Source organism: Zea mays, chromosome 9, assembly GCF_902167145.1.
Source record: "Zea mays cultivar B73 chromosome 9, Zm-B73-REFERENCE-NAM-5.0, whole genome shotgun sequence".
NCBI classification, from domain to species: Eukaryota; Viridiplantae; Streptophyta; class Magnoliopsida; order Poales; family Poaceae; genus Zea; species Zea mays.
Window position 1 is genome coordinate 159,178,149 of NC_050104.1, and position 69,584 is coordinate 159,247,732.

Consider the following 69,584-nt stretch of genomic DNA (forward strand, 5'->3'; position numbering starts at 1 on the left):
CTTAGAGAGGATTGGCCGCGCGGGGACGAGGACGAGACAGGCGCTCTCTTGGGGCCGCTCGCTTCCCTCTCCCGCGTGGACGCTTGTAACCCCCTACTGCAAGCGCACCCGACCTGGGCGCGGGACGAACACGAAGGCCGCGGGATTTCCACCTCTCTCACGGCCATCTCCGGCCACCTCACTTCCCCCCTTCGCGCTCGGCCTCGCGTCGACCCATCTGGGCTGGGGCACGCGGCGACATTCACTCGTCGGCTTAGGGACCCCCCGGTCTCGAAACGCCGACAATATGATTCAAACACAAGGGCATATAGAGTCTTTAACAAGTCCACTGGACAAGTTGAAGTTTCTTGTGACGTTGTGTTTGATGAGACTAACGGCTCTCATGTAGAGCAAGTTGATCTTGATGAGATAGGTGATAAAGAGGCTCCATGCATCGCACTACGAAACATGTCCATTGGGGATGTGTGCCCTAAGGAATCTGAAGAGCCTCCAAATGCACAAGATCAACCGTCCTCCTCCACGCAAGCATCTCCACCGACTCAAAATGAGGATGAAGCTCAAGTTGATGAAGTAGAAGATCAAGCAAATGAGCCACCTCAAGATGATGGCAATGATCAAGGGGGAGATGCAAATGAGGAAGACAAAGAGGATGAGGAACAAAGGCCGCCACACCCAAGAGTCCACCAAGCAATCCAACGAGATCACCCCGTCGACACCATCCTCAGCGACATTCATAAGGGGGTAACTACTAGATCTCGTGTTGCACATTTTTGTGAGCATTACTCTTTTGTTTCCTCTATTGAGCCACACAGGGTAGAGGAAGCACTCCAAGATTCGGATTGGGTGGTGGCGATGCAAGAGGAGCTCAACAACTTCACTAGGAATGAGGTATGGCATTTAGTTCCACGTCCTAATCAAAATGTTGTAGGAACCAAATGGGTCTTCCGCAACAAGCAAGATGAGCATGGTGTGGTGACAAGGAACAAAGCTCGACTTGTGGCCAAGGGATACTCCCAAGTCGAAGGTTTGGATTTCGGTGAAACCTATGCACCTGTAGCTAGGCTTGAGTCAATTCGCATATTATTAGCCTATGCTACTTACCATGGCTTTAAGCTTTATCAAATGGGCGTGAAAAGTGCCTTCCTCAATGGACCAATCAAGGAAGAGGTCTATGTTGAGCAACCTCCCAGCTTTGAAGACAGTGAGTATCCTAACCATGTCTATAAGCTCTCTAAGGCGCTCTATGGGCTCAAGCAAGCCCCAAGAGCATGGTATGAATGCCTTAGAGATTTCCTTATTGCTAATGGCTTCAAAGTCGGAAAGGCCGATCCTACGCTCTTTACCAAAACACTTGAGAATGATTTGTTTGTATGCCAAATTTATGTTGATGATATTATATTTGGGTCTACTAACGAATCTACATGTGAAGAGTTTAGTAGGATCATGACACAAAAGTTCGAGATGTCTATGATGGGGGAGTTGAAGTACTTCTTGGGATTTCAAATAAAGCAACTCCAAGAGGGCACCTTCATTAGCCAAACAAAGTATACTCAAGACATTCTAAACAAGTTTGGGATGAAGGATGCTAAGCCCATCAAGACACCCATGGGAACTAATGGACATCTCGACCTCGACACGGGAGGTAAATCCGTGGATCAAAAGGTATACCGGTCGATGATAGGTTCTTTACTCTATTTATGTGCATCTCGACCGGATATTATGCTTTCCGTATGCATGTGTGCAAGATTCCAAGCCGACCCTAAGGAAGCTCACCTTACGGCCGTAAAACGAATCTTGAGATATTTGGCTTACACTCCTAAGTTTGGGCTTTGGTATCCTAGGGGATCCACATTTGATTTGATTGGTTATTCGGATGCCGATTGGGCGGGGTGTAAAATCAATAGGAAGAGCACATCGGGGACTTGCCAGTTCTTGGGAAGATCCTTGGTGTCTTGGGCTTCAAAGAAGCAAAATTCGGTCGCTCTTTCCACCGCCGAAGCCGAGTACATTGTCGCAGGCCATTGTTGCGCGCAATTGCTTTGGATGAGGCAAACCCTGCGGGACTACGGTTACAAATTAACCAAGTCCCTTTGCTATGTGATAATGAGAGTGCAATCAAGATGGCAGATAATCCCGTCGAGCATAGCCGCACTAAACACATAGCCATTCGGTATCATTTTCTTAGGGATCACCAACAAAAGGGAGATATCGAGATTTCTTACATCAACACTAAAAATCAATTAGATGATATCTTTACCAAGCCTCTTGATGAACAAACTTTTAACAAACTTAGGCATGAGCTCAATATTCTTGATTCACGCAATTTCTTTTGCTAACTTGCACACATAGCTCATTTATATACCTTTGATCATGTCTCTTTCATATGCTATGACTAATGAGTTTTCAAGTCTATTTCAAACCAAGTCATAGGTGTATTGAAAGGGAATTGGAGTCTTCGGCGAAGACAAAGGCTTCCACTTCGAAATTCTTCCTTTGCCGTCACTTCAAGCAACTCTCCATTCTTGGGGAGAAAGCATGAGCACCAAGCAAAAGGACTCCATCTTTGGTATATTCTTCACTCATTTATTTTTAACCAAAGAGAGAGAAAGTATTTCAAAGGGCTCTAATGATTCCGTTTTTGGCGATTCATGCCAAAGGGGGAGAAAGTATGAGCCCAAAGCAAAAGGACCGCACCACCACCAATTTCAAACACTTAGTTTTTCAAAGAGTATTTTCAATTGGTATCCGATTATGTTCAAAAGGGGGGAGAAAGTAGTATTTCAAAAATGATACATCAAAACCCTCTTGAACACTAAGAGGAGGATCTCATTTAGGGGGAGTTTTGTTTAGTCAAAGGAAAAGCATTTGAAACAGGGGGAGAAAATTTCAAATCTTAAAAGATGCTTTGCAAAATCATATTCATTTACCTTTGACTATTTGCAAAAAGAACTTTGAAAAGGATTTACAAAAGAATTTGCAAAAACAAAACATGTGGTGCAAGCGTGGTCCAAAATGTTAAAAACAAAGGAACGATCCATGCATATCTTGTAAGTATTTATATTGGCTCAAATCCAAGCAACCTTTGCACTTACATTATGCAAACTAGTTCAATTATGCACTTCTATATTTGCTTTGGTTTGTGTTGGCATCAATCACCAAAAAGGGGGAGATTGAAAGGGAATTAGGCTTACACCTAGTCCCTACTTAATTTTGGTGGTTGAATTGCCCAACACAAATAATCGGACTAACTAGTTTGCCCTAGTGTATAGATTGTACAGGTGTAAAAGGTTCACACTTAGTCAATAAAAATATCAAGTATTGGATTCAACAAAGGAGCAAAGGGACAACCGAAGGCACCTCTGGTCTGGGGCACCGGACTGTCCGGTGCACCACCGGACAATGTCCGGTGCACCAGAGGACTCCAACTCAAACTTGCCACCTTCGGGAATTTCCAGAGGCACTCGCGCTATAATTCACCGGACTGTCCGGTGTACACCGGACAGTGTCCGGTGCTCCAAGGACGAGCGGCCTCAGGAACTCGCCAGCTTCGGGAAACCAGAGCGGCTGCTCCGCTATAATTCACCGGACTGTCCGGTGAACCAGCAGAGCAACGGCTACTTCGCGCCAACGGTAACCTGCAGGCGCATTTAATGCGCGCCAGAAGCGCGCAGAAGGCAGGAACGCCCATACTGGCGCACCGGACATGGAACAGTACATGTCCGGTGTGCACCGGACATCCAGGCGGGCCCAGAAGTCAGAAGCTCCAACGGTCGGAATCCAACGGCATTGGTGACGTGGCTGGCGCACCGGACATGTCCGGTGTGCACCGGACTGTCCGGTGTGCACCGGACTGTCCGGTGCACCATACGACAGACAGCCTCCACCAACGGTCAAGTTTGGTGGTTGGGGCTATAAATACCCCAACCACCCCACCATTCATTGCATCCAAGTTTTCCACTTCTCAACCACTTACAAGAGCTAGGCATTCAATTCTAGACACATACAAAGAGATCAAATCCTCTCCAATTCCACACAAGGCTTTAGTGATTAGCGAGAGAGATTTGCCGTGTTCTTTTGAGCTCTTGCGCTTGGATTGCTTCTTTTCGTTCTCACTTGTTCTTATGATCAAAACTCCATTGTAATCAAGGCAAGAGGCACCAATTGTGTGGTGGCCCTTGCGGGGAAGTTTTGTTCCCAGCTCTGATTTGAGAAGAGAAGCTCACTCGGTCCGAGGGACCGTTTGAGAGAGGGAAAGGGTTGAAAAAGACCCGGCCTTTGTGGCCTCCTCAACGGGGAGTAGGTTTGCGAGAACCGAACCTCGGTAAAACAAATCCGCGTGTCACACTCTTCATTTGCTTGCGATTTGTTTTGCGCCCTCTCTCGCGGACTCAATTATCTTTCTAACGCTAACCCGGCTTGTAGTTGTGTTTATATTTGTAAATTTCAGTTTCGCCCTATTCACCCCCCTCTAGGCGACTATCAAATAGGCAAATATAAAATTTCTCGGCGGAACTTTTCTTACTCTACTCGACGCGTTGTATGAAACAGAATCTAGTCAGGTAGAGCAGACCGCAGCGAAATAGAGTCCTTGTCTCAAAGAGAACATGTACTTCGTAGAAAAACTTATGTCGAAGATGAAATAAAACAAGAGATAAGAGACACATCAATTTTTTCATGGTTCGGTCAAGCCTGAAATGATTGCCTACATCCACGTTGGAGTTAGCCAAACTGGCTTGGAGTCTATTTAAACTCTTTCCTCTGGTTGCTCAAGTTTATCGCTAAGGTGATAAACCGAGTCTTCCACTATATAGAGATGAGGTTACAATACAACCGAGGCTATTTACAACTCTTGATAGCTCTCTGGTAGAGTAACAAAACCAACACTTGCTCAAGATCACGCAAGCTCTTTCTCACAGCAGTACATCAGCACTATGCCTCTCTCTCTCTGGCTTGAATGCACGCTTAACACTGAATCTACAGAGAATCACACTAGAGAGGGATATAAAATTAGTATGCACTTGTGATCCACTTGTTTGCTGCTTTGATGTTCTCCTTAGGGCCGAGGAGGGGCTCTGTTTATAGCCATAAGCCTCTCATAGCCATTGCAAATAAATTTAGAAACTATTTTGTCCACGGGTGCACTGGACCTTCAACTGTATTGTCGTCTAGGGATGGAAAAAAGCTCAAGACTCGTGAGTCGGCTCAAGCTCGAAGTGGCTCATGCGCCTCGAGCGAGCTAAGTCGAACCTATTTTTGAGCTCAATGGAGCAGCGAGCGGGGTCATGAGCTATGGCAAATTAATTAATCTATAAAACAATAATAAATATTGGATAATTCTAAAGATAATAGACTTGTTTCTGAGCTTTTGACGATGAATATATGCAATCCATATTTTACATTACTTATAATAATAGATGATGATTTTATATTCTACAATTATATATTTTATTTTATTTTATAATACAATAATGTCACCATGGTGTGGCTCGCGAGTCCAGCCAAACCAGCTCATGAGCCCACTTCAAGTCGAGCCGAGTCGACCCTCATTCTTGAGCTTGTGCAATGGGCGAGCCAAGCTGAGCCAAACTCGGTGAACCACCGAGCCACACTAAGTCGAGACCTAGTGTCGTCTCTGAGATCCTGACGGGGTCCTTCCTTCTCTGGGTGACACTAGACCGGGTGTCATGTTAGCTAGCCATTGGCCAACGATCGCTTGGTGAGGTAGCCGTTGTACTAGGAGGTCAGGTGCGCCAGACCCTCGAGGTCCGGTGAATTTTAGCCAAAAACTCGAGGTTGGCCTGTTCACTATAGGCAGTCCGGTGCGCACAGGATCGAGTCATGTTGATGGTCTGGTGCGCCTAGATAGCAGATTTTAGGTCCTTTTTCTTTGACCCTTATTCCAATCAAATTGGACGACTTTAAGGACTTATATGTGACTTAGACAGACATAATTAGAGTACAATCCAAATGACTAAACTATGTACACACCTTTTTCTTGTCTTCTTTGCAGTTTTCCTGTTTTAACTCAAATGGGCACAAAAAGTGACACTTTCACAATAACTGAGTTAGAGAGCAAACCAAAGTGTCAAAAACATTATAAAAGGTGTATGCGACATATTTAAATTCTCAAACCTTTCATACTTAACCTTTTTCTATATATTGCCCTTTCGAGCTTCGTTTGAACTTGATGATGGACTCCAAAACTCTAAACATCAAATCTGAGCAAATCTTCACCATCTATGAGATCCAACACCATCCTATAGTCAGTATGAACCTTTCCAAACACAAGAGTGGTCCAAACTCCTAATCAAAGTAAACTTAGCTCTTTTGTCCCTTCCAGGTTCTAACTTTGATACTTCTACACTTCTTGTGATTACGACTCTACTAGAGCTAGGATATTGAGCCTTATGACTTAAACCATAAAACCATATGAGTTACCTTGATGTCTTCAAGTCATGTCCTTATGTTGCGGTCTTCAATGCACTATTTCTTTTCTCGGCTTGATCAACCTTGACCCTTGCAAGAACTTATTCTTCACCTTGGCTTCAGGTACCTCAGTCCTCTTGACCTTCTCCTTTGCTCTAAGTCCCTCGAAGTACTTCATGCCTTTGTCCTTGGCTAAACCAACTTTCTCCAAGTCATGAACATTCAATTCTACTTGGCAATACCTATCCTTCACTTTGGCTTGTGATATCCATTATCCATAGTCAACTCAGCCTATATGGAATATCACACTTGACTCCATGTGTTGAACCTTGTAGTGTTTTCACTAAAAACATGTTTAATATTTAACACCTCAATTAGACCTTTAATTATGTTGTCATCCAAACACCAAAACCCATAAGGGACCTTTCAGTTTTATGCTGAATCCATACTTTATAAACAGACTATCAATGTTAGATTTAAGACATGAAACTGAGATCTCTTTCACATGAACCACACCAACAAGTCCCTCTTTTATTAACCCAAGCTTGCTAGCATATCTCAAAACAACAACCATTTGTTCCTTACTAGAAATACCAGATGACTCGTCTAACAATAAACAAAATACATCACCATCAATTTCTTTAATGATAGATTTCACTATTATATGAAAAAGATATGCAAACCATGTTAACTCATCTGAATATACAATCAATGAAAGATAATGTTATTTGCAAATTAAAAAATAGTACTTTTTCCTACCTCTCCAAAACACTTTGCAATATCCTTTTGGGTGTGTGAGGCCAACATTTGGGCATTCCTCATAAGGGCATTGTTTTGTTTGTCATTTTGCTTTCCCAACAACTTCACCAACTCCTACAAATTCTCTTTATTTTTAGACTTTTAGATGCATCGTGATCACGAAAAGCTAAGCCATGACGCAACAAGTATCTAACAACGTCAATAGAAGTATTTAATCTAATAAAATACCTCTCTTTGGTGACATTTCATTCCCTGAGCATTATCAGTGGACTGATTAGGCTTCATCAAATCGTTGCATCTTTTTATTGTTGTATTTTGAAAAATGTTAGGTCAAGTGCCTACGTGATCTCGGAACCTGTCCAATTTGTTAAAGCCATCCCAACCATATCTTACAAATGCATCATTTCCACCTTGGCTGCCATTGCAATCTCTGAATAAGTAGCAGTACAAGCAAAAACATTTATCCACTTTTATGTTGTACTCTAGCCAATCATATATTGTGGGCCATTTAAGTTAAAACCGACGTGCATGACCTGCTATGATCTAAAAGGACCTCTAATCAAATAGTTTCTTTCTAATTTTATCTCGGAGCTTTTGTCCTCTGTAATTGGATATCCTTCTTCTATCCCCTGGATCATAAGGAAGCTCATCAAAATTTGATGGAATGAACTTATTTCTCGTATTATTACTAATTATTAATCTATAAAGGATTAAATGTTGATGGATCAACTCATTTCATATCACGTAAAAAAGAGTAAGAAGATAATATATTATCGTAGTCCCCAAACCAAACACGTCCTAAGTAAATAGCACACGGGTTGCTGTGGTCATCTTCTTTTTTTACTGAGCTAGGTCAACTATGGTGAAATTACGAGGGGTATAAATAATTTTGTAAAAGTCGTCGGGGGTCAAGAAGCCCTAGCTACAAATCGCCCCTGCTGCGAAGGAGGTACAGCCGGACGATAAAACATGTGACTCTTTGTAGACCAGGTTTGCCATGATTGAGAGAGAGTTGAGCATCTAGGCCTGCTAATGGCAAAAAATCCAATCCACTCCCACCCATACCCAAATCTAATTACTTTGATATCCATCCCACACCCAACCAAAAATACTAGAGGGAAGTTAAACCCAACCCATCCAATAACATTATTGATCCCAAACCAACCCGTAATTGGGTGGAAACCCATGGAAAACCCACGGGTTTTAGCTTATTGTCTCACATCAAGCCAACTGCATACACATTTTAAAAATCACATTTTAAAGCAGTAAATTAATTCAAATGAAAAAGTTTTCAACTACAAATTTGTATAACTCATCATGATGTACATTTTATATTTTGAACATTTCTTCATATGATAAACTAAAAATAAATTTGTTCATAAAACCTATATATCTCTCATAGTTTATGGAACTACGAGAGATATGTATAGAATTTGTGCATATTATTAGAACTATCATGTGAGATGAACAAATGATCAAACAACCAAAATAAACTTTGTAGATCTTGAAAAGTTATAGAAGTTTGTAGTTGACAACTTTTTCATTTGAAGTCATATTGTCAACGAAAACTATGCATGAATTTAAAAAATTTAAAATTTGAATTTTGAAAACAACCTCGAAAGAAAAAACCACCAACATGAAAGTTGTAGGTATTGAAGAGTTATGAAACTTTGTAGTTGACAATGTTTTGGTTTGAAATCATCTTGCCATGCAAAACTATGTTTGAATTTTGAATTTTAAAATTTTCAAACTACCTCGGATGAAAAAACACCAAAATAAAAGTTGTAAGTCTTGAAATGTTATGAAACTTTGTAATTGTCAACTTTTTTATTTAAAATCATCTTATCATTGAAAAATTCGTGTGAAGTTTTCAAATTTAAAATTCAAATTTTGTAAACGGTCTCGGATGTAGAAACTATTAAAATAGAATTTGTAGATATCAAAAAGTTATGCAACTTTATAGTTGGTCACATTTTTAAATAAAATGGTACTGATAAAATGGTATAGTATAGTGTGTTGTGTGTGATTAAAGAAATCAAAGACTTCTCTAAACCTGAAATAAAATGGTACTGATTAAGGTGGTATTCTGATTGGTGAATACCCATGGAAACTCATACCTATACAAATCCATCTATACCCATGGATATCCACCATTTTGACCCGCAATATAAAATAAACCCACCCAACCCAACCCGTTAGTAATTAAAACCCATCACAACCCACCAAAACAAAACCATTTCTTAAACCCACCTAAAATACCCATTTATACCCACCCCATTTGCAGGCCTATGAGCATCTGCGTACGCGGTGACTCTTTGTAGTCCATGTGCTGACACTGCTGGCCCTCATGGCCTCATGTGGGTCACAACTCTCCCAATTAAAGTTTACGTACGAGAGAACAACGGCGGACATGCACATTCCAAATCATAATTTAGTTATGCTAGATGATGGGATCTATCTCATTCAATTCGTTCTAATCTTTAGGTCACCAAGCTAAGACGTACACCAGCTCAGCTCAGCTCCTCAGCCCCGGCAAGTACGGATAACTGAACATGCAGCTGCTGACGAGGTGCACGAGATGCATATGAGATGTCGCATGCCATGCCATGCCATGCCGATGCTTCTTGTCATCAGATCAGGAGAAGAAGAAACCTTAAGCCGGCCGGGGAGAGTCAACTATGACGACGTTCATTTGGTTAGCATGCATTGCACGCATGTGAGCTTAGCTAGCAGGCAATTCCCGTGCCCTGCGCCGCGCATAATTCTCTCATTCCTTGATGATGACCATGCAGCTGATCCTATATATAAGCCACGCCGCGATCGCCGCAAAATCCGTCAGAGCATCACCCTACGACGCGCCCAGCTCCGATCCCCCCTGGCTTGGTTTACTGAAATCAACCAAACGGCTTCCACAAACTCTATCTATATTCACTACTCACGCTACTGAGATTCATAGACAGATAGATAGATGGGCATGGGCAGCAGAGTCTTGGCATTGCTCGCCGTCCTGGCGGCGACAACGACGTCCTTCGCGCCGGCGCAGGGCTGGAACTACGGGACGGCGACGTTCTACGGCGGCCGCGACGGCTCCGGCACGATGGGTAAGCAAAAGCAAGTAGCAACAAACGAACTCATCCAACTGCGCGAGATGCATGCATATACGATGCGCATGTGGTTTGATGTCGTCGTCGTCGTCTCGTGCTCGATGCATGCAGGCGGCGCGTGCGGGTACGGCAACCTGTACCAGGCCGGGTACGGGACGAACACGGCGGCGCTGAGCTCGGTGCTGTTCAACGACGGCGCGGCGTGCGGGCAGTGCTACCTGGTCATGTGCGACGGCAACGCGTCGCCCTCGTGCAGGCCGGGCGCCGCGGTGACCGTGACGGCCACCAACTTCTGCCCGCCCAACTGGGCGCAGCCCAGCAACAGCGGCGGCTGGTGCAACCCGCCGCGGCCGCACTTCGACATGGCGCAGCCCGCGTGGGAGCGCATCGGCGTCTACGGCGCCGGCATCATCCCCGTCCGCTACCAGCAGTAAGTCAAGTGTGCATTATGCATGCAGATATGCAGCTAGCGTACGTTGCGCCTACGAGGAGGAACGACACTTCACTTGAACGACATGCATGGTGCTGCTGCTGCAGGGTGACGTGCTGGCGGCAGGGAGGGATGCGGATCACCATCGGCGGCTCCAGTTTCTTCCAGCTGGTGCAGTTCTCCAACGTGGCCGGCAGCGGCTCCATCCGGTCCGTGTCGGTGAAGGGCGCCAAGACGGGGTGGGTCGCGCTCAACCGCAACTGGGGCGCCAACTGGCAGTGCAACTCGGCGCTCTTCGGCCAGGCGCTCTCCTTCTCCGTCACCTCCACCGGCGGCCAGACCATCTACATGACCGACGTCGTGCCGGCGTGGTGGCAGATCGGCATGGTCTTCACGAGCAACTATAATTTCTACTACTGATCATCTCTACTGCCTAAGCTAGGTCTAGTACCGACGAGCTGGGAAATTTGTTCCTTGGACTACCTTGTACATTAATTTGCTATCATGATTTTTTTTTGAAAATGTATTAACCATCAATTTCGGACTTCATCATCTGAGGCTAGTCAACGGAAAAAGGTTTGACATACGTCCTGTAAAAAAATAGTTAACATGAACTTGAGGATCTGCTGCAGTCCAGGAAAGTTCACTCGGTCTAAATATTGTGGCCGAGTAATAATAATAAAGACAACCAACCATTGTCTATCCAGTTTCATGTTCTTTTTGACTTGACCTATGACAAAGATGTTTCTGTTAACGAAGTTTTCACTTCAAATTTTGAATCCCTTACTTTCAGAAGAAGGATTGTGGGTAATCTGAAGTTGCTTTATGATGAATTGATTAATTATTGTAATCAGGTAAGTCTATCTGATCAAGAAGATAAAATGGTTTGGACCCTGGGGAAAAAAGGCTTCTCAGTTAATTCTTTGTACAGAAAGAAAATGGAAAATCAATCTTTGATTCCATATAAGTTTTTGTGGAAATCTAAATTGCCTCATAAAATCAAGGTTTTCTTCTGGTTAGTGGTAAGAAATAAGATTCTTACTAAGGATAATCTGAGGAAAAGATGCTGGATTGGTTCTTTAAACTGCTGCTTCTGTGGGGTTGATGAATCTATTGATCACCTGTTCTTTAAATGCCCCATTGCTCAATACATGTGGAGAGTTATTCAAGTTGCCTTGAATTTGAGATCAATCCCGAAAAATATCAAAGATTTGTATGACAATTGGTTTGGTAAACCAAAAGACAAGATGGCTCATCTTGTGTTATTTGGTTGTGGTGCTTTATTCTGGGCTATTTGGCGCACTAGAAATGATTGGTGCTTTGGAAATAATCGTTTACTTGACCCATCTAACATCATTTTTCTTTGCTGCTTCTGGTTGGATTCCTGGGCGATTCGTCAGAAAAAGAAGGAGCAAAGAATGGTGGTGCTAGGAAGCAAGTTAATCCGAAAGACGGCAAGTGAAGCTTTCGGGAGGGCTTTGGGGTGGTGCCCTCTTGACAGGTGCATTTCTGGATGACAAGAAGATGGAACTGGGAAGCCGTGTTAGGATAGTTGTCTGTCTTTTGCTGCCCAAACTGTTCAGGTCTTTTGTGGCTTTTGCCTGTCTTGTTGGATGTAAATAAGAAAGTCTTATGTAGTCCTTCGTAGGCCAAAACTTTTCCTATTATCGTAGGCTCTTCACTGATCTAGTGATAGTGGTTAGAGTCTAGATAGCGTTCTGGCCGTGGTTGGTCTTTTGGTGGTTTTACCGAGTGATGGCGGTTGTTACAAACTTACCTATTTCTTAATGAAATAGGGGGCTTCGTCCCTTCGTAAAAAAATAATAATAAAGACAAATTAAGCCCTGGATGGACATGTGCAGCCTACTAATATTGGTGATAAAAAAATAATAAACAATCTACGGCCCAACTCGGTGGATCGGATGTCTAGCGACGATATTAGGCCCGTTAGTCATCAGACATATGGGCTTGGATTGGGCCAGTCGTCCTGGGCGCTATTGGTACCAGGCCATAATCTTCCTCCCTTCTCCGGTTGCCTTGCCTTCTGGTGTAATTTTTTCAGCTTCAACGGTTTTAAAAAATAATTTTAGCCTAAATAAAAACAAAATGACTTATCTAAATGTTTCTTAAAAAAATACAATTTCAGCCTCACGATTTTCTGAATCTTCTATTGATCTGTTCACCAGATTTTATAAAGCCGAAGCAGTCCTAAACAGCCATGTCTCATCATTGTAAGGAACAAGAGCAGCTCACGCGCAGCGACTTATAAAATGCAACACTGACACACTGTCAAAGTAGATGAGCTCATACAGGACAGCCACCAACTTCCAGAAGATCAAAGGCTCATAACACCGGTTGCTATTTGCTAACATATTTTTCATTTCTAGGGCCGGGCGGGGCGACAGTAGCTCCCGCCGCCCGCACTCCGCTCTCCATTGGCACCACCGCACCAGCCTTACCTTGGGGTGCAGTGCAGTGCAGAGCATGGCAGCCAGCGCAGCCAGGCGAGAAGAAGTCGACGACGAGGCCGTCGCCGGCGCTGGTCAATGAATCGGCGAGGTCTTGGGCGGTCTGGATCACCCGCGGTATATCGTCTCTCTAGTGCCGGCGGGTATTTCCAGAATGGATAAACCTGTGAGAGTGGGGGCCTGTCGACAGCGAAGCGACCAAGTGGGTTCACGCCCAAACTCCGAACTCTGGCCTTCCAGAGGTTAACAGCTGGATAAAGTTGATAATTCTGTGGTGATTTTTTCCAGCTCTATTTTCGACCAGCTGGCTTCTGACTTAGGCTGTCTCCAGCAACGTCCCCTAAATTTCGTCCCCTAAAGGAATATTCCCTGTACTTTACAGGACACTCTAAAAGATTATGTCCTCTATATATTCTGTGTCTCCAGCAACGTCCCCTAAATTCGATCCCCTAAAGCTACAGTGATAACAGAATTCCTTTTTCCATTTCTTTTTTTGTTTTCTTTGATTTGTACCCATTTCATCAAATTGTAAGGATGATAAAAATAATGTATTCAATAATTTTACAAATAATAATCTAAAAAATGGTTCTTTCATAATTTTGAATTGTAACAAAAAATAACATTACATTTTAATGATTTCTGTAATTGTTGTTCACACACGTGTCACCGTATTTAAATTGTACGAAAATATGATTAGAAATTGTCATGCTTCCACCGTAAGCCACGACACTTATTCAAGAAGCCATCCACTTGCTTCGGCTGCACGACAAGACTATGGCTTCTCTCCGAAGCGTATCCCTTCTATAAATACTCACTACCTCAAGACTTCACTCACACTTCGCATACACTCCTCCACAACAATGAACCCGTTCGTAGATTCCAATATTTTTGTTCGCATGGCGCAAGACATGGAAGATGAAGACCATGACCTCGAGGTTGCGACGTACCAACATCGTAGGCGTCGTGCACTTAACGAGCGACGGTATGCTGGTTCCATTCCCAGTCGTGTTCGAATCCATCGTGACCATATCAGCGGTGATGCAAGAATCCGAGCCGACTACTTTTGCGCGCAACCGGTGTACACGGATGCACAATTTCGGAGGAGGTATGTTTTTTGTTACGCACATCTATTGACGTCCATAGTACGTACTTCACACTTGTACTGAAATATAGGTTTATCCAATATAGGTTTCGCATGCGTCGCCATGTGTTTGAGCGTCTCGTTCTTGCTGTGCAACAAGTGGATCCGTACTTCGTTCAACGTCCAAACTGTGCCGGTGAGCTAGGCCTATCTGCCCTTCAGAAAGTTGTTCCTGCCGTACGTATCCTTGCATACGGTGTTCCTGCGGATGCCGTTGACGAGTACGTACGAATTGGAGAATCTACAGCACATGAGGCTTTGAAACACTTTTGCACTGCCATACAAACTGCTTTTGGGGGGTACTATCTTAGGAAACCTACTCCTGCTGATATCGCTAGGCTTCTCCATGTTGGAGAATCACGCGGCTTTCCTGGTATGCTTGGTAGTGTCGATTGCATGCATTGGGAGTGGCGTAACTGCCCAACTGCATGGAAGGGGATGTTTACCGGTCGTGGTAAACACCCTACAATGATCCTCGAAGCTGTTGCCTCATATGACTTATGGATTTGGCATGCATACTTCGGCATGCCAGGTAGCTGTAACGACATCAATGTTCTTCAGCGTTCTAACTTGTTCGATTCGCATCTTCATGGTGATAGTCCACCAGTGAGTTTCTCCGTCAATGGACACACCTACAACATGGGATATTACCTAGCAGATGGTATTTATCCGGACTGGCCAGCGTTTGTGAGACAATCCGTCATCCGTATGATGTGAGGACCCAACATTTTGCCACTGTTCAAGAGTCTGCTAGAAAAGACATTGAACGAACATTTGGAGTACTACAGAAGCGATGGGCCATAGTTCGTGGTCCTGCATATGGTTGGTCTCCACAACACATTGGAGATATCATGAAAACATGCATCATATTGCACAACATGATCGTAGAAGATGAAGGACCTTCGTCTATGAACACAAGCTTTGACAACATCGGAGTTCTGGCGGATACTAGTCATGGTTCATTTTCCGAGCGCAATGAGTATATCAACAACAGGTACGACCAACTACATGATGCAGTCAAATATAATCAGTTGCAGGTTGATCTAATCCACCACCACTGGGCGCGGCTTGGATCGGGAGCTGCTTAAGTATGAAGTTTATGTCTCCCATGTGTTAACTATGTTTGTCATTGTCTAGTCTAGTGTGCTATGTCGTGAAGCTATGGTAATCCGAAGGTAGTATGTGTTAAGTAACAAGTTTGTCATGTCGTCTGTTCCGTTATTCCGAAGCTACTATGTGTTAAGTACGATGCAGTTTATGTTTGTACTATGTTTGTAGTAATCCGAAGCTGGCGAATGTGTAATGCTATAATTCAGGAATGATATAAGAAGTCCACTATTATTAAGCAACATGATTCAGTTCTAATATGACAGAACATAAATTGGTCAAGTTCAGAAACATGAAATAGTTCTCGAAAACAAATAAGAGTACTTCCTCAACGAGTTTAATGAACATTCACTTGCTTGACGACGAGCTTCCAGTTACCCTAGCCAGAATCTCCTGTTGTTTTGCCTCGTAGTACTGGCGAAGAAGGGGGTTACATTTTGTCAAATCCATGCTCAATATGAGAACCTCCTGTTCCGTGTCCTCCTTCACCTTTTGTCGTTCCATCTTCATCTTCTCTAAGTTTAGCTTCTTCCTCTCCAATATTAGTTTCTGCCTCTCCTGTTTTTTCATGAACTCCAACTTCTTCTCCTCAGTTGAAGCTACTTATTTGTAGACAGATAACCGTTCCAAAGAGAGCTCACCCATTCGTGTTAGGTACTCCGAATCAGTGGATGATGTGTTTTCTGATCTTTGCTTCTTTGCCTTTTCCTTTGCTGAATCACGACCAAGCGGCCTTTTGGAAGTAAAGCTTGAAGGAGCTGATTCTTCAGCAGCGTCACAGTCAATAGTATTTGATTGCGTAGCAATTGGGTTGGGTGGAGGATTTTGAGTGCTCATGTGCTGGTCCATCCATTTAGGTTGATCCTTCAATATGGACCAGCAATGTAAGAAATGGAAGGGCTTCTTTTCAACAGCAGCAAAACGAGTAGCCGCAAGCGAAGTCTGCAAAACAAAATAAGTTGGTTGTGTCGAAGCTTGTTCTCAACATTTACTTACAAAAGGCTGTTAGCTTCTTGTCAACATTTACGTACCTTATCTGCATCAGTCATGCCACTTGGGTTTTGACGAAGCACAGCCATCATGTATCCAGAAAAAGGTAGAACATTGAGTTTTGATACTGTCCCACCTGCTCATGAGAGATTTCGTAGACCTCTCTGGCATTGATCCTCTACGAGAGTTGTATGCCTCTGTAATCCGATTCCAAAATCCTTGACGCTTCTGACCAGTGTTCACAATCGGATCACAACTGACAGCCAACCAAGCTTGACACACCCTCATATCCTCCTCAGACGTGAAATTGGCTAGCTTTGTGCGTTGAGGAGGCTTCTTGACTGGAGGTGGTGCTGGTGAGGCCTGGGCTGGTATATCAGGCGCAGGAGGAAGTGCAGTGTTGTCAAACTGAGTGCCATCATCCTCGGATAGGAAGCTGCCATATTGTGCCATAACTTGGTTCCAATCCGTACCCATGCTGTACATTCAAGGAAGTCACGTAAGAACCATGTCAAATGAAAGCACAACCATGTCAATGTTAACAGGACAGACACAAGAAATTCAGAAATGTTGCACACTAGATATATTGCAGACTTCATAACAATTTACAGACCACGTTAACATAAACATGTCATGAACATCGCGTCCGGATAGTTTTCGACAACATAAACATGACATCCAGTAAACCACTGACTTGTGACACACATCTGTTGTCTTCACATACAAAAGAGTACTTCGACTCACATAAACCTAACACATACACATATTCCTTAGGTGCATGCTAATCTAGTAGGGATAGGTGTCGTCGGTGGAGTAGTCGCGTCCATCGTCGTAGCCGACGATATCGTCAGGATTCAACTCTGAATCATAATCAAGCAGAAGCTCATCCTCTGTTTCTGATGATGAGGCAATAGGAGAAGGGGCCATGTGCTCCATCTCCCAGTCTTTTTCCAGAGCTAGGTGATCAAGGTCCTTGGCGAGGTCCTCGATCTGAACTAAAGCACGATTCATTTCATTGAGGACTGGTCCGCTAACAGGTTGGAAGGCACCGTGGACGACATCGACGATGTCGGCACAACGCTGCTCCACTACTTTGATTAAATGACCCAGTGCTCTTCGGAGCTTTGCGTTCTCCGAATCCATGGTCTACATAAAACATATGGTTCTGTTAATATATGTGGACCTAGTATCGTGCTTTAGTTGACCTAGTATCGGTAGTAGGCAGTTCAAATGAGCACATGAGTAATGAACATGAATTATGAAGATAAAATCATCATTCAGTGTGTCAAACGAATTGCCCAAGGCATTGTGAATACACCTGGATTCGTAAATGAAACAAAGCTTGTACCAGAAAGATATTTCGTTAATCTGAACATCAATTTTGAAGAGATAGCATAATGCTCATGATTCAGTCTGTCTAAAACAGTCCCCTTGTATTTGTACATACACATCGATCAATACAACAGACAATTGTTGTACCACAATAAAATTTTGTGTAATGGGAACCAAATGTATGAACAGAAAACATAATGGTCAAGGAATCCTACATCCATCGAATGTATAACCCTAAATCCGTAACCCTAGATGTGGACGAGTTCTACCATTTGAAGTACTAGAATCATAGAAACCAAAATCGATCTTCAATGTTTACCTTTTTTTCTTCGGATCTGGACCACCTGACCTAATGGACGACGATGAAGAAGGTGGCGTCGAGATGCGCTTGCGTTTCTCCCCAGCTTCCTTCGTCGGCTCCGTCGATCTTCTCAACTTCTTGGCGATGGCGGTTCGACGGCGACGAACACCCACGGAACCACCCGCTCCTTGGATCTTTGAGTCGTCGGCGCCGACCTCCTTGCCTCCAACCACCGCGAGCGGTCCGCCTCCGGACCCGCTCGAGCACGGCCTCTTCGAGCCCAGCTTGGGCGGCGCCGCCGATGCGCAGCGCCGCGAGCCCCCCTCGCCGACTTCGATGGAAGTCGCCAGCGACGGCACAACAGTGGCTACGGATTTTTCACCACCGCGCGAGCCCGAGCCCGAACACGGATACCGGACGTCTGGATTTCTCCACATCTAGCGTGCGTCCGGCGTCCTCTAAAATTTAGAGTGCGATATAGAGTACGTTGCTGGGCGCGTTGGGGACGTGTCTGAACCCTATATTAAGGGTACCGGACGGTTTACCGTCCCTTGCTGGACACAGTCTTATATTTTGGACATTAGACTTTATAGAGATAGATCAAAATGGCCATTTGAATTAAGTCAAAATACGTACATTAACAAGGTATTAAAAGAGTTTAATATGCAGGATTCCGAGGCAAAATACTGTAGCCATAGTGCAATTTATCGGCGGCAGTGCTGAGGAAAAAAAACCAGCCTTCATTTCTTTCACTTATCTCTCATACTCTCACGAGTCCGACTGTCCGAGACACAAAAGGCTCACCCGCTTCCGCCAAGCTGTTACCTGCAGCATTATTTCAATTAAAATCTAAAATCCGGTGTGACTCTTGATTCGTAAAATAAGAGTAGTGAAACAAACAAACAATGCCTGCTCGTGAAGATTGATGGATTTTCGCATTCAATTTGATTTGTTGCGGGATATCTCTGGAGGCAGAAACACGCTCGCGCGTGTTCCATGTGGCGGTGACAGCTGACGAATGGCCGGACCGTGCGTGCCACGTATCCGTTGCGACGGGAACACGTGTCGCGAACAAAGCTAGCGGCTACGCGAAAGAACACGTAATCGTAGTACGTAGTAGGGGTGGCGAGTGCATGTGCTACGGAACTCATACGAGTAGCTGTAGCTGTAGCTCTGAACTAGAGGTGCCAATAGATAAAAACTCGCTGGGTATTACTTGTCTAAACCCGTATCCGCAAAGAAAAATACGTCCGCTAAAAAATCTATACCCATGACGGGTATAAAATTTTGCCCAAACTCATACCCATACGGGTTTCGGATACCCAACGAGTTTCCCATACCCACTAACATCAACATAAAAAATAATTCATCATGTAGATGTCAATCAATACATTAATAAGTTAGCATAAAAGGAACAAGTGATAACTAATTTTAGCCTAAAATTTGTTAAATGAAGTTTATTTCAATTAGAACATATTCAATTAATAATATTATGAGACATATTTATAAGGAATGTTGATTTTAATGCGGGTCTTAAAAACCCATGTGTTTGCGGGTATGGGTAGGGGAAGAATAAACACATGCTTACGTACCCATTGGGTTTCCATTTGAACCCATTAACAAACCCATGGGTAGAGAAATTGACCCAAACTCATACCCTAATAGAGCAAAAACCCACCGGGTTTCGAGTAGCGGGTACCCATTGTCATCTCTACTCTGAAGGGACGGATTTTTATACGATAGCAACCTGAAAGACAGGAAACCGACCGACCCGCCGCCGGGCTTCCTTTCAGAATGAGACAGCGGCAGCCACCACAAGCCTTGCCCCTCTGATGTTTCGTCCCAGCCAGTCTGCACTCTGCAGCCGCGCAAATTAATTTCGTTTTGGCCGGACGCGGGCCTCCCCTGGCGAGGCAGCCGTCCGCCCCGCATCGGACGGCCCACCGTGCACGCAAGTCAACAACCTCCAACGCCGCGCCGGAAAAAAATTTGGTGCAGCACTGCTGTAAACCAGAGTGGTTTGCAGCCCCTCACAAAAAGGAGTATAGACCCCACCTGCAGGTCCAGCAGATAACGTTTTAGTTATATTATTGTTGCTGCGTGTGGGGTCTATCCTCCATTTTGTGAGGGGCTGCAAACACTCTGATTTGCAGCAGTGCTGCACCAAATTTTTTTCCGCGCCCGAGGGGCCCAGGTGGGTTCCGGCCGCTGATCTATGATCGGGCGGACGGGACCTGCGGGAGCGGCCCACGCTTGGTTGCTGCGGGCTTTTGCCCTTTTGTGGCCCACCACGACAAGAGGCAGGCGAGGGACCCCCAGGCCCCAGCCCGCGTCCATCCACCGCCCGTGGGAAGGCAGAGCAGTGAGCGTCGCAGGCATCGGCTCCAGCTCCGGCTCCGCCCGCCGCCGCACCGGCCCACCCTCCTCCCCCGATCCGATCGCCGATCACCGGCCCTCGCTTAGCCTCGCCACGCCTCGCGACAATATTTGGAACCCCTGTTACCGATCGCCTCATGCCGTACCACTGAACGATCCCACCCCAACACCGTACCCCCGCCGCCTCCTCCGCCGTGCCCACAGTCGCCTCCGCCTTTCGCCTGCTACCCCGTAGAGGCTCTATATCCCGATCGGACTAGGGTGCGGACGATGGCTAGCAACGCCGACCAGCATGCTGCCGTTGTCTCGGCTGCCCCGTCCGATAGCCCGGTTGGGGCGAAGAAGGCTGGGGCGGCGGCCGCCGTCTGGAAACTCCCCGCGGCCGCGGCGGTTCCCGTCGCGGAGGTGGTTGAAAACCCCATCATGGACGCACACTCCTGGCCGGCGCTGCCCGGGCTGTCGTCTCCGCCGCCGCCGCCGCCGCCGCATGCGGGGCCAACAGCCAAAGCGTCACCGAAGGCCGCTTCTCCAGCTCCCACTGTGAGTTGATTCCAGTGTTTGATACAGATGGCCGTTAAACTTTCGTCCCGTTTGATCAGATTGGGTTTTTACTGTCGTTGCAATGGTGTCAGGGGGCGGCGACGTCGCCCGTCTCTTTGGGCAATCCTGGCGCGCCGGATGCTAGCCATGGTAACGATGCTCGGGTGCGCAATCCTGTGGCCCGGCGTGCCCTGGTGATGCCTGCGGCGGATGGGCTGGAGAAGAGTGCCCCTGCACCGGAACCGTCCCCTGTTTATGTGCCTAATGCCCGGAGCAATGGTGCAGATCCTCATCAGAATGGACGTCCTGGCTCGCATCACCATGGCCGAGGTGGTGGCTATGGTGGGGGAAACAGGAGGGGTAATGGTGGAGGTGGGGGGCGTCGCGGGAGTGAGCACCACGGTGGTTTTGATGGGCAACGGCGCGGAGGTGGCCGCAGAGATGGCCATGGACCGGTTCATCAGCTGCGTGGCCATCAGCCAACATACATTAAGGCTCCTGTTGTAGCAGGAGCACCTCCACCGCCTCCACCATTTGTTAGCCCCGCTACTCCTCAGACACCACCTTATGGACCACCTATGGGCTTCCATGGTATGTCCTTGTGCATGTGGTTTATGAGACCATGGCCATGTGCCATTGTTATATTACATTAATTTGCTTGTTGTAAATAGCAGACATGTCAGCGCATGTTTACTATTTCCCGGCACCCACCTCGGAAGGCATTCAAGGCCTGCCTTTTGTGCCTCTTCCAGCAAGCCCCCAAGCTGTTCTAATTGACCCTTCTCGAAAGAACCTTCTGGAGCAGATAGAATACTATTTCAGGTAGTAGTTCATCTACATTTTGGGAACCCTTTTTGTAATAAAAACTTTGAATCTGCTCAGTTTCTTGATCCACATGTGAACTATTGCAGCGATGACAATTTGTGCAAGGACCTTTACTTGCGGCAACACATGGATGGGCAAGGTTGGGTGCCATTATCCCTGATCGCTGGCTTTCGCCAAGTAAGTTTGCAGGCCTCTTGAGTTTATTTCCCATTTAAAATCTACTCTGAATTTTTGTTTTGTTTCTTAGTCAGCTGTCTAGCGAGCTTGTGCGCATGTTCTGTGTCTGTAATTACTTGCACTACTGAATTAGAGGGGCTGCATATAGTGACATGGATTAATTTAAGTATTTAACTGAACAGCAAGACAGCCCTTACACAATAAGGAATTGGATTATATTACTGACGTGGTTGATAACATGGATGGCACAGCTGCACTGAATTGTTGCATTCTAATATCTTAGTAGTATCTGCATTTAAGAAATTAAACTCCACAGTTATGTTTGCAAGTGGTAATGTTAGTGTGGAACATTCACCATATGATTAGGATAGCGATATGTATCGAAAACAGAGGGGGGCACTATTTTTATTTTCTGACACTTTTTGCAGTGGTATTATCATATGACTTAAGCTCAGTTTTAGTGAAACAGCTGTTGACCAGGTTATGTGGTTACATTTACTTGAGTCGTGAGTTACTCAAAACAGGGGTCAGTAGCTTCAAGGCGCATTTTTTTTCAAGGTTCATTGCAAGCTGAGTTCATCCCAACTAACAGCAGTGGTACCTCCATTTTTAGTGTATTCAGCTACACATTTGTACAGGCTGTTTGATGATGCATTTACTACTTATTTCTTATTGCTGGCATAGCTTTGTATGACCCAAGCCACAAACCTTATTTCACTTCCATTTGTTGAGCTGCTACAGATATTTTGTATGGACCAAGTTCTGTGCCCATATGCATGTTCATTCTAGCTTTACTGGATAAGGGTGAACTCTTGAATTGATAAGTACTAATATTCTATTGTTTATGGTCATATGGTGTGATGCATTATTTTCTCTTTCTAAGTTGCATGTAACCTTTAAAAGTTACAATATGTGCTGGGTTAGTTGGGTATGTACACAATTAATTTGCTTTTAGGGTAACCTTGTCCAAGCTTTGCCTGGGCTTTTTGCAACTAATATAATACTTCTGATAGTTATAGAAAACTCACGGAGTAGGCTAGTGCTAAATATTTAATTGGATATAGTTATAGTGGATCTAATTGGTTGCCTGCATTAGCTTGTATGCAGGCTTGCACAGTTCTCAAAGCTGAGCATTGTCCAGTATTCTAGATTTTTCCTGTATTAGACGATGCAGATTTGCATAATCCGATGAGCATACAAAAATAAAATATTTTCTCATTCTCTACCTTTACTAGAGACTTCAGATCTCTAATCACTACTACTTTAAAGCACGACATTCATTGTGTGTCACCCGAGCGCCTCGCGCGCGTGCCCAGCCGCCACACCTTCCGCCTCAGCTTACGCTCGCAGAAATAACAAAAAATGGAGGGTACGACACCAGGAATAGAACCTGGGTCATTGCGACCGCGGCCTCGCGCTTTAACCACCGCGACACACATATGCTTGTGTTATATAAAGAAGCGATATTATAAATATGTATATACTGTTATTTGGAAAATTAAAAATATAATCATGTTTGAATAAAAATCTCATTTAAACAAGATCTACCTATATGATATATAGAAACCATAGCAACGTACGGGCAACTAACTAGTAGAACATATAATGTGACTATATGCAATAATATGTAAACAAACAAACACAATTTTATTAGACGCGGCTTGCATATGCAGAACATCCAAACGCGAAGGTGTTGCATACATCTATGCTGGCTTAGGCAGTGCGGCATAAGGTCTAATGCAAGCTAAGCCTGATACAAGCAACCAATCAGACCTGTTGTAACAAAGTTAGCTGAGGTCACTATAGAAGTTAATGTGGCAAAGTAAGTTCATTTCATACGAAGGATGTCTCCTCACAGAAGTAGTATGGTTTGATTTCACTTTTGTTTTTTAAGGCAATTTTGCTTTTTTCAAGGGACTTTATATCCATCTTTATGAGTAGTATGTGATTTTTTCAGCATGATTTCTTCCATCACAACAACATAGCCTGGCAGGAAACTGGTAAATAAGGGGGTGACTGCTTGCAATTGAGGGTTTGTCTTTAGTGTTTTGATCATATGTTTCTGCGAAAGGGCCTCTAACTGAGTTAGTTACGTGGTCTGAGTAGCATTACTCAGGTCCTGATTTTGACTCCCAACAATTTTAGGCTAGGATTAAAAAAATCCTCTTGTCTGACCCACGCCAAAGCAGAGGTCTAAGACATGGCCCTGGTCGTAGTCATTCTCACATGGGTTACGGTGCCTCTGTGTATGTGTGGAGCAGAGGTTTGGAGATTTTCTTGATCTGCATGAGGTCTTTTTCTTAATATAATGCCTAGGGGTTGTCTTACCCAAGTAGGTCGAGTTTTGTTTATATGTTTCTAGGATAACCATTTCTCTCTTCTAGTCTTCACCATAGAAGTCTCTAGTAGGAAATTGACAGGTATTTCTCTCTTACCCACGTACGACATATTGGGATTTTTTTTTGTTGATTGCTAGGAGGGTTTTGTAACATTTCATTAAGGAATAAAGAAAGAAGAGTGCTTATTCACAACACCTCGACCCCACCATGAAACTTTGTACATTTTGGGATAATGGAGTACATAAGGTTTATGCCTCTGTTTCTGTTTGTCTTTTCTTTTGTGTGTAATGCGCTTAGTCATGATTTACAGCTGGCATACTAATGTATTTGTTAATACAAATGGTTTTGTGACACAGAATCCATTAATATATGGAACTGGATATTGTTAATCCAGTAAGGTGTCTTTGTGGAGTATAACAGTCGAATCAGATAACCTTTTTGAGAATATTCAAATAGATGTTTTGCACTCCCTCTGTTCTAAATTGTAAGTCGTTTAGTTTTTTTCTAGATACATAGTTTTTAAATTGTATCTAGACATAATGTATATCTAGATGCGTATCAAAAGCTATTTTACTGGAAAAGCAAGAATGACTTACAGTTTGGGACGGAGGGAATACTTTTGTTCCTTTATTTATTTAAGAAATGGTATCACTCACCTACTCCTTTTACAGGTCCAGAAAATTACTAATAATATTCAGTTTATCTTGGAAACAGTCATGCTATCTAACATTGTGGAAGTGCAGGTAATGTTTTCTTTGTACAATTATTGTTATATGATTTCTAATATGATTCCGTTTGGCCAAAAAACATATAGGTTATTCACTAACCATATATGTTTCCATTAACATTGCATATTATTTGTAGAAAAATCATGGTTCAGACCATTCTCATTATCATCTGTTAGTGTGAGTTCACCAATTATTTATTATTGATTCAGGTAAGCGTAGTTTGTTAAGCAGATATGCTTACTGGTTAGACAATGGCATAGATATTAGGCGATGTTTGATTCAACAAATGGCAATGACAATGCAAAGGGAATGAATACCAGTGGTAGTGGGAAGGGAAGCTTTGATTGTTTGTTTTGTTTGATTGAGTATCGGATGCCTAAATCATTCCATTGATCTGTTACACCTCAAAATTGAGCGCAACCTGGTTTCTGAAGCATGTGGACACATTGCCCTGGCACCAAGATACGTCGGGCATTAAACAAACACAAGTGGTTGACAGTGGAATCTGATCACGCCAATAAATGGCCGAACCAAACAGCACCTTAGCTTCTTGTTATAGACCTAGAGCTCATTTTTATCTGATATGATACCTATAAACCAACAGAGTCTATATCATTTTATTGCTTGTGAAAACATACTCTTTTCCTAGTATGACCATGGAAAATTTAGTACGAAACTGATTCAACAAGGATCTACTGAGCTTACAGGTTTTTGTTGTTCCTTGAGTGTATATATTCTTTCAGTTTTAGGTAGGCAGCAGGTGTGACCGCCCCACAAAATCATCTTTGTGGCTCATGTGGACTAGCTGCAATATTTTTGCGGGTCCGACCACCAAGCCCAGTGGAGTCCACCTCGGTCCTCCAGATAACTCTATCCATCTGTGCGTGAGCCACAAAGAAATCCGTTTTGCCATCTCCATGACGAACTGCAGGCAGTGGCATGCCGATCCTGATGCCAGGCTTCACATCTGTGGCACCCGCAACTTGTGATCTCCTTTCTCGAAAGTGATACCCCAGATCATGACATTCAGGCAGGCAATCTACTTGATCATGACATTTAGGCAGGCAATCTACTACTACACGGTGTTCTGGAACTTGGAAATACGATCTATTTGTTCTAATCCTCATCTTACCTGTGAAGCAAATGATTCAATTTATAAATTTATTGTTGTGGTCTGCCCTATATTTCTTGTTGGTTTTGATGAATCTGATTTGCCGAAGGGTACAAGTTTGTGCGGACAGCACTCTGTTTCTGCTTGCCATGCTAGTTATAGGTAAATCTTCCAAATGCTTGAAACCAACCTATTTCTCAATCAATATATTAGGCCATTGGACCAGCATCCAACAATCTCAACCCTCTAGTGACTGTGTGTTTATTCAGTCTCCATTACAGCAAGTCTCTTGATTAATTCATGTGGTTGAAAGAGTTTTTGGGTGGAAGTCTTACCAGTAATTACTATTCCCATTAGTTGTTGATTCACCGCAGACCATTTAAAAAAAAAAAAGATGAGTACCAAAATGGGAAAACGGCCCTTGCATTTTTCATGTACAGTTAGCAATCGGAGAACAAAAGCTGAGTCTTATCCTTAATGATCAAAAGCCCCTAGCAGGTGTTAGCATTATTAGGTTACCACATATAAATGTGGCGACTTATCAAACAAGTTAGCTTTAGCAAGTGCAAAATGTTCACCTGATGCTTCGCTTGGTCACACATTTTAGATAATCTATTTTGTTTGCCTCGTAATAATATACTTATGCATAGCCTAAAATGAGGAACTACTGTATGTATTCACTAAGCCCCTTCTCACTTAAAGCACTCTTTCCTTTATGCTTGAATAGGGAGACAAGCTACGGAGGCGTGGAGCATGGGAGAATTGGTTGCTTCCAAAACTGAACTATTCTGCTGGGAGTTCTTCTGGTTCGATGACCCCTGTGACATCTAACATTGATGCTCTTGCATCTCAGTTTCGTTCTGTTGGACTTGAGGGGGCAACGTACCATCCAAGCATGCCTGGGATGTCTGGTGAAGCTCTCCTGACAAGATCAGCAACTTCAGTTAGTCTAGGTTACCATGCATCAACCTTCGGTGGGCTACAGAGCAATGGGAGTGAACCTCTCTTTGGGCCGAAGTCTGCAAGAAATCTACTCAGGAGCGATACCTTTTGAGGCTATATATTCAAGAGAAGTTAAGTACAATGGCAGGCCGAGTTTTCACAGTAACGGCATGCACACCTTATCTCAGGTGAGATGTAAAAACAGCTGTTAAATAAAACCAAAAAAGGCAAAAGCATAATACAAAAAAAAAGCATACACAAAGACAAAAAAATACAAAATGCAAAAACAAAAATAAAAAGAGCATAGGCAGCTTTTGTGCTAGTACTCCTGTCCTTTGTGTTATGTGGTATATTACCTAGTAGGTTTGTTTTCTAATGCTAGGAGTTTGATGGCTCTTCTGTGTGAACCGAGTTATTTAAGTGTTATGGATGGTACCATTGGGAAACTGTTGAGTGGACGACGTTATATAAAAGTACATGAAAACATTGTTAATTATGCTGCTCTCTGCTGATTTGTGCCGCATTTCTTGTTTTGGAAGGTAATATCTTTTATTAAATTAGTAACAGTGGTAAGCAACTTGTCCGTGGGAGTTGTGGTGATGTTTTAGCGGTTCGGTCGTGTGTTTTACGAAACCATCCAGTTGTGTGCAATGAGAGACTAGTTCCAAGCGACAAAACCAAAGCCAAGGTATCATCTCAACATTCCAGAACTTTAGTAGCAATTTGTTACATTTGCACAAAACAACATTCCAGAACTCCACAAAGCACAGCCACAGCGGTGGTGTATCTCTCCTCCATGGAGCTGGCCCTGATTGTTAGTGGTGCCGGCAGCAGAGCAGATGCTACAGAACAGTGGGTGTGAAGTTGCTGCAGTATACATGAAGTCTTACACACAAAAAAGACACATCTATTATTATCAAACTAACTCCCAACAATGTTCTTAGTAGCTAACATCAGTAGAGGTTGAACCCAAAGAACTGCCCAACCAGAAGAGCAAGGCCCATGCCTACATTACAGCTACAAGCGAAGCAGCCCAGGTCAGCTTCTCTGTTACCATAGGAACCTTCTCCTTCAGGGCCTCGCTGCAAGAACCTACAAACGCAGTGTAACTTCCCGTCGAGAACACAGTGCCGACCAGGAACATGCCGAGGAAGGCCGCTAAGCCCGCTATAGGGATACTTATGCGGAATATATATGTATAATTGCTGTTGGGGATATTTATATCCTACATTTCTACTATAGAGGAGCGAGTCAAAGTACGTGTTATAAATTATAGAGTAAAAATACATATACAGATACATAAAATCAATTTCTATCCTCAAACCTATAAATTTGAGTTATGCTTATATTTAAACTTCGAAAAATGAATTCCAAGCCAAATAGCCTACTCTATTATAATTTCTCTAAAATGAACAGATATTTCACCTAATTTACTTTGGAACATCTAGAGTGGTAGAGCACTTTTTTGTTTCACAAGGTATACCATGAGAGAAGCTGTTCTATGTGTGATATATGTTTTTTTTTTATTTTTTGAAGTGAGGTTTCTTTATCTTTAAACTAGATGAACATCCGTACGTTGCTACTAAGTGAATATGTTATGATAAAATATATTGAAATACAAAAAGGTTAATCGGCCGATATTTCTTATTTAAAGCTTGTTCGACATGTATAAAGCTTGATAGCATGGTATGTTTGGTATAGGATGGACGAGACAAGTCTTCAAATGATATACCACCTTGCTTTACTATCTTTATTACAAATTTGGGACATATATGCACTGAGGACGAACTCAAGAAAGTTTTATCCAAGTATGATGTGTGGATTCTTCTAATTTGCTTGTGAAGTAGATCCGTAGTAATGAAATTGCGCATTGTTGTTCTATATTGTCAGGGCACCTAGGTTTCATGTCCTTAAAATGCGTAGGCGTGGTGGAATGCATGTAGTTTTTTCTGATTTTACGTTATACCTACCTATACATTTAGGGTCTATTCGGTTCTTAAGGAATAGTCACCCGTAACCATTCCTAGCCAGACTATTTGTCTAATTTATATATGGTTTGATCAACTGTAACAATTTCAGGGTGAATTCTTGCTCAAACGAACAGGCCGTAATCGATTTAGCTAGAGAGATGCGAGGAAAACTCTTATTAGTATTGTGGTGACGTAGCATAATAGATAAAAATATGAAGGCGCGTTAGAGGTGGCACTGAAGCGATGTTGGCAATGGCGTCACACTTCCTCTCGAGTCTTGATCATAGCTGGCAGCACAGCGTGCGTGTCCTGCGTGACGCCCTCGAGTGCGTGTCCTGCGTGACGCCCTCGACGTTAACCTAGATCAGGCCGTGCATCATCTCCTCGCCCACCTCGTGGATTTAGCATGCGTACGAATAATAAAGCCCGTCGTGGCCTTGGATGGAGTCTTGAGCGCCTCGACGCTGACCATAGCCCCTTGAGATTCTTGCTGGAGGCTCCAGCATTGAGAAGGAGGCGAAGGGAGAAGATGAGGGAGGGGATCAAGGGGGGTTTGTCGCGGCGAGGCAGAGGGTCGGCAAGGCAGGGGCAGCACACGGGGGCAGGCACAGGCGGGGGTCGGAGTGGAGGGAGGCGAGGATGGTGGGCGTTTGGCGTGGGCGCGGAGGAGGCTAGGAGCGCGGGATGTGCGGCGGTGCGTGTAGTGAGATGTGCGGGGCTTGCGGCCGACGATGGCGCAGTGGGGGCGTCGGTATAGTTGTATAGATGTTCAAATAGGTTGTGCCTAGCAGCCTGGCCCGACACTATTAAAATGGGGTCCGTGCCAGCTCGACTCGAGAGGCGTGCCATGCTCGGCCCGTAGTGTTGGTCCAATCTAATATGATTATTTTTTATTATTTTAAAAACACAATCTACATATATTTATAGCAATTATTGACTATTTGACATGAACTTGCTTGTAGAGCACAACTAGTGTTGTTCGCTGTCTCTACCAGGGCGCACGGTACTAGTGTCGATCTCCAACTCACTCAACCCAATCACTCCCACACTCTATAACATACACTAAATCCACGACTCCCCTTCTCCCCTTAAAATAAATGAAAGTCTATTGGACGTTCAGCTATATAAGGATTTCATATGCATTATTATTGAATCTAAATGATAATAAAATACCGTCGAACTCTACTAGGTATACTCGAGCCCAAAAAGCACCACAACTTAAGAAAATAAAATGGGAAAAATACGTTTTAGAGTTGATGGTTTAATTAGCTAATGGGTAAACCACTCCATTTGTCTTAAAAAATACAATACAATTCTTACTTCTTGAAGAAGAGTTAAGTACTTTTAAAATTTTAAAAAAGCATATAAAATATTAATATTTATGATGCCATTGTCATATATATTCTTATAAAATATATTTTTATAATAAATATAATCAGAGATGTAATAGTGATATTTTTCTATAAATTTTAAAATGACTCATTGGAAATATATAATTTGTTTTTTAAGATCGGTGGAAGCAGCAGGAAAATTGATTTTTAGGTTTATTGTTGATGGTCGCCAAAATAGACCAATACTCGTCGTACTCGCTTAAATACCCCGGTATCTGTAGTTGATAAAATATCCTAGTGTGGCTATTCTCATGTTTTTTTGGGTACCCAGTAATTTGAAATATCACTTTTACTCGTTTGCACGTATCTAAACGTACAAATAAAACTAAAATAAAAAGCAAAACTGCTATTTATACTAAACTAGACGGTTGTCTGTGCGTTGCGACGACTTACAATAACTAGGTGAGTGTCCGTGCGTTGCAACGGGAATATATAATATCATGATAATTTATATATAAAAAGTGTCTTATATTGTTATAAGAAAATTTTATAATTCATTTGTGATCCTGGCCATACATAAATTTTGTTATTTTAATTTAGCTGCTTTACTACTACAATGCAACCATCAGTATCATGCGGACTTTGATATATGTCACGATTTGCATGGTCTCATCATTGGAGAGCATGTGCCACACCTGCCGGTAGATGTTCTCTCGTACATCATCAGTCATCAGCCACGCACCACCATACACGCTTGTTTAAACAAAAAGGCAAGTATGTGTTTGCGAAGAGAATTAAAGACAGGCCGGCACAAAAGCTATCCGACAATGGCGAGTGGTCATTTTTGTCGGTCCTCCTCTGCGTCACCTTCGGCGCCGAGATGACGCCACAATTCTTGATATAGTAGTCGTCGAACGCGCGTGACATGGCGAGTACCGATGACTCTTGGCTGGGCTGCCAAACGAAGTGCATCCTGGGCTCATCAGCGAGGTAGTACACCTGGCCGTTGCACCAACGAATATGCTACTTCTCTACATACATCTTGTTCGAGGACACTCACACAACATCAGCAACGACCGTCGTCTCAGCGCACAAGAATTCATGGCCGGTCAGTAGTGACTTACGTGGTAGGTTGGGCTTCAGGTGGATGATGAGTTGAACGGCGTGATGACACCGTCGTCGAATGCGGTGTCCAGAACAACCCGAGAGTCGTCGGCGTTGGCGACGACCATTAGGTCCCCTGTTTGACGATGGACAACGCAGTGCAGCCGCTCTGGACCGCGTCCAAGCGGCGGCTGCGCCGGAGCTTGCCGTACACAGCGACACATGCGACCACGTAGGACTGCTTTCAGAGGTTGAACTGACAGTCACCAAGCTTCTTCTCGTCGTCGATGAGCGACGCCAACGCGAGCGCCTCCTGCTAGTGGTGTTTGTTTGAGATTTTCAAGTAAGAAACATGGATTCATCTTTGGCGTTGGTTTATGAAAATGACTCACAAGTTAGATACATGGAAAAATATTACGGAGAATAAATATCACACATACAAAAAAGAAACATTATTCAAACAAAAGAAATTGCATGCAAGACTCTTCTTTAAATACTACTCCCTCCATCCAAAAATATAATTCAAGAATCTCGGTGATAATTATCTACTACTACACATTGTGCAAGGGTAGCAGGTGAGTTTCGGGAGAAATGTAGATGTTTTTACTGTAATAGGTGTAGACATAAACACACATGTGATGTAGTGGTAACTACGAGCACATTTGCTTGGGTGGTCGTGGGTTCGAATCCCCTTGAGGCCATTTGTGTTTTTTTAATTTAATTTAAGCCAGGTGTGGAATGTATGTGGGAATGAGAATGAGCTTCGCGGGGAGGGGGAATGAGAAAGACAGAACAGGGAATGGTGACAGAACATGAGAATGGACTGTGCGGGGAGGGGGGATAGGAAAGGCACAACAGGGAATGGGAATGGCACGGGGAGGGGGAATGAGAATGGCAGAATAGGGAATGAGAATGGCAGAACACGGAATGACAGTTTACCCCTTACTGTCTTAATAAGTAGTAGAGATACCCACATAAACTATCCACAAAAAATCTCAAAATTTTTTATTGATTGTCTCCGCTCTCTGTATAATATTTTTTGATTTGGCTAACTAAAGTTATTGTTTACTCCATCCAATATGTCTTGGTACAGCACGACCAATGAAGCGAGCGATTAAAAGAGAGTTCACAACGACTGACTGAACGAACAGATATTATAGAATGACATAATTCCATCATACAGAGACCAAATAAGAGAAAGTTTGTGAACTCAAGTTTCTAAAATAAGTCACATGAACTCAAACTTATAAAAAAGATAAATCAAAATACGGAGTGGTTGCTAAAGTCAGACATCAATAAAAAAATGAATGTGCTTTATATAAATTATGTACTTCGTAGCAATTACTAACGTTTAAAACCAACAAATAACCTTTTATTTTACTTTAATGTGACAAATCATTGTGGCTTCATTCAATTCAGGAACCTCAAACACAATGGAGTCCATTGCACCAATGTGGTCTTAGAAACGATCTAATGCTTGCAAGGGCCAAGAATGTCGTGTCGTGCTTGGGCTCTAGCCTCGGCTCGTAGTGCTGCCCGGTCCGACACGATTATATTTTTTTTATTTTACAAAAAAAACGTATATACATATATATACAATTTATATTCAATATTAAAAACATTTAAACATGATATTCTACTGGTTAGATAGCTTCACCCAGTGTCTCCTGACCTTATACCATCAAGGCATGGGTTCGAATCTTACCTCCTGCACTGTTTTTTAATATTTACGCTAATTTAATCAAATAGACCGACGGGCTAATGGGCTGGTCCATCACAAATCAGCAGGCCGGCATGACGTGCTTGAACCAGAGCTGTGGCCCACGGGCGTTCAGGCCGCCGTTTAGCCATCTATGGACGTACAACGGGTTAATTTAAAATAGAGTAAAGATAAAAAAAACTGCTCGGCAGCGGCTAAATTGGGGATTTGACAGTTTTTAGTACATCAAATTAGATTTAATAACTTTTATTATGTACAACAACAAACTGAAAGCAAATTGGATGGAACGGCAGCAGCGGCAGCCAAATTATAATGCATTTCGAATTATTGAATATACAAAAACATGTAAATAATTATAGTGGAGTATTTTATCTACTACACCGGCTTAAACGGGGTATTTAAACGAGTACGACGATTGCCGGAGTATATTTTTTGGCGAGCGCCAGCGGCAAACGAACCGTCTCCATTCCGTTCTCCACTTCTCCAGATCCCCTCCGCAATCTACCTTCGCGCGGCTACCACGGCGCCGGTGCTGAAGCCAGCGACCGTGGCCATGCAGTCGCCGGAGCCCTCCTCCTCCTCCCCGGTTCTCCTCAATATAGGTCCGTGCCGTCCCCTTCCCTGATCCACCGCCTCCTTGCCGTTCAGGGTTCGAATCAGGGTATCTTTGGTCCTACCATTTATTTACGGCGATGCAGGGGGCAAGAAGTACGCGACAACCGTGGAGACGCTGATGCAGCGGGAGCCCGACTCCATGCTCGCCGCCATGTTCAGCGGGCGGCACACGCTCCATGATCACCCAACCACGGTACGGCCGCTGGTTCTTGCAACTCTTGGGCTATGACCTCAGCGGATGGCTTGAATGGTTTCTGCCTTTGTGTCTAGTGGATGGGTTGAGTGGTTTCTGTTTTTGTGTCTAGGGGAAGGGAGTGGTCTTCGTGGACAGGGACGGGAAGCACTTCCGCCACGTGCTCAATTGGCTCAGGGACGGCGCCATCCCCGTGCTGTCCGAGTCCGACTACCAGCAGCTGCTGCGAGAGGCAGAGTACTACCAGTTGCTCGTATATAAACTAACGCTCAATTGCGTCTCGTTTTCTTACAAATCTTGATCCCAATCAACTGTTGTTCATAATGCGATGGTTTCTGCTCTAGGGTTTAGTCGACTACATAAACGAGAGGCTGGGTTGGAAGGAAACCGACAATTCGGAGGCTGAATTGACACGAAAGGACGTGATCAAGTGCATACAAACGCAAAGAGTCAGGTTCCGTGGCGTGAATCTATCTGGCCTTGATCTGTCTAAGCTTGTAAGTTCCTGGTACAATTTCTCCTGTTGTTGTCTACCCACATTAATGACTACTGTTTCTTCGTCATTCTAGCTGTAGTCACTGGGTTTTCTACCACTCTGCTAGCTTATCTTTGCGTGATGTCCATGAATAATTTGACAGTGTTGAACTCTCTATTCAGGATTTTTGTAGTCTACGACTTGCACTCATAATATGTTTTTCCAATGCTCTGCAGGACTTATCAGAGGTGGACTTCAGCTATGCATGCATTAAGAACACTGATTTTTCATATGCTAACCTTTACAAAGCAAAATTTGGGGTAAATCAGTTGCACCAAAATTATTTATTGTTGTTTGCTGTCTTCTTAGCAGTAGCAGGCTGTAGAAACTATGTTAATTTACTTGTCTGTGACCTGTATAAATGTTTCAAATCCGTCTCAGATTTCTTAAAAAGAGTCTTAGTTTAGTTCCTGGCTAAGATTTTTGCTATATAAAATGAAACATTTTACTGATAACACTGTAACTCTACATTTTTAGCAGCAGGTAGAAGCTTCGTCTTCATCTTTCCAAAACGCAATTTTGCGTGAGTAAGAAACTATTCTACTTATCAGCAACTGCATGGCTTCTTTCCATCTCTTCTATAATTTGGCATTCATGTTCACCACGTTGGAATAACAGGTGTGAGTTTATTGGAGCTAATCTTGAAGAATCTATTTTGGATGGAGCAAACCTTCGAAGTGCCAATTTACAAGGTACCCATGCTCACATTAATCCTGTTCCTTCATTTCTTGGTTCTTGGTAGCTGTAATATTGTTGGATATCTTTGTCAAATGTACTATGTCTCTAGCACTGTGTATGGATTTTGATACTTCCATATTTTTGCAAGGGCCATCATTGAGTTGCTATAGGCCTATAAGTGATATTGGTTCCTAAGTTTTAGTAGCAAGTGATGATAAAAAAATCATATGCTCTGTTTATTTTGCAGATGCTTGCTTAACACGATGTAGCCTCATTTTAACAGATCTTCATTCTGCCCATTTACAGGTATGCAAACCATTGTTCATGCTACTCAGCATATTGTGTTACTGTTCACATAAACTATACCTCATGTCAAAATCATTATGGAATATGGACACTGGAATATATTATAGTGTATTTTTATTGTTGCTCTGTTGTTGGATATTAGTGCAGTGATACTATGTTTATATATCAGCATCCAAAATGGTGGCAGCAGAATCCAGTGTTTGCTGAAGTGCACTAAGGAGACATGCCTGTTTGTTTTCCTTCATAGGGATAATGTTGTATTATTTAACTAGATTGCTGCAAATAAAAGATTCATATCAACGGGTTTTTAATACGCCGTAAACCATAAATATTGAAATCTGATTGTTACCTGTGCATCTTATTGTCCATTCAAATGGATTTTCAGACTGCTAATCTTACACAAGCCGACTTAAGAGGAGCTAATCTTGAAGCGGCCAATCTCAAGGTAAAGTAAAACTTCATGTGACATGACTTCCTAGGAATATTATTTTTCTGCCTGTAGAACTGATGCAAGTTCGTGACGGTTTAATCTTTAACCATCATGGTGCAGACTTTAGCCTATCATGTTCATACTCTTAGCGTGGTAAAAGTTATCCATGCAGTTTAAAACTATTGTTGGCTTCCTTTACATTATCTATTTGACACCACATGAATAATACTGGAGTATGTTATCTGACGAAGGAGCAAATATCCTTTTAGCGAAATTGTTATTTTCTATGTTTTCAAGTCGTCCGATTAATCGTGATTAGTCGCCCTAGTCGGTCAGCTAGAACGACCAGCAAGTCGTCTGACTTAAAAACAACTTATTTTTATTAGACACATATATGTGACTATACTCCCATGTTACCTTTCTTTTGGCATAGAATCAGTCAGTAGGATATTGTTTTGGATGAGGCATTAATCGGTTCTTAGACTTCAACCATGTTTTCTGAGTTCATGCAACAATTTACATAAGTGACAGTATTAATCTTCATGAAGCTGTGATGAAATTGAATGCACTGGTTGTTACTGTTTTTAACCATTCAATATGTTGTGCATGGGAAGTCATTTTTTGTCACGGAAACATGCAGTCGTGGGCATTAACACCAGTTCTTATTTGCAGTTGTACTAATCCTCATTACTTTTTCTTAGTGAAACCTACTTTGTAAGCATGTGCTGAAGCCTATTCTTATTTTCAGGGTGCCAAGTTGTCAGGTACAAACTTGCAAGGCGCAAATCTTCAGAGAGCTTACTTGCGAGAAGTTGATTTGCGTGACACTGTATGTTCTTTTGTCGTGTCCCGTTTATTAAGGATCTTGGGTTCTTCTGTTTACAATCTGCCTCACGTTCTGTGCAAGTAGTTTCTACACCTCTCATGACACCAGCATATAGACATCGGAGGATGAATTTTAATTGCGTTTACTTTGGTCAACAGCAATTGACTGGTGCTAAGCTCGGAGGTGCAAATCTTCTTGGAGCTATCAGATGATCTACAGATTGTTCGTGTAGCTTCATACTGTGTATACTGTACTACACAAATTCATTGGAGGTAATGCGGCAGGACCATCTGCGGAGTTCTGGTCTCAATCATGATCGAGAACACAAATATTCCTTCTGTTCAAAAATAAATCAGTTCCTAGAATGATTCTAAGTCGAACTATCTTAAGTTCGACCAACTTTATAGGAAAGGATGGAGTTTATGTGCTGTTCTTTGTACGCCGCCCTCTGATTGGAAGTTTAGAATCTAGCATGTTAGCTGTCAGAGCTGAAACCATCACAGCAAGCACATTTGCTGGGCCCCGATTGCAGTGGACAGATGTACCTGTATTGCTGTTGATTCAATCTTGGTGTCATTACCATATCATGTAGAGGTGGTATCCACACTATTGGTAGGTCATTTGTATTACCGCTGGCGCTGGGCCAAATGGGAACAGTACTTCGCAGGTGGGCGGTAGTCGCTGGTTCAGATCAGGCCAGGCCACGCCACGCCACAAGTATGCATTTGAGTTAGAATCCGTACTAACTGAACTGAAACATCAGTATCAAAATATCTGTATCGATTCTAATGGTCTGTTTGGTTGGAATATAGCTGTAAAAAAAACTGTTGGAGACTGTGAGATGTAAAAAAACTAAAAACCGTTTGGTAAAATCCACTAAAAATCGTGAATTATTTTTCATATATATTTTCATAGTTACATCATAAAGTCACTAAAAGCAGGTTTAGCATTAAAAGTAGGTTTAGTGATGCTTACAGTTTTGAGCTGTGAGAGTTGATTTTTAGAAGAAGAAAAAACTGCTTTCTGGATCAAACCATTTATTTTGGCTTTTGGTTTCCAAAAGCCAAAATCAAATACGCCATAAGCGTTGGAGTCTAGTATCGGTTGGTGAATCTAATAAGTACTAATGTCTCTTCTTAAGTATCGGTTAGAGCTACTAACCGACATATATAAATACTATTTGGTGGTGGCTCTAGTCGGTACTATAGTTGGAAGATGACCTGTACTGAAAGTAAACGGAAACGGATAACATGCTCTTCCTTCCTAGTCACAAATAGCTACCAAGGCAAACCCATAGAAATACCCCATTAGCAAAAAAAAAAAAAAATAGATATGGTGTCGTTTTCTTTTATCGCATTGGAAAAGACTATCCATACATATACTATGCACCTAACCCTGCTTTTAGTAAACCATTAAAAATAAAGAAACCATTTCTGGTTGTAAGAAGAAAGAGAAGCAGATTTATTATATACTCGATAAGTGCCAATATGCAATGGGTAGCTTAGGCTATTTGGAAAAACGAAGAATAGATCCTTCGTCCCTCTTTGTTTATCATTCAGATTACAGATTCTTTTTTCTTTATTCAATCTGTCTTACCTTCCTTATATGTAGAATATTTCAATCTATGTACAAAGTGATAAGAATGAAACACATAGCTTTTACATAGCCTAATGCAGTGGATTCAAATTCTAGCATTGTACGCGTGAAAATCATGTCACTTACGAAGTTGCGTAGGTCCTCAATCCGTCAACCGATACCTTCTCACTCTGTTCCAAAATAAAGATTGTTTTAGATTTTTATTAGATTCATATAATAATTGATGTATGTATTTTAGATATGTATCTAGATTCATTATTATCTATTTTAATATAGAAATAAAAACTAAGTGCTAAATTAAATACTAATTAGGAACGCAGGGAGTATTTTATTTCTGCTGAGGTTCTGTAAAGGCCATTTTATTTCTGCTGTGGTGCACGATAGAGTGTGTGTATAATATGAACTCCCTAGCTTTATTAAAGAGTGTCAGATGGCTTTCCTCATGAAAAATAAACGTATTTTCACCCTTAGTCATTGGCATGGGCCAAGCACTCGCTCGTTGCGCACTTGCGCCAAACCGCCAACAGCTGCAAGAGAGCGTACGGCTCTACCTCATTTGTCTCTATTTCACTTTTTATTTCAAACCATAAACAAATATTCGAGAACGGGTGAATGCTTCGTGAAATGTACGGGTTTGGCGGGGAAGGAGACCATGACGACGGGCCGCCTTGGACTCGGCCCAGATGGCGGTGTAAATCGGCCCGGAAGTCACTCTTCAGGCCACGACGCCCCAAAGCCGGTCACACGGCCCGCACAGCTTTTGTGCTGGGGCCGGGCGGTGAGCCGGTGACCCACCGCCGCTGCCGCTCCAATAAACTCCCATGCCCATGAAGAGCCGAGTGGTGGAGACGTGGCTGGCGGTCGCGGGGGACGCGTGCAGCGGAGCACGGGCGCGAGGTGGCGAGCTGCATGTGCCCAGCCACGCGCCAACGAATAGGCGCACAGCCCGATGGACCGCGCAGACGGACCGACGCAACCAGGCACCATCCAGTGCATGCGCACCCGCGGCCCAGCCATGGACATGGGGTTTGTCGAGAGCCAGCCGGAGTTGACGGCCGCGCCGGCGGCGGGACCCGGCACGGGAAGCAGGCTGCCGGGCGGGGGCGGCGGGCGCAAGCGGAAGCACCTCTCCTCCATCGCCAACCACGTGCTCCGGCAATGTTCTCTGTGCGTGCGACCTGTTGGTCTTCTCGATCTGTTTATCCGTTTGCTATATATCATAGCCAATGCAACCAAGTAACCAACGACGTGGAATCACGAGTTCAGAACTTTTTAATCTCTTCCGGCTTTGCTCAAATCTGGCCGTCGTCGCAGGTTCAGTCTGGAATATATGCTTTAGACACTTTGTGATGAGCTGAAGCTCCAAGCTTTAGGGTGTGTCAGTACTCATACTTGTGTGTTGCAGGTTTAGGGTTAGGTTTAGGGTTCGGATGCAGTATTATCTGTGGAGACAGACATGAATGAATGGAATATCATTAGTATGCATGTATATTGGATTTTGCCAATTTAATCATGCTTAAACCAAGAACTTGTGATCCAATTCTCATTTCCACCAGTTTAGGTATTTATCATCTCCTATTTCAAACTCCACTGTCCACTCTATAAACGCTGTTTATAGTGCAAAAGAGTGTTTTGCAGTCTATCGGCCACAACCTTATAGAAGGCGCGGTTCTTTATATTTTTTCTTCAGCTGGGCCTTTTTTGCTCTTGCTTGCTTTACTAACATTAATTCTCCAACAAAAGTAGTGTCACATGTGCAAAGCCTCCAATCTCTTCTCGTATAGCACCCTGAGCCCTCCGTATAATTTATTGGCATATTTTCGACATGCTCTTCACTTCAAAATCGTGGTCACTGATATGTTAGTGCGGCGCAGGACACTGGACAGGAGCGTGGACGATTTGGTGGCAGACTTCGAGCTGGGCTTAAAGACTGCAGCAGTGGACAGCTACTCAAGAAAACTGGTCGAGTTCTGCAGTCTCCAGGCGCTGCAGATCATCACGTCACGCGATATAGGGGAGAAGATCAGCGAGGGCTCGCTAGGTCGGTTCACCTTCGATATGATGCTGGCCTGGGAGACCCCGACTCCGTCGGACCAACAGATCACCATGGTATGGTTGGTGACTTGACATGGTATGCGGTATGCCACAACATGAAAAATGCTTTGAGCCCTGGACTGAAGCACACGCTGAATTCTACAGGAGAGCGTAGCGAAGGAGAGGGAAGATAGGAAGGAGACCCTTGGAGAAGGTGAAGCTGTGATGGGTGATGAGACGTCACTGTTCTATTCAGACATCATGCCTCTTCTTGTAAGCATGCCAATGCAAAGAAATTACTGGTTACCAGTGTGTCAATTTGCTCTAAGCAGCCACCAATCTCGCAAAAATAAAAATAATAATAATATTGGTTAACAGGTGAATGAAGAGCCAACTGTTGGGGAAGAAGCGTACGTGTGGTTTGGATCTGTGTTCCCTTTGGCTTGTGACGTGGTCAATGCTCGATTCACATTCGAAGCTCTCACTGCCACCACAGCTAACAGGCTGCACTACCCTGCCTATGACAGGTTCCTGAAAGAGATGGATAAGTATGCTGCCTGCTCCATGATTGCACCAACAATTCTTCATCTGTCGGCACTATCGTTAGATGTATTGATGAGCATTACAAACTCAAAATATGTATTGATGAGCATTACAAACTCAAAATTCATTTCTAGGTCCTTCAAGTTCTTCCAAGACTTGCCAACTCCGACTGGAGTTGAATTCGCTGAGGATGAGTTCATTTTGCACATGGAGGGCACGGCAGGGACACAGAGAGTGGTGAGGCACATTGGAACCACTAGCTGGCCAGGTAACCACTGTGAATTGTGATGCACTTTGTTTCTGGTCGCTTCCTTTTCTCATGTTCTAGTGATCTGAATTACTACTTTGTTTCATAAAAAAAAATCTGAATTACTACTTACATTCATCAGTAAATAATAACGTATAACCTTACTCGATATGTTTCGGTTTTCTAGGTCGAGTGACTCTGACGAACAAGGCACTGTATTTTGAGGCTTCCGGAAAATTTTCATACGAATCTGCAATCAAGGTTGATCTCTCAGACACCGGAGTAGAACACCAAATCAGCACGGCGTCAACAGGCCCTTTCGGCGTGCCTTTGTTCGACAAGGCCATCGTGTTCGAGTCACTGTAAGTTCCATCTCACAAAAGGACCCTTGAAACGATCAATCCTACCTGGCTACCTGAACCATTCATCCGTGCAGACCAGAGCCTGTGGTCTTGGAGTTCCCGGAGATGACCAGCTCGACAAGGCGCAACACGTGGCTCGCTCTGATCAGGGAAGTGCTGTCCATCCACCGTTTCATCTCAGCGTACAGCATAGTGTCCCCCGTCCACAGATGGGAGGTGCACTCCAGAACCATACTAGGAGTGGTACGTCTCCACGCCGCGAGGGAGATGCTACGGATGTCGCCGCCGCCGGCTTCCAGCTTCCTAGTGTTCTCGCTGTACGGCGACATGCCCAAGGGCGACTTCGTGCTCGAGCAGCTGGCGAGCAACCTGAAGCGGACCTCCACCATCACCCGGCTGAGCGCGTCCTACGTGTTCAAGGGTCTGAGCAGGTCTTCTTCTGTCCCACCTCTGAGCGCGGAGGTGGCCGCCGAAGGCCGTGGCGCGGACGACGACGCCAGTGGCCGCGAGCACGAGCGGCCCCTGGCGTCCCTGGAGGACAAGATCGGCCGGGTGCGAGATGAGGCCAGGGAAGTCACCGCCGCCAACGCCGCCGTTGAAGGGATGAAGGACGAAGGCATCTCGGATAGTCTTCTCGTGCTGGTGGTACGATCAGTTCCATGGCTTGTGCTTTTCGCTCTTCTTGTGCTGTCTTGAGCGAGATCGTTTGAACAATGCACGCTGTTCCTTCTTTGCAGGGGTTGGTCGGTCCCGTCGGCAAGCTGCGGCCCGCGATCCAGCGGATAACCTCGTGGGAGCGGCCGCTTGTCACTGGCAGCATCCTTGCCGCAGCTTCGCTGATCATATACAAGTGAGCCTACACACGCATAGCTAGCTGGTCGTCTTGTCCATGTGTCTAAATAAATAAATGAATCGGAATCAGAAACGTAATGCGCGCATCTTTTTCCCTCGTGTCAGTGAATGGTTCAGTTACGTGCTAGCTGCGTCCCTGGTGCTGGCCGCCGGCGTGATGGTCTGGGCGAGGCAGAGGAAGATAGGGGAGCTATGCTCGGAGGTGATCATCGATGCCTCTTCGTCGTCGTCGTCGGACAAGACAACGATGGATAGCATAGTGGAGGCGCAGCGAAGCCTGCAGAAAGTGCACAGGTACATCGTGACCGCGAACGTTGCCATCCTCAGGCTGTGGTCGATTGCGCTAGCAAGGTCGCCAAAGGTACACTCCCTCTCCCCTTCCCCCTTGTCAATTGGGTCCTTCTGAGCTGAGCATCTTCTGGTCTTGCGCTTTGCTTTGCAGCACACAGAGACGGTGATCTGGATGCTGGCCGTGTCCGCGGCGGTGGTAGCCGTGGTCCCGTTCAGGTACATTCTGATCGGGCTGGTGGCGGGGAGCTTCGCGTTGAACACGAGGGTCGCGAGGGCCGTGATGAACCCGCAGGGCGGCCGGCGGTGGAGGGAGTGGTGGGAGTCCATACCCGCCGTCCCCGTTCGGACGGTGCACAGTTGACAAAAGTATATTTTCCTCTACTACGTGAAATGATCGCAGAAGGAACCCGTTATAGAAGCCTGTTTGTTCAGGAAGAATAATGAAGTCAATAAGAAACTGTTTGTTCGCTTGTGTCTCTTTTCACCTCAGCCAGCAATTTCACCTTGTAATGAACACCGCCATGCACCCCTGTTTAATTAGTTTCATTCACTAAATTTTAGTTTCTGTCGCATCAAATGTTTGGATTTTAGTTTAAAACTATTAAATACAGCGATTATAGTCTAATTCAAAATTAATTATACAAAAACGAATCTATTAAACTTCATGATTCATCACTTGATGCTGATGCTACAGTAAACATTTACTGATTATATAGTTGTTGGTGACTTGTTCTCAAATGCTAAGAGTTAAGAACAAGGCAACATGAAAAGTGTTAAGTGTTAAAGTCCTTCGTCCTTCGAAGCATTATGTCCCTTCGGGAAATAATGAGTTTCGGACGAAGGTCATAAGAGACATACCTTCGTAAATATAATAGGTAATAACGAAAGACTCATATAAAGCATGAGATATAATATAAGCATCATCATGGAATCATTTCTATTTTATTAACATGGGAAAATAGAAATGATTTCAAATTACAAATGTACCTTCGGTCCTGAGAGAAGGTAAAAAGTACAGGCGTGACGCAAAAGCAAATGTAAAGTCAGCGTGAACAGTACGGGAGTACTGTTCATCTATTTATAGACGCGGGACGCAGCCCACGTAAAATTACATCCATGTCCATTACATTTGTTAACGGTTTATGGAAATCTATTGAGGACCCCGAAGTCTTTTCATCTTAAGGTCGGTTCCCCCTTGTGCCATTGCGCCGAAGCTTCCCTGCGTACAGCTTCGGCTGCCCCCGACCTTCGTCTGGCTCAGCCTTCGTCCTGGTCGTGCTCCATATCCATAATTCTGAATCCGAAAATACCTGTTCATATAATTCACTTGGAAAACATTGTCAAATCATGTTTTTGAGGACCTTCGGAGGACGAAGGCCCCCAACAGTAGCCCCTCGCAATATTAATTTGTAAATAATAAATTCAGATTGCGATATGGACGAAGGCCTTGAGCCGAAGGTCCGAAAAAACACCTTCTCTTTGCTAGAATAGCAACATTCACTGACAAGCGGGGCCTTTTAACTTTCAACGCCCTAGGCGTATAAATAAGAACACATCGTGAATTCATTTGGTACACACGCTTGCCTTTTGCTTCGGCCCACTAAAAATTTTTAGCTCTTGCTCATTGAGATTTGCTGGTCTTTTTGATTTCGAAGCTTCGGCCTCGGGAACAAATTTTTAGTGTTTCCGAAGATGTCTGAAGACAAGAAGATCCCTGCTGAGACGAAGCTGAGTCTCGAGGAGGAGAAGAATCTGGGGTTCCTGATAGCGATGGCAGAGACTAATACAGAGAAAATCACGAAGGAGATTCTCGAAGGTTTGTCCGAAGATACTGATGACAGCGACAGCTATGATGTGGAAAGTGATGGGGAAGAGGCCGAAGATCGACCGTGGCGACCAAGTCACTCAGTTTTTGGGAAAACAACCATCAAGCAGAGTCACATTGATAATATGAGGGGGCGATACTTCCGAGACATATCTATTGTGAGAGCTGATGCCGGGGAAAAGACTTCTCCCACCCCTGAAGAAGATGAAGTTGTGATTTTCCGAAGCCTCCTCAAGGCTGGGCTTCGATTCCCCCTGAGCAATTTTGTTGTTGAGGTACTGAAAACATTCCAAATCTACCTTCATCAACTCACTCCCGAAGCTATTATAAGAATGGGGATTTTTGTCTGGGCTGTGAGAAGCCAAGGTTTGGAGCCAAACGCTAAAAGCTTCTGCAACATACACGAGTTATTGTACGAGACGAAGCCCTGGGGAAAGGAGCAGTACCACAATAACTTTGGGTGCTACAGCTTCGGCGCCCGCTCCGGGTCAAGCTACCCTGTGCCAACCTTTCGGAAGAGGTGGCCCGGAGCCTGGATGTCTGAATGGTTTTATGTGAAAAATGATCTAACAGCGCAAAATAATGTCAAAAGTATCATTATGTACCCAATTTGGCAACGCTTCGGGCTTCGAAGGCCGAAGGTTGAAATGGATGAGGCAGCCGAAGAATGCCAAAGAGCCTTCGGCGCAGTCTGCTCCTTCATTGGGTCAAGGGACTTGGTCCAGGAGCACATTGCCTTCAGGGTATGGCCACTTGCAGAAAAGTGGGAAATGCCGAAGGAAACCATCAAAGAGTCCGACGAAGGCGGACTAGTCAGATTAAAATACACATTCAAATATGCAGATAAATTTATTGAACCTGATGATGACTGGCTGAAAAGCATTGAAACATTAAGTGATGAATTACTTGGGGCATTCTCGAAGGCTGAAAATACTGCACTATCAGCAGCCTTCGGAGGCCGAAAAAAGAAGAGACTGAACCGAGTGTTTGATGCAATCGGGTTCTTCTACCCTGATTATTGCTATCCCATTCGAAGGCAGAAGAGAAAAAACACAATCTCTGCAAAAGAAGAAGTTGCAGCTGCTCCTAGCGAGCCAGAACTGAAAAGGAAAAAGATAAAGGTTCTTACGCACCGGCCGCGTTATATTGAACCAGCTTCGGTGCCGGAGTTTACCGGGAAAACTTCTTCAGCCACCGAAGCTGAAAAACTAATCGAGCCAGCCTTGTTGCCAGAGATCGCAGAAACGGCCGAAATGCCACCAAAGATAGAATCAGAACACTCAAACATCTTGTTGCCAGAAACAAAAGAGAAAACCGAAGCGCCGCTCACAGAAAAAATTGAGGAGGTAAGAGAAGCAACTGAGGGCTCCAAAACATCAGAAGTTTTGAGTCCTACAGCAATCATTGGGACAGCAAAAAATGAAAAAGTGCCAGCTGCAACTCCGAAGAGAAAAAGAATGGCTAATGTGCTAGACGTATTGGAAACGATCAAATCTTCGAGCACACCTCCGAAGAAAGCTGCTGTTACTCCTGAAACAACAGCTGAAATCTCTGGTTCTACAGCTCCAGAGCAAGAGATTTCAGCCGAAGCTGAACCCTCAGAGCCCGCAAAAACTTTGGAAAGTGAGACAGAGAAAATAACAAAGCCAACTATTGAAGAATCTAGTGTTGTTGCCCCCGAAGCATCCCCCAAGACTCGTGATTATATTTTTCGTCATGCTTCGGGGAAAAAATTATCAGAAAAAGAAGAACAAGAGGCCCAGCATTATGCCCAAAAACTGAAATATCCGAAGGGAGCATTAATATTTAATGGCAGTGGAGAAGAAGACTTCTTGTACTGTCTTCCCGACAACAAGGAAATTTCTGTCTGTCGGGAGATAAGCAGAAGCTTCGGATTCCCAACTTTAGAAGACGGACTTTCGATGCTATCAAAAAACGATCTGGCTGACAGCCTAGCTTATAACAGTTTAAAGGTATGATAAATGAAATCCTTGTATTTTTCCGTTCATTTAAACCCTCTGACACACACACATATTCCTTTTTGCAGGGCTTGATTCTTAGCAATGCTCTCAGAGCCCAGAAAGATACTGAAGACGAAGGGTGTACTATAGCCCTGAGCAACCTTCGTTCCGAAGTAATTGAACTGAGGAACGAAGGTGTCGAAAAAGACAAAATATTATACTCATTGATAGATAAAATAAAGGAGGACGAAGCTGCTTTCAAAAGTCAGGCTGAAGCTCAGAAACGCGAAATTGAAGACCTTCGGAAACAACTGGCCAGAGCCACAGAGGAACGTATACTTGAAGAAACAAAGCGTGAACTCAGCGATCAATGGGCAGATCACCTAGAAGTGACTGTTGAAGAGCTTCGTTCATCCAAAAAGAGATGCTACAATAAATCTATAGACTGTGTTAAAAAATTAAAGGCTAGCTTCGCCAAGGTCGGCGCATTCTCAAGTGAAGAAAATTTTCTAAGGGGCAATCCCGAAAGTGTCATTGAATGGATTGACCACGAAGCTGAAGCCTTCGAAGAAATTTTAAATAGCCGAGGAGATATATGTGCCTTCTCTGGCGCCAGAGGGATTGCCACTATTTTAGAGAAGAAGGGCTGTGAACATGTGAAAATTTTAGCACAGTCCGAAGCCACCTTGTCGACTGAAGATATAAAAGATCCTTCAGCCGAAGCTAGCGCGGCTGGGGGAAAATTTTTCACCGACATCTGGGACAACGGTGGCCGAGAAATGGCAAGAGAAATTATTCAGAGAAGTGAAAAGGGCATCCATGATGCTAGAGAAGTGGCTAAGGCTGCTGAAAAGAGCACAGAGCCCGAAGGTCAATTAGGTACTAAATAATAGCTTCTACCGTGTTGTAATCTTTAGGCTTTTAAGATCTGTTTGCGATTTGTAATAGTAATGTAGTCGTGTCCTGCTTCAGATCCGACTAAAGCGCCTTCGGGCCCTCAGCCGAAGGGGGACGACGAAATTAAAAAGATGGCCGAAGATATTATGGACGAAGTCGTCAATCAGCTTCTGAATGAAGCTGCAGGAGTCGTTTTGAGAGAGGATTAAACATTTTTGTAAAAAACTTCGGAAATGTAATATAATGTAACATTTTTGTAACCCCGAATGTAATATATCTATTTTTGCTACTCAATTCTTTACGATGCATGAAACTTTGCACACGTACCGTTTTTGAGTTTGGCGAAAAAAACACCTTCCCTTCTTTTCATGCTTCGTGAAGAATATCCAAACTTCGTGAAAAAATTCTCCGAAGCTATACTTCCGAAGATGAAGATTGATTCTCTTTACGACCATGATTTTCACTCTTTCAAATCATACTTTCGAAAATCAATATTGTGTCCCCTTCTTGGGACCACGATTTTCACTCTTTCAAATCATACTTCCGAAGATCAATATCGTGTCCCCTTCTTGGGACCACGATTTTCACTCTTTCAAATCATACTTCCGAAGATCAATATCGTGTCCCCTTCTTGGGCCATATGCAACATGATGTATGATGCTTATGCTATGCAAAATGATGTAATGATGTTATGCTACGTAGATGACATTTGTTCCGAAAGATACACACATATCCCCACACAATATTTTTGTATCAGCACTGATTCTTCGCCGTAAGCTCTGCATTCCCTTAGGAACGTCTTTGGAGCTTCTTCGCCTCTTACTTAGGCGGTATAAGCTCTGCATTCCCTTAGGAACGTCTTTGGAGCTTCTTCGCCTTTTACTTAGGCGGTATAAGCTCTGCATTCCCTTAGGAACGTCTTTGGAGCTTCTTCGCCTTTTACTTAGGCGGTATCAGCGTTGACTTTTCGCTGTATGCTCTGCATTCCTTTTGGAACGACTTTGGAGCAGAAAACTTACGCTGCGCTCCCTTCGGAACGACTTTTTGTGACTTCGTCAGACTTACTCTGCGTTTCTTAGAACGACTTTTCGTTGCTTCAAAGGACTTTCGATAGTCCGAAGGTCCTTTTTATTGTCGCAAACCTGTGAAGAAAACATATTTTTCTTGTAGGAATCAACGAAACTAATTACATGAAAACAATGTCCTTTATTACAGAGAATAAAACTGAATGAAAAAGATTGCTATTAAGGTAGGATATTTGTCAATAGATGTGCTTTGATTCTGGCACGGTGCTGTTGACCGTGCGAGCTTCGGACTGTTCTCTGAAGTCCCTTTGATGTGGAGCATATTGGCTCCCTTCTGGCTGCTGACCTTGTTGCAACGGAGGTGGAGGCGGAGGCTGTTGCCAGGAAGCTGAAGGCTGACTTGCCGAAGCAGCAGAGACTACAAGATGATTGCCCACATATTCTGGGATGTAGGGCGAATGATACGAAGCTGTATGCATGACCTGCTTCGGCTGGGCTTGTTGTGCTGCTGCTTCAGCTATTTCCTTTTGCTTCTGTATAGTAACATGGCACATCCTGGTAGTATGGCCTTTGTTCTCACCACAGAATAAGCAAAAGATTCTTCTTGGTTGATCGCCAAATCTTCCTCCGAAGCCCCTGGCGCCTCTGCCTCTTGGAGCTGGTGGTCGGAAGGAGCTTTGCTGTTGCCCCGAAGCCTGTGAGGAGTACTGTGGCCTTTGCTGCTGGCTCCCTTTATCATCATTTTGATTGGAATTATGAATTGATCTGACATGCCTCGGATAGAATCTTCCTCCGAAGCCCCTGGTCATCTCAGAAAATCTGAAGGCCTCCTCCCTTCTTTGGCGAAAATCATTGTCAGCTCGAATATATTCATCCATCTTCTGGAGCAGCTTCTCCAGCGTTTGAGGAGGCTTCCTGGCGAAGTACTGAGCTGACGGACCTGGCCGAAGCCCCTTGATCATGGCCTCAATAACAATTTCATTGGGCACCGTTGGTGCCTGTGCCCTCAAACGCAAAAACCTTCGGACATATGCCTGAAGGTATTCTTCGGGGTCCTGAGTGCACTGGAACAAAGCCTGAGCAGTGACCGGCTTCGTCTGAAATCCTTGAAAGCTGGTTAACAACAAGTCCTTCAGCTTCTGCCATGAAGTGATCGTTCCTGGTCGAAGGGAGGAATACCAGGTTTGAGCAACACTTCTGACAGCCATAACGAAAGATTTGGCCATGACTGAAGCATTGCCACCGTACGAAGACACTGTTGCTTCGTAGCTCATCAAAAACTGCTTCGGATCAGAATGGCCATCAAATACGGGGAGCTGAGGCGGCTTGTAGGACGGAGGCCAAGGCGTAGCCTGCAACTCAGCGGACAAGGGAGAAGCATCATCAAAAACAAAATTCCCATGATGGAAATTGTCATACCAGTCATCTTCGTTGTGAAAGCCCTCCTGATGAAGGTCTTGATGCTGAGGCCTTCGGAGTTGCTCATCCTGAGCAAGATGACGAACTTCTTCAGAGGCTTCATCTATCTGCCTCTGCAGTTCAGCTAGCCTGGCCATCTTCTCCTTCCTGCGTTGAACCTGTTGCTGAAGGATTTCCAGATTCTGAATTTCCTGATCTAGATCATCCTCCGGATGTGTTGGACTGGTAGCCTTCCTCTTCTGGCTTCGTGCCTCTCTGAGAGAAAGGACATCTTGATTGGGGTCCAGCGGCTGCAGCGTGCCAGCCCCTGGTGCTGGAGCCTTCTTCGGCGGCATGACGAAGCTGATGCTTGCCGAAGGTGCCGAAAAACTCAAGAAGTGGAAGTGAGTTCACCGGAGGTGGGCGCCAATGTTGGTGACTTGTTCTCAAATGCTAAGAGTTAAGAACAAGGCAACATGAAAAGTGTTAAGTGTTAAAGTCCTTCGTCCTTCGAAGCATTATGTCCCTTCGGGAAATAATGAGTTTCGGACGAAGGTCATAAGAGACATACCTTCGTAAATATAATAGGTAATAACGAAAGACTCATATAAAGCATGAGATATAATATAAGCATCATCATGGAATCATTTCTATTTTATTAACATGGGAAAATAGAAATGATTTCAAATTACAAATGTACCTTCGGTCCTGAGAGAAGGTAAAAAGTACAGGCGTGACGCAAAAGCAAATGTAAAGTCAGCGTGAACAGTACGGGAGTACTGTTCATCTATTTATAGACGCGGGACGCAGCCCACGTAAAATTACATCCATGTCCATTACATTTGTTAACGGTTTATGGAAATCTATTGAGGACCCCGAAGTCTTTTCATCTTAAGGTCGGTTCCCCCTTGTGCCATTGCGCCGAAGCTTCCCTGCGTACAGCTTCGGCTGCCCCCGACCTTCGTCTGGCTCAGCCTTCGTCCTGGTCGTGCTCCATATCCATAATTCTGAATCCGAAAATACCTGTTCATATAATTCACTTGGAAAACATTGTCAAATCATGTTTTTGAGGACCTTCGGAGGACGAAGGCCCCCAACAATAGTAGTTAGGGTTCATGATTTTTTTTCTCACTAAGTCTTTAGCTGTCTAACTAGTTTTAGTTTTATAATTAAACTATTTAATACTTACCTTGCTTTCGTTGTAGTGACGCATGCATTAGGAGTTTGCAGCGTCAAACTGGTAACATAACGGAGCTACCAGACAAGATAAGCGAGTAGCCAGGTAGAGTAGACAACAGCCTCATCTTTCTCAGCAAAGGGTCTCTACAGGTTGCTCATCGTCAATCCTTGATGGACTGGGCACGCCCAGCAGTAACTAGCATGCGCTTGAGTATTCTTATGCCTGGAACTAAAGAATTAAGGGACGGCTGGAACGTGTTTGTTATGTTGAACTTATGTTGATTACACTCTTTGAATTCTATAGGAATGTGCTCAGTCTAGCACTGGTGCTTAGAGTTAGAGCAACTTCAGTAGTTTTCGAAAAACTTTTTAAATTGGTGATTTAGAGAAATAGTAGTAAATATCAATGTTGAGGGTAGATATTTGAAATTAAAAAAAGATTTGATGGAAAAAATTGATATTTTAGATAAAAAATGTGAAATTATGGGTATCTCGGATTCTGAGAGAATCGAAAAACTTGATATGGAATGGAATCTGAAAAAGATCATGGAAGAAGAAATTTGTAAAAAAAACAAACTGCTAGAGAGAAATTCATCAATGAGGGTGATGAAAATACAAAATTCTTTCACCTGTTGGCTAAAGGCCGGAAGAGGAGGGTGAAAATTCCTTTCCTTAATCAGGATGATGTTCCTGTGAGTGATGCTGTTGGTATTAATAAAATTGCTACTTCTTATTATAAAGATCTTTTTGGTCATTCGGTGCTATCTAGCATTAACATGTCTCACTGTAACATGAATCAATTATCAGACTCTGATAGGTCTTGCTTGACTGCTCCTTTCTCAGTGGAGGAGATTAAGAAAGTGATTTTTGAGATGAAACATAATAGTGCCCCTGGGCCTGATGGCTTTCCTGCTGAATTCTTTCAAACCTTTTGGGATACTATTCAGTTGGACATTGTGCAATTATTCAATGACTTTTATAATGATAGTCTCAAAATTGAGAGACTGAATTATGGGGTGGTAACATTATTACCAAAAGTGGATAACGCAGCTGACATGAAAAATTTCAGACCTATCTGTCTTCTAAATGTGTGCTATAAGATTATTTCCAAAGTTTTGAATAACAGACTGGCGAGTTGTATCACAAAAGTGATAAGTGATTCTCAATATGGTTTCATCAAGAATAGATATATCATGGATGGTGTCATTTCGCTTAATGAAATTCTCCATGAAGTTAAAAGGAAAAATCAAAGTGGAGTAGTTTTAAAAATTGATTTTGAAAAAGCTTATGACAAAGTGAATTGGCATTTCCTTTACTATATGATGGAGAAAAAAGGTTTTGGTAGTACGTGGTGTGATTGGGTCATGAGGATCGTGAGAGGTGGTAAAGTTGCCATCAATACTAATGATATTCTGGGCCCTTATTTCACAACTCACAAAGGGGTGAGGCAAGGAGATCCTTTTTCTCCCCTATTATTCAATTTGGTTGCTGATGGTTTAGCTTGTATGATTAAGAAGGCTCAGAGGAAGGTCTGATTGAAGGTCTGATTCCTCACATTATTCAGAATGGTTGTTGTTGTTTGCAGTATGCAGATGATACCATTTTTCTTATTCAAGATTGTTTAGAAGGAGCCAGAAATCTTAAATTCATTTTATGTTTGTTTGAAAGCATGTCAGGTTTGAAAATTAATTTTCACAAAAGTGAAATATTATGCTTTGGTGAGGCTAAAGATATAGACTTTTTGTATGCTGATATTTTTACTTGTCCTATAGGTAATCTTCCTATGAAATATCTTGGTGTGCCAATTGATAAGAAGAAGATCAATAAAAGTCTTTGGTATCCCATGATTGAGAAGTTGGAAAAAAGATTAGCTGGGTGGCAGGGTAGATTCCTGAGTCTGGGTGGTAGACTTACTCTGCTAAATAGTTGCCTCTCTAATGTTCCTTTATATATGCTTTCAATCTATCCTGCACCCAAGACTGTTATCAAAAAAATTGATTTGTTGAGAATGAGGCTTTTATGGCAGGGGGGAAAACAGTCCAGAAAATTTCACCTTGCTGATTGGGGGTCTGTTTGTTCTCCCAAAAGTCAGGGTGGTTTGGGTGTTTTAAATCTTGAGGTTATGAATGACTCCCTTCTTGCTAAATGGCTTTGGCATATTGAAAATTCGAATGGTTTATGGCAAAAGATTATTGCTAGTAAGTATCTTAAGGGAAAGCCCCTTATTTTAGTTAAGCAAAAACAAAATGATTCACACTTCTGGAAAAAGCTTCTGAGTTTACGTGACTTCTTTTACAAATACTGTAAATCTGAAGTTGGCAATGGTTTAAAAACTAGTTTCTGGAAAAGTATTTGGTTGGGTAACCAGCCTTTGTCTTTTCGTTTTCATGTTTTGTTTGACTTGACCTATGACAAAGATGTCTCTGTTAACGAAGTTTTCACTTCAAAATTTGCATCCCTTACTTTCAGAAGAAGGATTGTGGGTAATCTGAAATTGATTTATGATGAGTTGATTAGTTATTGTAATCAGGTAAATCTATCTGATCAAGATGATAAGATTGTTTGGTCCCTGGGGAAAAAAGGCTTCTCAGTTAATTCTTTGTACAGGAAAAAAATGGAAAATCAATCTTTGATTCCATATAATTTTTTGTGGAAATCTAAATTGCCTCATAAAATCAAGGTTTTTTTCTGGTTAGTGGTAAGAAATAAGATTCTTACTAAGGATAATTTGAGAAAAAGATGTTGGATTGGATCTTTAAACTGCTGCTTCTGTGGGGTGGATGAATCTATTGACCACCTTTTCTTCAAATGCCCCATTGCTCAGTACATGTGGAGAGTTGTTCAAGTTTCTTTGAATTTGAGATCAATCCCGAATAATATCAAAGATTTGTATGATAATTGGTTGTGTAAACCAACAGACAAGATGGCTCATCTTGTGTTATTTGGTTGTGGTGCTTTATTCTGGGCTATTTGGCGCACTAGAAATGATTGGTGCTTTGGAAAAAATCATTTACTTGACCCTTCTAACATCATTTTTCTTTGCTGCTTCTGGTTGGATTCCTGGGCGATTCGTCAGAAAAAGAAGGAGCAAAAAATGGTGGTGCTAGGAAGCAAGTTAATCCGAAAGACGGCAAGTGAAGCTTTCAGGAGGGCCTTGGGGTGGTGCCCACTTGACAGGCGTATTTCTGGATGACAAAGAAGTTGGAACTTAGAAGCTGTGCGATGATATTTGTCTGTCTTTTGCTAGCCAAACTGTTCAGGTCTTTTGTGGCTCTCTGCCTGTCTTGGTGGATGTATATAAGAAAGTCTTATGTAGTCCTTAGTAGGCCAAAACTTCTCCTGTTATCGTAGGCTCGTCACTGTTCTAGTGATAGTGTTTTAGAGTCTAGATAGCGTTTTGGTCGTGGTTGGTCTTTTGGTGATATTACCGCGTGATGGCGGTTGTTTCAAACGTGCCTATTTCTTAATGAAATAGGGGGCTTCGCCCCTTCGTCAAAAAAAAACAGCTCCTAAAATGAACTTAATAAATTTATTAAGTTTCTATCCTACCTCATTTTATCAATACAATAGCTAGAGTATTCCAACTTCTGATAGCTCTCAAAAATCAATCTGTCGCCAAATTTTGCTATCCCCGTGTATTTCAAATGCATAAAAAATGGGGACGAATTGGATTTCTTACTCTTCTCGCCACGAGAGCAGTCCCAGCCGCCGCAAAGAACACAACTCCCCTAGCCGCCGCCGCAAAAGACACAGCTCCCCTAGCACTATACAGGAAGCGCATCTAGAATAGAACAGCCTGGGCAGGGAAATATCCACACAAGGAGGGAGGGCACCGAAAGTAAAAGAAATCTTTGGGCCCACAAACGGATTTGAAAATTGAACTAGTGCCTACATATAGAGAACTGTTGGGGACAAAAGGATTTTTTTACTGCAAACTATATTTATCAACTTCGTAAACAGTCGTTTAAGGAGTTATTCTATCGGTAACTACTAGAATAGTCGTGTAAATTTCCAAGAAAAGGAGCGGGTCACTGACACCCATTGGCGTAACACGACACTAGGGATGAGTAATACAACTTCTCAAGCGCATTACTACCACATGTCACGCCAGGTTACTATTTTGAGACAAGACATCATACATACTCATTGGGCACACCCATTGGGTATACAACCCGGATTTTTTGGAATTTTTTGAAGCAACATGATCTACAAGATATCAGCAGGAGTTACAAAATGATAAACTCAAGATCGGTCAAACTGAAGTCAGCCAGACTTCTATCGGCTAGAACCCAGTCAGCGGTTTCATTAAAAGCCCTGGTTGAATGCCATCCAGCCAGGCTTCTATCGACTCGGACTCAGTCAGCTAGATTTCAGTCGGCTAGGCCTCAGCCAACATAGGTTCAATTGGGCAAATCTCAGTCGGGTATGATCGTTATAATAAACTAGGATTTTTTAAATGTAGATTGTAAAGATCTTTGAGTTGATTAGTACTCAAATCAATTCAAAGATCGGGGACTACACCTATTGGGTGTACAAAAGCAGATTATGGAGACCTTTGAGTAGATTAGTACTCAAATCAATTCAAAGCTCGGGGCTACACCCACTGGGTGGTGCACCCAATGGATACAAGGACGGAAAGAAACGCTGAACTCAAAAGCAGATTATGGAGACATTTGAGTTGATTAGTACTGAGATCAATTCAAAGCTCAGGGGCTACACCCATTGGGTGCACCCAATAGATACAAAAATGGAACAAAACTGCTTTTGAAAAGCTTAGAAGAAACATAGGACATCACTCCTCCTCATAGTCTCGAGCCAAATACTCTCAAAAGTTGGCTTGAGCCTCGGGGGTTTGTGGGGGATGGATATCCCTGGGTCCTTATAAATACTAAAACGTATCATGGACCGCCTGAGGGGCCTCCCATTGGTTCATCCTACGGGACGGTCCAGTAGGATATAGTCGGGTCGGGCGAGTCTCATCCAAGAAGGCAAAGACCGACGTCCGAGTTAGGCACTATCGAAGCACTGATATCTCGGGTGGTGCGGTTGAAAGCACCTGAAGAGCTAAGTGTTCAGTGATAACTTAGGCAATAAGGTGATCAAGACTCCAGATATATATATGATTGCAAGCTGCGACAAAGAAGGAGATAAGTGAAGTAGATAGTGATCATAGCTTGTTGAAAGTCGCCTAGAGGGAGGGTGAATAGGGCGAAACTGAAATTTACAAAGTTAATCACAACTACAAGCCGGGTTAGCGTTAGAAATATAATCAAGTCCGCGAGAGAGGGTGCAAAACAAATCGCAAACGAATAAGGAGTGTGACACGCGGATTTGTTTTATCGAGGTTCGGTTCTCGCAAACCTACTCCCCGTTGAGGAGGCCACAAAGGCCGGGTCTTTTTCAACCCCTTCCCTCTCTCAAACGGTCCTTCGGACCGAGTGAGCTTTCTCTTCTCAAATTAACCGGGAACAAAACTTCCCCGCAAGGACCACCACACAATTGATGTCTCTTGCCTTGGTTACAATTGAGTTTTGATCACAAGAAAGAATGAGAAAGAAGAAAGCAATCCAAGCGCAAGAGCTCAAAAGAACACAACAAATCACTCTCACTTAACACTAAAGCTTTTGTGGAATTGGGAGAGGATTTGATCACTTGGGTGTGTCTTGTATTGAATTCCTAGCTCTTGTAAGTGGTTGGAAGTTGGAAAACTTGGATAACTTGAATGTGAGGTGGTTGGGGATATTTATAACCCCAACCACCAAACTAGCCGTTTGGTGGAGGCTGCTGTCGCATGGCGCACCGGGCAGTCCGGTGCACCACCGGACACTGTCCGGTGCGCCAGCCACGTCACCAGGTCGTTGGGTTCCGACCGTTGAAGCTCTGATGAGTGGGCCCGCCTGGCTGTCCGGTGGTGCACCGGACAAGTCCTGTAGACTGTCCGGTGTGCCACCCGCTCGTGCTCTGCTCCTCTGCGCACGCTGGCGCGCATTTAATGCGTTGCAGTCGACCGTTGGCGCGAAGTAGCCGTTGCTCCGCTGGCTCACCGGACAGTCCGGTGTGCACCGGACATGTCCGGTGAATTATAGCGAAGCAGAAATCCGAAGCTGGCGAGTTCAGAGTCGCTCTCCTCTGGAGCACCGGACACTGTCCGGTGTGCACCGGACATGTCCGGTGAATTATAGCGAAGCGCCTCTGAAAATTCCCGAAGGTGCGAAGTTTGGCTTGGAGTCCCCTGGTGCACCGGACACTGTCCGGTGGCACACCGGACAATCCGGTGCGCCAGACCAGGGCTGTCTTCGGTTATCCCTTGCTCTTTTTGTTAAACTCATTTCTTGGTCTTTTTATTGGCTAAGTGTGAACCTTTGGCACCTGTATAACTTATACACTAGAGCAAACTAGTTAGTCCAAATATTTGTGTTGGGCAATTCAACCACCAAAATCATTTAGGAAATAGGTGTAAGCCTAATTCCCTTTCACTTGTAAAGGAATAACTCTCTAGTCTTGTATATAAGGCCGAGGGGGAACACTCTATTATAAACGTGTCAGCAGTTTTGCAAAAAAAACACTAATATTTCTAAGTAATCAACCAATAGTCTATTGTAAACAAGCACTATACTTGGGTCTCTCGTGCTCGTCTTCTTTCGCTGCTTCCCACGAATCTCGTTGCGTAGTTTTCGGTCTCTACTTCCCAGTCTAGTGGGCAATGACATCTTGATCTCATCCTCCTTGACTCTTCAGCTTCTTTGAACCCTCACCAGCTCGAGCGTGAGCCTTGCCTCTACCTCGAGGCCTACTGTTGGACACCAAATGTGTCTCGCGGACGGTCCGGCCCTGGGGCCGAACGGTCCGCGGTCCGGACTGTCCACGGTGGTGGCGTGGACGATCCGCGCGTGCGCAGAATCAGTTAGGGTTCCTAGTTTCTCGCATGATTGGTTACCTAAAACCACGGGATTAACTCAGAAATCAGTTGGAAGCGGACCCAGACCTCCCCCTTTATATAGATGAAGGGCTACGGCCGATTGAACCCCCATCAATCGAACAAATCAAGTCTATTTCTCGTTTTTACCTTACGCATTAGGAATAGTTCTAGTTTAGCCTCTCAATCTCCAAATTCTCCGCCTCTCTTCGACTCTACGTCGATTAGAGGAGTCTAGGTCGGCCTGCCGAGCCTAGACAACACCTAGGATCTCTCCTCCCCGACGGGGTCCCTCCCGGGAGCGAGATCCAGGCGCCGCCGGCGACCTTCGACACCCCTTGCGCACGCGCGGACCGTCCGGCCTATAGGCGCGGACCGTCCGGCCGTCAGGCAGGGAACCTTTGCCCCTGCTCCAGGTCGCGGACCGTCCGGTCCCTGGTCGCGGACCGTCCGCGCCTGTGCAGAGAGCACCGCCGCCGGTTCTTGTTGAGTGTTTGGCACCCGAAAAAGGTGTCAACATACTTTTGGCGACTCCGCTGGGGAAGGTGTTTAGATCTACTAAAAATCAGGCCCTCAAATGGTCGGTTCTAAAGATCACACCGATATCTCCCCGGACAATATCCTGAAGCCGGCCGTTGAAAGTCTGACGGCCGATGAGCAACAGCAATACGAGGACTACATGCGTCAAGTGAGGGAGAAATTCTTATCACAATACACGGTGGATCGCCACCAGAAAGTTGTCAAACATGGAGAGACCGACGTCGCATCTCTTCTATCTTCGCTTCAAGTCCCCAACGTAAGTAAACCCGACGACATCCAATTTATTAAACAGTATGTAGATCAGCAGCAGGATCAAATGAAACAACAGATTGTAGGGTTAGAAGAGTCAATTAGAAAATTAACGCGTACGTTAGAGAAGTCTGTTGCTCCTAGTTTTCCATCATATGCGACTAGTAACAGAATATCTATGTCTAATACATCGGCAACAAATGGGGATTTGCAGCCCCAGCCATTATATGGTATGCCGATGAACTCATATACAGGACAAGTACCACCACCGCCATCCCTGCTTGGTAGATCGGCACCCATGAACATGGTCGGACCGTCCGAGCTTCTACCCGGACCGTCCGGCCCATATGCAGACCGTCCGGCTTGCTCTGCCGGACAGTCTAGGGCCGCCCTAGGACCACCGTCGTCCCTGCTTGGCAGACCGGTGACCCTGGACGCGGTCGGACCGTCCGAGCTTCTGCCCGGACCGTCCGGCCCTTACGCGGACCGTCCGGCTTTCCCTGCCGGACAGTCCGGGCCCGCACCAGGACTACCACATGGCGTCCCGATAATGGCGAACGCAACCGGTCAGTTCGGATTTACCACCGGGCAAGCTGGATATGCATACGCAGAACCTGTTGTTGCACACCATGCACCAAATTATTACACACCACAGCAGCAGTATGTTTCGCCCTCTACATATTTAAACCATAACATACCATACAACCACAGACCGATCAACACTATCGATCGGTCACGACAAGAAGGTCGGTATACTAATACCCGACCAAATGAGCCCCACAGCCCAGGATCCGGTGGTCTGCCACCGGGTGCAATGGAAAAAATTAGGGAAGAGATGACTGAACTATTTCGAGATAAGTTCGGAGTTAGTGTAGCCAGAGTAGGGCAATCATACCAAAAGCCGTATAATCACCGGTTTGACACTGTCCCATATCCACAAGGGGCAAGGATACCAGAATTTTCCAAGTTTTCTGGTGAGAATGGGAGGAGCACACACGAACACATAGGCCAGTTCTTAGCACACCTAGGTGAATTGGCCGATAGAGAAGCATTTCGTGTTCGGTTATTTTCTCTATCCCTTACTGGTACCGCTTTTGCATGGTACGCCGCCCTGCCTCCTAATTCCATTAATTCCTGGAATGAGTTAGAAAGTAAATTTCATGAACATTTCTTTGCCGGGGAATATGAATTAGGACTAGCTGACTTAGCTTCAGTTCGACAAGGACGCGAAGAATCGGTTAATGATTATATCCGGAGGTTCCGGGACACTAGAAACCGATGCTTTCGGATCCATGTCGCAGACAAAGAGCTAGCAGGGTTAGCTTTTAATGGGTTGCTATCCTACTTAAGAGACAAATTAGATGGGACCCAGTTCTTTTCGATAGCCCAGCTACATCAGCGGGGTTTAGCCTGTGAAAGCCGATTTAAAGAGACATCAAAATCGGCCGGTCGTACTATACATCTAATAGAGCGTGATAGTTCAGATGATGAATCCGCAGATGTATATACCGCTGAGTTTATTTGGCCAACAAAGGCCAAATCTTCAGCATGTTCTTCCTTACAGCCGGTTCAAAAGAATCGGCAAGAAGAGATTAAATTTACCTTTAATGTTGCCAAATGCGATAAGATATTTGATGAGCTACTTAAAAATGGCAACATTAAATTAACTCATACTATCCCTCCTATAGATGAATTAAAGAGACGTGCTTATTGTAAGTGGCATAATTCTTTTTCTCATGCCACCAATGACTGTAATGTTTTTCGTCGATAGGTACAATCGGCCATAAATGAGGGCCGATTGGCTTTTCAGGAAATGCAAGTGGACACACAACCATTTCCTGTTAATACAATAGATATCGCATGCAAAAAGATCTTAGTTCGGCCTGAAATGGCCGATAAAGGTAAAAACAAAGACATCATCATTGGTAGTCCTCGCACGTCGAATATATCACAAAAGGAGATTGTTCGAAAGGCTCCGGATGATAAGGCTAAAAAGTCCGGAGGCACCGGGGGGCATGCACAATTAATGAGTCAAGCACGACAGCCTGTCCTGAGCATCACGGACGATCTGGCACCTACGTGCGGACGGTCCGGTGTTCAGATAGACGGTTCGGCTAACTCTACCGGACAGTCAACCTATGCCCAAAGGTGTCAGCCTCCACACAAAACCTTAAAAGGGAAGGAGACACAACGGCGAAGCACAAATGGTCGGCTGATCAAAGCTGACTCTACTGTTGATCAGTTGCTCTCCAAGAATACTAGCGAGAAGACCGTTCTACGTGATCGGTCAACGAAGAAACCTCGGTCACCTACTAAAACGAAACGGGTAAACAAAACGGCCCGAAAGGCGACATAACAAGCATCGCCTATTCATCCTATGAGACCAGGGTACTTTCCACCCGTTTACTCATCGTCAGTATATTATCCTGTTCAAACATGGAATGGTACGATGATGAATCCATGGTACATGTATAGTCCCTTTGTTTATCCATACTGGGGGGCACCTCCATTCTATTCCTTTTGATTCAGTGATCAAACGGTCATGGCCGAGAAAGATAAAATCTGAAACGGCCGTTATACATTGATGCTTTATTAAATGATCTCAATATTGAAAAGCCGGTGACTTACATCAGGTTTAGTTCATATGCTTTTGGTTCGTCAACCTTCACCAAAAGGCAGAGGGGGCATATGTTGGACACCAAATGTGTCTCGCGGACGGTCCGGCCCTGGGGCCGGACGGTCCGCGGTCCGGACTGTCCGCGGTGGTGGCGCGGACGGTCCGCGCGTGCGCAGAATCAGTTAGGGTTCCTAGTTTCTCGCGGGATTGGTTACCTAAAACCACGGGATTAACTCAGAAATCAGTTGGAAGCGGATCCAGACCTCCCCCTTTATATAGATGAAGGGCTACGGCCGATTGAACCCCCATCAATCGAACAAATCAAGTCTATTTCTCGTTTTTACCTTACGCATTAGGAATAGTTCTAGTCTAGTTCTAGTTTAGCCTCTCAATCTCCAAATTCTCCGCCTCTCTTCGACTCTACGTCGATTAGAGGAGTCTAGGTCGGCCTGCCGAGCCTAAACAACACCTAGGATCTCTCCTCCCCGACGGGGTCCCTCCCGGGAGCGAGATCCAGGCGCCGCCGGCGACCTTCGCCACCCCCTGCGCACGCGCGGACCATCCGGCCTGTAGGCGCGGACCGTCCGGCCGTCAGGCAGGGAACCTTTGCCCCTGCTCCAGGTCACGGACCGTCCGGTCCCTGGTCGCGGACCGTCCACGCCTGTGCAGAGAGCACCGCCGCCGGTTCTTGTTGAGTGTTTGGCACCCGAAAAAGGTGTCAACACCTACCCTCGTCACGATTGCCGCTAGCCCTCTGTTGCGCCCACCACCACCTGCCTTCATGCCATCTCGTTGTCCTCATCTCTGTCCCTGCCCACCTGGGCATCCGTCGTGGCGTTTTGCAGCCATGGAGGACGAGGTGTACGACTAGCAGATTCGCCCAAGTTTTTGGAAATCTAGTTGGATCCATGGTCAGGCGCCTAAGAATATAGCACCAATTCTGTTCAAGAAAGCAAGGAAGAAGAACATCTCAGTTTTTCATGCTCTTAGAGCCAATAGCTGGATTCAGCTATGTTTGCCATGTATACGAGAAGACGAAATAAAAGATTTTGTAACCCTTTGGCAGGCTATCAGTAGCATGCACGAACTTAATAAATTGGAGGATTCCATCTCTTGGAGATGGACGACTGATGGTCAGTACAGTGCAAGCAGCGCATATAACATACAGTTCTCAACAAACTTCTGCACAATAAAATCTGTTCCATTTGGAAAGCAAAAACTGAACCCAAATGTCGCTTCTTCGCTTGGACTCTTTTACACAACAAAGTGTTGACAGCAGAGAACCTTCAGAAAAGGGGATGGCCTCACAATCCTTCTTGTTGTCTCTGTAATTCGACCTTTGAAACGACAGTTCATCTCTGCAAGGACTGCCCCTTCAACAGGGAGGTGTGGGACAGAATCTTGTCTTGGGCGAATCTTTCGTCCTTTAAGGGGATCAATAGCTCTGAATCCTTGTACGATTGGTGGAGAAATTTGAGAAGTAGGTGCAACAAGCCTTCGAGAAGATCCTTTGATGGCCTTATCATTTATTTTTGGTGGTCGAACATTTGGTTAGAGAGGAACAATAGAATCTTTCATAGTCAGCTTAGATGAGCGGAGCAGGTCGCGCTAGTGGTCAAAGAGTTAGTTGGTTGTTTCCATGGCCCGGCTGGCTAGTAGGTCCGCTTAGTAGATTTGTTCAGGAGTTTGCTTCTAGTCTTGTAAGTCGTTTTGGTTTCTTGTAATTTCCTGTTAGTTCTACTCCTAATATATTGGAGCGGCAAGTCTTTTGCCTCTCCCTTTCAAAAAAAAGACATGGTTGCCGACGACGAGATGATGCCACCACCAAGGTGTACATCCGAGAGGTTCCCGTCGAGATAGTTGTTCAAACACGTTCCAACGCAACTTCAGGATTCACAGTGTGGCGCGACGGTGTCACGACAGGTGCCTACGTCGATGCACCTCCACCACTCAATCAAACAATTACAACCTCGAATTAAACCTAACTAATCCTAATTTTACTAAATCAGAAACTCATTTATCTCAATCGATAACCTGACAATTACGATGACACGTGATAGCCTCATTTGCACATGCCATCATCTTGACTGCGTCGGTGCCTGCTACATGGCGTATCACTGGTCTACGGGTATACATGTCCAAATGATCCTGATCTGCTAGGCGGCTCGTAGCCCAACACGGTTTAGCCCGGTCCGAGTATGGCAAGGTCCATTGTCCATCGGGCCTGTGTCGATCTGACCTGATCATTGTGTCGTGTTTGGGCTTGAGATATGGCAATGGCGGGGATCTGCTTTATTTTTTATTTTTTCATAAAAATATCTGTATTATGTTTGAATATAAATACGTATGTTACATTTGATAGGCGGATATGAACATGGAGACAACAATCAAGGTTTGAATCCCTACGAGGTTTGAATCCTCACTTGTACACAATTATGCAGAAAGAGGAGGGGTGACGCCCGAATGAAATAAACTCGTGCTCTATATAGTAGAGATTTCAAAGATCAATAAAAATGATAGTTTTCTCATTCACTTTCTCATTTTACATTCAATGTTTAACACTTCCCATGGAAAGAACTATCTGTATTGATGTATATATCTCACTGGAGATCGGACCATCGACATGTATTCGAGAATGGAGCCGCGCGCCATTCGATTCTGTAATTCCGTTGACCAAAAGAAGAAGAAGAAGTTACAAGTTGTCATGCTCGATGACCTGCGCCGCCTTCCACTCCTCGCCGGGGTTGACGACGACGGGCACCAACATGGACGCCATCCCCGTGCACAGAAAGTAGTCCTTGCCGAACTTGTCGTACATGCCTCCCGGGCTGCAGAGGTACATGTCGTCGAACCCCATCCTCACCAACCTGAACCCGAGCCCGCTATACTGCAGATTCATCATCGTATCAAAGCAACGTTCGATTCAGTATGGAGAATATGAAAAAGAATTTAATAATTTCATAGCATGGTTGGTCGGCGGAAACCACCTGATCGATGGTGGTGAACTTGGACGGCGCGGTGCTGTAGACGCGCTTCTTCCTCTCCTCTGGCGGCGCGGCGTACACCCGGCTCACCTTCTTCTTGAGCGTGGTGTAGAGGTCCTCCTCGACGGTCCAGACGCCCTGGCGCAGCTCCTCGGCGCCGCCGAACCAGCCAGGGTCCTCCCGCTTCATGGCCTCGGCCGGGGACAGGAGGCTGAAGGCTGCGGCCGGCGGCGGGTAGGAGCAGTAGGGGCAGCCACGGAGGCCCTCCACGGCCGTGCCGCCTCGCTTGTCGAACTTGATGTGGCTCAGCACCGCGCCTGTCAGCGCCACCGGCTTGCTGCCCGTGTTCCGGACGATCACCGCCGTCGCCATGCTCAGCGAGTACAGCGTCACCACGTACGAGATGTCCAGCTTCCCTATGGTGCACCCGAGCTCCACCTGCAGTTTCAGTCACGTATCTTTTCTTTTCTTTTCTTTTTGCTGCGGGGGAATCAAAACAAAAGAATAGAAAAAAAAAAGCACCTGCACGGCGTCGTAGGAGTCGGAGTCGGCGTCCCTGACGGCCCACTCGGCGCCGTCGACCAGCGACGGCTGGGCGGACGAGGACGTCGCGTCGTTGAGGACGAGGCCGACGCCGCCCTTGCCCGCCACGGTGTGCAGCACCTCCCGGCACCCGTCGTCCTTCCAGTACACCTTGGGCCGGTAGGACGTGACGAGGCCGTCGCCGAGGCGGAGATGCAGCGAGCTGCCGTTCCGCACGCTGAGCTCCGCGGCGAGGGGCCCGCCGGCCGGGTCGGCCACGAACCGCAGGCCCTTCCGCCCGAACGACTCCTCCAGGGACTGCGCGGTCGTCGCCGCCACCGCCGGGGCCGCGGAGGCGCGCGCGGCGGTGCTGGTGCTGGTGCTGGCCCGGCGCGCGCAGGACAGGAGGTGGAGCGGGAGCACGGAGGAGGTGGCCATCGGGGCGGGAGTGGGATTGAAGAGGAGGAGCAGAGCCCTCTGGAGACGCGGAGCGGCGTTCACTGCAGCCTCACATCCTATGGCCTTAGGATAGATGACGATACTTTCTTCCTCGCCTCATTCCTTTCGTTCTCGCGCTTTTTCGTGCTCTTTTCCCCCTCTTACAGCCTCATATCCTATGCCAACGTGAAAGAGAAGTCGTTATATTTCACGTTCATGAGTTTATGGATTTTTAGACGAGTCTTATACGATCAGCTAGTATAATTACAAACATAACTCTTGAGCAGTGGAGTAGACAAGAGGGCTGGCAGGAGCCTGACCTCCTAAAATTTGTACAAACATATAAATACATACTAATTACTGCTTAAATAGTTAAGTATATAAAAATAGTGATTGATTTGATAAATATTGGTTATTTCTTTGTTTATGTGTTAATAAAAATATGTAGTCAATTAAGTTAAATTTAAACTGAAATCAGACACTTATATATTACATATAATCTATTAAATGTTGTTTATGGTCTCTCCATATAATTTTTTTGGCTACGTCTCTGCTCTTGATAGACAAGTTTAGAGAAATAGAGGGTATTTGGTTTCATCTAACTAAGGGCCCGTTCGCTTGTCCAGGAATGAACCGGGATTCATTCCAGCTCATTAAAATTAATATAAATTAGAAAAGTAATCCGGCTAGGAATCATTTCGGAGTTCCAATTCAGAACCTAAAGTTTAGTCAATCATATTGTCTAAAGATCAATAGATAAACTATCTAGTGCCTAAATAACGGGAAAAATAGATACTTGATATAAGAAAATTTTGGAGAGCAGGGCGGGCAGCGTATCACACAACTCACAAGTGCACAGGGCAAAGAGTGGTACGGAATATGAATGCATATGACTAAAGAATCGTCCAACAAATATATACTGATCTTAATTTAAATAAAACATCAAGTCAGGATGGCCGAGTGGTCTAAGGCGTCAGACTCAAGTTCTGATCCTCTAACGAGGGCGTGGGTTCAAATCCCACTTCTGACATCTATTTTGTTTTTCTGCCTTTTTATTTTTCTTTTTTATTTTGACACCAAATCCCACTTCTGACATTTTTTCTTTTTCCCAGACAAAAAATATTGTTTCTTATTTTTTCTGATACAACTTTAAAAATTGTTTTCATATTTTCCCTTCTTTAACGTTTTCTTCTTTTTTTTTCCTGTAGAATTCTAAAGTGCTTTCGTATTGCAATATAAAAAAAATACTGCTTTCATATTGCAACATGAAAAACTACTAGGATTGCCATTCTTCTTTTTCCATCTAGAGTTTATAGTGCTTTCGTATTGCAACATAAACAAAATACGCTACAACTTTAAAAGGATTTTGGCCCGGTTTCGTAGTGCTTGTCCACAAGAGCCGAAGTACTTGGAGAGGAGCTGTTTTTTGCAGCTCCAGCATCCAGAGTCAAGATTCTGGTCTCAAAACGGCTCAACTTCTCTATATATTCACTACAAAACGGCTCTTTTTTCTAAAATGCTCGATAAGTTCCTCCGTAGGAACCGCTGTTAAAGCCAGAGCCGTGTCAATCAGGCTTTACTGCTCCAAGAGGATAGCGTGATGCGTTGCTGCCGTGAAACTGAACACCAAATCGGTGGCCATGAATTTGGACAACTTTAGAAAAGTGACGAATTTGGACATCTTTTAGAAAGGTGGGGTAAAGGAGAGTACCATGCTAAATTACGTAAAGCGGCGAAGGCGGCCGCTTTGCTTCGTCATCTTTGCAACAACTCTCTAGTCCCTACCATACCCACAATGCGGCAGTGGTCTAGTGGAGCAAATCCAGCAGCCAAGCACCTGCACCGTATCACCATCACCAGACGATGGGCGCCGAAAGAGCAAGAGACAGCCCGCAATAACCAAACCGGAGATGGAAGAAAAGCTCCAATCTAACCCACTTTCATTCAGATCCATTCAATGTAACGACGAACACAGCAGGGTATACTCGGATCCCAGTTACGCAACACACCCACAGGGACAGACCCTGGCATTCCGACACTACGGGAGAAAAGAGTCTTCGGGGCTATAAGCAAACTGAAACGGGGAACACAAGAGGAAGAGAAACTAGGGAAACCGCTAACAACTAGCCAACTGCTCTCCATCCAGTAGCGATGAGGAGATCGAGCAACGCTTATGGGGCCATGCTGCCAGTTCCACAGCCTGCCTTGGTTGGTCACCAGTTCCCTTGCACCGCATCCTGGCTATGGAGCTCTGGTTGCACGATCGAGTTAACCGGTCTTGGCGACTCCGTTGGAGAGGACGGGTTTCTCTGGTGCTGTCTGGGCCACCTTTGCTGCATAGGAAACAACAGGAGCAGTGATGCCGTTCTCTGCGGGAGCCTTCACCGCCTTCACCTCTGCCGTGACACCATCTGGTACGGACGGATTGGGCTTCCCATTAGCAGGTTCCTGCGGTCGCTCACCGGTGACAGAAACGGGGGTCCTAGTGTCCCAGACCTGGACGATTCAAGACAGTCGAACCCACAGGTATTATAGACAGGGCAAGGTGATGAAATCTGCAGTTGACAAATATAAGCCATGTATTTGGGGCTCCAAACCTACCTGCTTTTGGAGCTGCTGCTGTTTCGACCTCTTATCCTGCATCAACTTCTGGCGGCTCTCGTAGAAGGCAAAGTCGTCGAGGATGGAAGTCTTGCTGACATGATCCTTGAATATCTTGAGCATCTGAAGGCCTTGTTCGAGGCGTATCTACATTGTTGTAGAAGAGGTAAGGAGGCAAGACAAGCAAAAAAAAATGGAATTCAGAAAAGTTGAAAAACAAAATCATGGACTATGTTTTACCTCCTGAGTGTCGCGGCTGTTTGTGACAGGCTTGTTCTCATTGTTCTCCAGGATGATGTGCTTGAGAATATTGTTGGGCACGTCCTTCACAATGTGCCACTTAACAGAGAAGGAGCCGTTCCACTTGTCCTGTTGCCAATACTCTAGGGTTTTCTCAAAATCAACGGCGCCAGTCATTTCAGCAACACCAACAAACTGCCCACTTGTATTCACCTGAAAATTCATTGTGAGTGGCATATCAGACGAAGAAAACTAACTTGACATTCATAACGAGATACCAAATGAGTAAGAGATCCTTACTGAGAAGAACAAGAATATAGGGCATGCAGATCCCTTTGACTGAGCTTCTTGGTAAGCAGCATCAAGCTTCTTGTTTCCGTTGGTTGTGCTTGCCCACACATTGTATTTTACGCTCTTGTGGATGTCATCCTCGCTGTACGATTTAATGACAAAGAACTTTGCAGCATCGTACTGAACAGGGAAGTCATCTCTATTGTACTTTGCTCTATCAGGCACAGCACTATCATTCTTGCTTTCACTAGAAGGGAGAGACTGCCCTTTCACAGCAATAGTGACAGTATGACCGTACAATTTCTGGTTCTTGAACCGGCCAGATCTAGGACCTCTGTTTAACTCAATTGTTCCATCCTGACTCTCATTGCCATAACCATAGTATCCACTACATGCCCTGGGCCTGTACCTGTTATCCATACCATTACCAAGACCACATCGACCATATATCCTGGAATCATAACCGTTACTCCCGTAGGGAAGACCAGTTTTTACTGAATTCCCATACTGGGTGTACGGTCGGGGGCTAGGGTACATCCTATTGGGATAGGTAGGAGCTGCTGATGTAGTTGTAGGTCTTCTATTCTGCATACCCTGCTTGAAGACAATACAGAGGGGGGGAAAACATGAGTGAAGCTGCCAGCAGATGTAATACACAATGGAAGTATATCATCATAATCAACTCAAATTAGAAGGCAAAACCTAAAAGTTCGTAAGCTGCTCAATCAGAAAGCACATATTTGTCTGCCCTTGAAGTGTTTAAAGACGAATTGAATCCTACAGAAAATTATTATGTTTCCTATCTGGTTAAACTAAGAGCCATGGCAAAAGGGACTCTAGCGTAATGGTTAAGGCTTTTCGAGTAGCACCTTCAGGTCCCGGGTTTGATCCCCTCGGGGACAAATTTCGGGCTTGGTTAAAAAATCCCCTCGTTGTGCCCCGCCCGCTCTCGGGGAACAGAATCCTGCACGCCACCCTCCGGCTGGGCCGTTGCAGAGTGGGCAGTTGATCAGCCCGTTAGTGATGGGGGGGCAGGGTTCAAGGGTTTTCTCGACCAGGACCATGTTTCGGTCTCTTCTTAATATAATACCGGGAGGGCGGTCTTTCCCTCCCCAGCCGAGTTTAAACTAAGAGCCATGAAAAAGCAATAACATTTATCATATAGTGACTAA

At 44.5% G+C, this 69,584-nt stretch overlaps 6 protein-coding genes and 1 non-coding gene across 18 annotated transcripts in view; 5 read left to right on the forward strand and 2 right to left on the reverse strand.

Annotated features, from left to right (window-relative positions):
• Window positions 1-10,001: 10,001 nt before the first annotated feature.
• LOC103639572 (expansin-A25) lies at window positions 10,002-11,431 on the forward strand. Its single transcript, XM_008662307.2, has 3 exons — window positions 10,002-10,286; window positions 10,401-10,719; window positions 10,827-11,431. The coding sequence occupies exons 1-3, from the start codon at window positions 10,154-10,156 to the stop codon at window positions 11,137-11,139; spliced, it is 765 nt and encodes a 254-aa protein (XP_008660529.1). The 5' UTR covers window positions 10,002-10,153; the 3' UTR covers window positions 11,140-11,431.
• An 8,933-nt stretch (window positions 11,432-20,364) lies between these two features.
• LOC100273740 (uncharacterized) lies at window positions 20,365-27,599 on the forward strand. 4 transcript variants are annotated; one of them, XR_002749175.2, is made up of 6 exons: window positions 20,365-20,974; window positions 21,067-21,565; window positions 21,646-21,796; window positions 21,886-21,976; window positions 24,987-26,316; window positions 26,882-27,599. XR_002749175.2 is itself a non-coding variant. In XM_023300962.2 (6 exons), exons 1-6 carry the CDS (start codon window positions 20,705-20,707, stop codon window positions 27,206-27,208), a joined length of 1,410 nt encoding a protein of 469 aa, XP_023156730.1. In that variant the 5' UTR covers window positions 20,365-20,704; the 3' UTR covers window positions 27,209-27,599. The 4 variants fall into 4 exon arrangements, 2 of the variants coding, with proteins under 2 accessions (XP_023156730.1, NP_001336856.1); XR_004852425.1 differs by having other exon boundaries at window positions 21,649-21,796; XM_023300962.2 differs by having other exon boundaries at window positions 24,987-25,058.
• Window positions 27,600-33,618: 6,019 nt separating this feature from the next.
• LOC100283682 (uncharacterized) lies at window positions 33,619-37,395 on the forward strand. Of its 9 annotated transcripts, none has more exons than XM_008660441.3 (11): window positions 33,619-33,823; window positions 33,920-34,029; window positions 34,142-34,282; window positions 34,374-34,526; window positions 34,741-34,824; window positions 35,042-35,091; window positions 35,183-35,256; window positions 35,490-35,548; window positions 35,934-35,993; window positions 36,727-36,807; window positions 36,963-37,395. In XM_008660441.3, the coding sequence occupies exons 1-11, from the start codon at window positions 33,775-33,777 to the stop codon at window positions 37,014-37,016; spliced, it is 915 nt and encodes a 304-aa protein (XP_008658663.1). In that variant the 5' UTR covers window positions 33,619-33,774; the 3' UTR covers window positions 37,017-37,395.
• A 1,849-nt stretch (window positions 37,396-39,244) lies between these two features.
• LOC103639574 (uncharacterized) lies at window positions 39,245-43,294 on the forward strand. Its single transcript, XM_008662309.4, has 10 exons — window positions 39,245-39,567; window positions 40,275-40,509; window positions 40,600-40,707; window positions 40,813-40,982; window positions 41,112-41,245; window positions 41,412-41,586; window positions 41,661-42,231; window positions 42,324-42,436; window positions 42,544-42,799; window positions 42,881-43,294. Exons 1-10 carry the CDS (start codon window positions 39,350-39,352, stop codon window positions 43,088-43,090), a joined length of 2,190 nt encoding a protein of 729 aa, XP_008660531.1. The 5' UTR covers window positions 39,245-39,349; the 3' UTR covers window positions 43,091-43,294.
• Window positions 43,295-63,834: 20,540 nt separating this feature from the next.
• Window positions 63,835-65,423, reverse strand: LOC100278292 (uncharacterized). The gene is made up of 3 exons (NM_001151612.3): window positions 64,843-65,423; window positions 64,324-64,758; window positions 63,835-64,223 (listed from the first exon to the last, which is right to left on the reverse strand). Exons 1-3 carry the CDS (start codon window positions 65,278-65,280, stop codon window positions 64,029-64,031), a joined length of 1,068 nt encoding a protein of 355 aa, NP_001145084.2. The 5' UTR covers window positions 65,281-65,423; the 3' UTR covers window positions 63,835-64,028.
• Window positions 65,424-66,226: 803 nt separating this feature from the next.
• TRNAL-CAA (transfer RNA leucine (anticodon CAA)) lies at window positions 66,227-66,310 on the forward strand. Its single transcript has one exon. It is a non-coding gene; the product is annotated as a tRNA-Leu (tRNA).
• Window positions 66,311-67,192: 882 nt separating this feature from the next.
• The window catches only part of LOC100383150 (evolutionarily conserved C-terminal region 2), a 4,837-nt gene continuing 2,445 nt past the window's right edge, over window positions 67,193-69,584 (reverse strand). Inside the window, exons 6-9 of the mRNA NM_001175815.2 lie at window positions 68,422-69,006; window positions 68,122-68,334; window positions 67,882-68,028; window positions 67,193-67,776 (exon numbers count right to left, since the gene is read on the reverse strand). Of these exons, the coding sequence (NP_001169286.1) occupies window positions 67,549-67,776; window positions 67,882-68,028; window positions 68,122-68,334; window positions 68,422-69,006 (1,173 nt within the window). The 3' untranslated portion in view covers window positions 67,193-67,548. The remainder of the gene's footprint in view (window positions 67,777-67,881; window positions 68,029-68,121; window positions 68,335-68,421; window positions 69,007-69,584) is intronic.

Excerpts from the sequence above, each read along its gene's own strand:
- LOC100283682 (XM_020543683.3), top strand. The coding sequence starts at position 33,775 with ATGCAGTCGCCGGAGCCCTCCTCCTCCTCCCCGGTTCTCCTCAATATA. Across the intron at positions 33,824-33,919 it reads CCCGGTTCTCCTCAATATAG|GGGGCAAGAAGTACGCGACA; the intron begins GTCCGTGCCGTC and ends ACGGCGATGCAG. Across the intron at positions 34,527-34,740 it reads GCCTTGATCTGTCTAAGCTT|GACTTATCAGAGGTGGACTT; the intron begins GTAAGTTCCTGG and ends AATGCTCTGCAG.
- LOC103639572 (XM_008662307.2), top strand. The coding sequence starts at position 10,154 with ATGGGCATGGGCAGCAGAGTCTTGGCATTGCTCGCCGTCCTGGCGGCG. Across the intron at positions 10,287-10,400 it reads CGACGGCTCCGGCACGATGG|GCGGCGCGTGCGGGTACGGC; the intron begins GTAAGCAAAAGC and ends CGATGCATGCAG. Across the intron at positions 10,720-10,826 it reads ATCCCCGTCCGCTACCAGCA|GGTGACGTGCTGGCGGCAGG; the intron begins GTAAGTCAAGTG and ends CTGCTGCTGCAG.
- LOC103639574 (XM_008662309.4), top strand. The coding sequence starts at position 39,350 with ATGGACCGCGCAGACGGACCGACGCAACCAGGCACCATCCAGTGCATG. Across the intron at positions 41,246-41,411 it reads TGGAACCACTAGCTGGCCAG|GTCGAGTGACTCTGACGAAC; the intron begins GTAACCACTGTG and ends TCGGTTTTCTAG. Across the intron at positions 42,800-42,880 it reads CGCTAGCAAGGTCGCCAAAG|CACACAGAGACGGTGATCTG; the intron begins GTACACTCCCTC and ends TTTGCTTTGCAG.
- LOC100278292 (NM_001151612.3), bottom strand. The coding sequence starts at position 65,280 with ATGGCCACCTCCTCCGTGCTCCCGCTCCACCTCCTGTCCTGCGCGCGC. Across the intron at positions 64,759-64,842 it reads ACTCCTACGACGCCGTGCAG|GTGGAGCTCGGGTGCACCAT; the intron begins GTGCTTTTTTTT and ends CTGAAACTGCAG. Across the intron at positions 64,224-64,323 it reads AGTTCACCACCATCGATCAG|TATAGCGGGCTCGGGTTCAG; the intron begins GTGGTTTCCGCC and ends ATGAATCTGCAG.
- LOC100273740 (XM_023300962.2), top strand. The coding sequence starts at position 20,705 with ATGGCTAGCAACGCCGACCAGCATGCTGCCGTTGTCTCGGCTGCCCCG. Across the intron at positions 20,975-21,066 it reads CCGCTTCTCCAGCTCCCACT|GGGGCGGCGACGTCGCCCGT; the intron begins GTGAGTTGATTC and ends CAATGGTGTCAG. Across the intron at positions 21,797-21,885 it reads CAGATAGAATACTATTTCAG|CGATGACAATTTGTGCAAGG; the intron begins GTAGTAGTTCAT and ends GAACTATTGCAG.